This window comes from Phaseolus vulgaris, chromosome 5 (genome assembly GCF_000499845.2).
Source record: "Phaseolus vulgaris cultivar G19833 chromosome 5, P. vulgaris v2.0, whole genome shotgun sequence".
Classification (NCBI taxonomy): domain Eukaryota; kingdom Viridiplantae; phylum Streptophyta; class Magnoliopsida; order Fabales; family Fabaceae; genus Phaseolus; species Phaseolus vulgaris.
The window spans coordinates 18,501,015-18,573,103 of NC_023755.2; the positions used below are offsets into that span (position 1 = coordinate 18,501,015).

The 72,089-nt window shown below is 40.0% G+C and overlaps 3 protein-coding genes and 1 pseudogene across 5 annotated transcripts; 1 reads left to right on the forward strand and 3 right to left on the reverse strand.

The window, feature by feature from the left end:
- Positions 1-14,338: 14,338 nt before the first annotated feature.
- On the reverse strand, positions 14,339-15,631 carry LOC137834076 (uncharacterized). The gene has a single exon (XM_068642142.1). It carries the CDS (start codon positions 15,629-15,631, stop codon positions 14,339-14,341), a length of 1,293 nt encoding a protein of 430 aa, XP_068498243.1.
- Positions 15,632-30,283: 14,652 nt separating this feature from the next.
- LOC137835242 (protein trichome birefringence-like 41) lies at positions 30,284-35,976 on the reverse strand. 3 transcript variants are annotated; one of them, XM_068643647.1, is made up of 6 exons: positions 35,676-35,851; positions 35,426-35,575; positions 33,081-33,252; positions 31,245-31,420; positions 30,944-31,102; positions 30,284-30,738 (listed from the first exon to the last, which is right to left on the reverse strand). In XM_068643647.1, the coding sequence occupies exons 3-6, from the start codon at positions 33,222-33,224 to the stop codon at positions 30,447-30,449; spliced, it is 771 nt and encodes a 256-aa protein (XP_068499748.1). In that variant the 5' UTR covers positions 33,225-33,252; positions 35,426-35,575; positions 35,676-35,851; the 3' UTR covers positions 30,284-30,446. The 3 variants fall into 3 exon arrangements, with proteins under 3 accessions (XP_068499748.1, XP_068499747.1, XP_068499749.1); XM_068643646.1 differs by having other exon boundaries at positions 35,426-35,976; XM_068643648.1 differs by lacking the exons at positions 35,426-35,575; positions 35,676-35,851 and adding an exon at positions 33,368-33,968.
- A 13,784-nt stretch (positions 35,977-49,760) lies between these two features.
- LOC137836264 (small nucleolar RNA R71) lies at positions 49,761-49,866 on the forward strand (annotated as a pseudogene).
- Positions 49,867-54,624: 4,758 nt separating this feature from the next.
- Positions 54,625-54,981, reverse strand: LOC137834078 (uncharacterized). The gene has a single exon (XM_068642143.1). The coding sequence runs from the start codon at positions 54,979-54,981 to the stop codon at positions 54,625-54,627; it is 357 nt and encodes a 118-aa protein (XP_068498244.1).
- Positions 54,982-72,089: the final 17,108 nt, after the last annotated feature.

Here is a 72,089-nt window from a genome sequence, read left to right on the forward strand (position 1 = left end):
ACTTCTAGTAGTACTTTTATTGTTTTGATTGTTTCTTGCTTTGGTGTCATATAATTTTCTGAATTGATGTTGATCCTTTGTGCATTTTCTTTTTAGAATTGAATTCATACTTGTATTCTAGACCTATACAAGTTCCAATACATCATTTTCTATTATGTCTTTGCTAGTTCATCATCCTGTTTTTTATTCCTATTAGGATTCCTCTGTTTCTGAAAAAAGTGCTTACTGTTTTTCCTTATTGCAATTGATTTACGTACTGTAAAATTATGAAATTCTGGATTTGAGATATTCAAAGTGTTAGAAAAGAATAGAAAAAAGAATCATTCAAAAATATGAAGTACACAAAAAATGATAAATAAAATAAAAAAAGTGTACATTCCTGCCAAAAAAAAATACGGTAATCTGGCAGCGATTTTAAAAAATTTATTTCTCTCAATTGGCTTACTGTTTTTAATTGATTCCAGTGCCATTTTTGAGTTAACATCTTGAAGTTTATGTGGTATAAATTTCATAATCCAGTTCGCTCTACAACGTTCCAGTTAAATCAGTGAATATCAAGCACAGTTTGCATTTAAAAAATAAAAATAAAAAATTCCAGTAGCTAAATTTTTTTGTTTTCTTCATCTACTCTAGTGCTTTTCCTTAGGTATTCTTTTGTGTGCCTACTTTTCTCATTGAGTTCTTTATTTTCTTGATTGTCTTTCATTCTTACTCTTTGAGTTTGTCTTACATATCGTATTCCTTTTGCAATTACCTTTCCTTGCTTATACCTTTTCTTGTTTGTCTTTATTGTTTCTTTGGTTTTGTGGTGGTTTGCTCTTAAGATTGGTGTGCTTGCTTTGACATATTTCATTTGAGGATTCCAAGGCCTCAAGATCAGATTTGTGCAAGAACATTATTTCTTTGAGAGTGATATCTTTTCAGCCTTAGTTCACTTCGGCAGTTTCATTGCCAAAAGCTCACTGTTTTTGCTAATTTTTTAACTTGTTTGCTGTTTTGTGTGTTTGCTGTTTTTAATTACAAATGGCTGGATTTTCAAGTGATGCATCCTACAAGAAGAATTCTCCTTCCAAAGCTTCAATCCTTGGTGAATTACATGAAGCTCAAAGAACAATTAGACAGTTGGAGGAGAAAATGCTAAAGATGGAGGTCCAACAAGCTAGACCATCTCCTTCTATCCATGATGGACATCATTCTCATAGACCATCTTCAAGAGTTTCTTCAAATGATGTTGGCTGTGGAGATGAGCATAGGAGAAGGAGACCTCCACCCCAAGTCCATGGACAAAGACATCATCACCAAGGGGAAAGAATTCACTACGGCAATGGCTTCTACCATGATGCAAAGTCCAAGCTTCCTTCGGTCAAGCTACCTTGTTTTAATGGTTCTAGTGATCCAAATGTGTATTTAGATTGGGAGGCTAAGTGTGAACAAATTTTTGAGATCCATGAGATCCAAGATGAGCATAAGCTCAAGCTAGCCTCCCTAGAGTTTAGTGATTATGCCATGAAATGGTGGCATGGAATTGTAAAGGACATTATCTATCACAAGGGTCCTCCCGTGGACTCTTGGAACTCTTTAAAGGATCATATGCGCGCTAGGTTTGTGCCCCCACATTTTAGGAAAGACCTCATGTTGAGACTCCAACGGTTTCAACAAGGCACGCTAAATGTGGATGAATATTATAAGGAGCTAGAGACGCTTGTGCTTAAAATTGAATTAGAAGAAAGTGAGGAAGCTATGATTGCTAGGTTTGTGAGTGGTCTTAGGAAGGATATTCAAGACATTGTTGAGTTACAAGAGTATTCATCATTGGGCTCTGTAGTTCATCTTGCAATGAAGGTGGAAGCCCAACTTGCATAGAAAAATATTTTTAAAAATATTCCCAAAGATGATTACTACAACAATTCTTGGAAGAACAAAAAGTCTTTTTCAAAATTTCCTTCCAAAGATTCTTCTTTCAAACCCAAGGATCCTACGCCATCTACTTCTAGGCCTAAATCCCCAATTAAATCGTCTAGTCAAAAGTGTTTTAAATGTTTGGGATATGGTCACATTGCTGCTAATTGCCCTTCTAAACGAAGTATGTACATGCATGAAGGCATTGTAGTTAGTGAGCATGATTCCAATTCACCTAGGCATTCTTCACCTTCTAGACCATCAAGTGAAAATGAGAGTGAAAGTCCTTGTGAAGGTGATTTATTGATGGTAAGACGTATGTTGGGCACAATTCCAAAATCTTTGAATGATACTCAAAGAGAAAATATTTTTCACACCCGATGTCTTATCAACAACAAGTTATGTTCCTTGATTATTGATGGGGGAAGTTGCACTAATGTGGCTAGTACAAGAGTTGTGGAGAAGTTAGCCTTACCCACTATCTCTCATACCAAGCCCTACAAATTACAATGGCTTAGTGAAGTAGGTGAAATCATGGTGAATAAACAAGTCCTCATTAACTTTGCAGTAGGAAAGTATAAAGATGAGGTTTTATGTGATGTTGTGCCCATAGAAGCTTCTCATCTTCTTTTAGGAAGGCCTTGGCAATATGATAGACATGTTTTACATGATGGCCTATCCAATACAATGTCTTTTTCCTTCCTAGGGCGCAAGGTTATATTAAAACCCCTCTCTCCCAAAGAGGTTCATGAGGACCAAATAAAATGAAAACTAAAAGAGAGAATGAGAAAGAAAAAGAAGTAAGTACTACACCGAGTCACACCATTTTCTCCTCTAAATCCATCATGTTGACTCGTGCTATACCTCAAATGGACCCTCCAAGGTCTTCTTCTTCTTTATCTTTTTCATTACCCAAGGTTCCTATTTCAACACCACCTTGGTTAAAATATGTTAGGGATGATTTTTTCATACCTCCTAATGGGTTTAACCATTTAAGAGGTCTTTTTCCCAAAAATATCATCATTCCCAAACACATTTTTCCAACTTGGTCGATTTGTAGGACCTCCTTTTCTGCAATCCCTTTGGTTCCATCTGCTAAGTCATGTATTCCTTTTTCTTACACTTTTGATTGTAAAAGTAAACTGACTTTGTTATATGCAGGGATTCAGAATTCGTGGGCGAATTCTCTCCAACTCGGGGAGTATGATGAGAATCAACTAAAGGTGGCTTTTTATAATGAAGAACAAGATCATTCGCCTTCACATTTAAATTTTTTCTTGTTAATCTTTGCAAAAGATAAAGCCCAAGCCCAAGCCCAAGAAGGCCAAAGCCCACAAAAGCCCAAAGACCATCCCATGAAGGGCAAGGCCAAGTTTTAAATAAATATTGTTTAGAAAGGTGCTTAGAGGGAAACATTAGAAACCTCTATTGTTAAAGCATCTTTTAGTCTTTAGTTAGGAGTCTTAGGGGGGGTGTGTTAGTAGATAGGTGTAGGAGTAAATAAGGAGGTGCCAAAGTGAGAGAAGGGATCACACCTTCCTCATGTCTTGGTTTAGGCGCCACTTGCATTTGAATTTAGGGGGGAAATTTGAATTGTTTTAGCTTGCATTTTCAGCACCTTAGGCTATAAATAGAGGTGCTCTCTTTGTAAAATTCAGATTGGAATTAATCTAAGAAAACTCTACTCAAATTTTGAGTGAACTTTGGAGAGCTTTGAGCCTTCTTCTCTAGTCTTATCTTGATGGATCGATGGAGTCCTCAAGTGGCGGCATCACTCTCATCTAGGAGCATTCCACACTTCTAGTGGCGAGATCATCCATCCTCCTTCCATCTTCATGAGCATTTCTCTTCTCCTTCCTTTCTTCTCTTTCTATTGTTTTTGTTAGCTTGTGTTCTTGAGTTTTGGTTTGGTGTTTTTGCTGTTTTTTTATGAGTTTTGGTTCGGCAGTTTTATATTTCAGTCCATTCATCTTGTTCCTTTGCTTTTCTTACTCTTTTGTTCGGTTCAATTTGACTAAAATTGGTTCATCCAAATGAGTTTGGGATTTGGTACTAGTTTTTGGTGAGTTCTTGTCTTAGAACAATGATCCAACTCTAAGAAAAGTGCCTCTATAATGTCCAACTCAAGGTGATTCCTAAGAAGGTCAAGAACCTTTCTCTATGTGGCTAGTGGAATCACATCACCAACAAACTATCTTTTGAATTCCATGGTCACAAGGTTACTTTAAAATCTCTCTCTCCAAGAGAAGTCCATGAGGACCAAGTTATCATGAAGAAAAAGAGGGAGAGTGAAAAAGATAAAAAAGATAAGAGTTCTAAGCCTACACTCCTTGTGTCTAGGCGTGACATTGAAAGGGAAATAGTGGCTCATCATCCTCTTTTCTTAGCCATCCCTAGAACTCTCAGAGTAGAATCACTTGTAGATAGTCCTCATTGCTTGGAAAATTTGGTAGAAGAGTTTCAAGATGTGTTTCAAGATCCTCCAAATGGACTTCCACCTTTGAGAGGGATTGAGCACCAAATTGATTTGATACCGGGCTCTTCTTTACCAAACCGTCCAGCATATAGGACCAATCCAAGTGAAACCAAGGAAATTCGCCAACAAGTTGAGGCTTTGATTGAGAAAGGTTGGGTACAAGATAGCATGAGTCCTTGTGCTATGCCTATCATCTTAGTGCCAAAAAAGGATGGCACATGGCTAATGTGTTCGGATTGTAGGGCCATCAATAACATAACAATTAAGTATAGGCATCCCATACCTAGACTAGATGATTTGTTGGATGAATTACATGGTTCAAAAATCTTTTCAAAGATTGATCTTAAAAGCGGCTACAATCAAATCCGTATCAAACCGGGTGATGAATGGAAGACGGCTTTTAAGACCAACTTTGGTTTATATGAGTGGTTAGTTATGCCTTTTGGTCTAACTAATGCACCAAGTACTTTCATGCGCCTCATGCATCATGTTCTTAGACCTTTCATTGGTAAGTTTGTTGTTGTTTACTTTGATGACATTCTCATTTATAGCTTATCTTTGAATGACCATAGGTTGCATGTTAGGCAAGTTTTAGAAACCCTTAGGAAGGAACATTTGTATGCTAATCTTGCTAAATGTATGTTTGCTCTTGATCATATAGAATTCCTAGGGTTTGTTGTGAGTTGCAAAGGGGTCCATGTGGACAAAACAAAGGTGATGGCAATTCAAAATTGGCCTACACCGAAATCTTTGAATGAGGTCCGAAGTTTTCATGGACTTGCTTCTTTCTATAGAAGATTTGTCCCAAAATTTGGTACCATTGCCGCACCACTCAATGACATAGTGAAAAAGGATGTGGTCTTTCAATGGGGAGAAGCACAACAAAATGCTTTTGACACTTTGAAAGAAAAATTGACTAATGCTCCCATCTTGGCCCTTCCTAATTTCACTAAGACATTTGAGATTGAGTGTGATGCTTCAAGCATAGGTATTGGGGTTGTTCTCCTTCAAGAGGGCCACCCCATGGCCTATTTTAGTGAGAAATTGAAAGAAAGTCATCTCAATTATTCCACCTATGATAAGGAATTATATGCACTTGTTAGGGCTTTGTTTACTTGGCAACACTATCTTTTTCCCAAAGAGTTTGTGATGCATAGTGATCATGAATCTCTTAAATATTTGAAAAGCCAAAACAAACTTAACAAGAGGCATGCTAAGTGGGTGGAATTCATTGAGCAATTTCCTTATGTGATCAAACACAAGCAAGGCAAAGTAAATATTGTGGCGGATGCTCTTTCTAGAAGATACACTTTGCTAAATCTTTTAAGCTCTCAATATCTTGGTTTTGATCACATTAAGGAACTTTATCATGATGACCTTGATTTTTCTCTCATCTATCAAGAGTGTCTTAAGGGAGGACACACAGACTTTTTTATACAAGATGGCTTTCTTTTTAAAGGAAAACGTCTTTGTGTTCCTCAATGCTCTATTAGATTATCTCTTGTTAGAGAAGCTCATGAGGGGGGTTTAATGGGACATTTTGGGGTTGCTAAAACTTTGGATGTGTTGCATGAACATTTCTTTTGGCCTCATATGCATAAACATGTTCATAGTTTGTGTGATAAATGCATAGCTTGCCGCAAAGCTAAGTCTAAAATGCATCCCCATGGTCTATATACTCCTCTTCCTATCCCTTCAATGCCTTGGGGAGATATATCTATGGATTTCATCTTAGGCTTACCAAAGACATCAAAGGGAAAGGACTCCATTTTTGTGGTAGTGGATCGTTTTTCAAAGATGGCTCACTTTATTCCTTGCCACAAAGTGGATGATGCATGCCACATTGCAAACCTCTTCTTCCAAGAAGTGGTTCGCTTGCATGGGATTCCTAGGTCTATAGTGTCCGATAGAGATCCCAAGTTCTTGAGTCACTTTTGGAAGACCTTGTGGGGCAAGCTTGGGACTAAGCTTTTATTTTCTACCACTTGCCACCCACAAACTGATGGTCAAACCGAGGTGGTGAATAGAACTTTGGGACAACTATTGAGATGTTTTATTTCGGGGAATCCTAGAGTGTGGGAGAATTTACTACCCCATGTTGAGTTTGCATATAATCATGTAGTAAATTCTACCACCTCACATTCTCCTTTTGAGGTTGTCTATGGGTTTAACCCCCTAACACCTCTTGATCTTCTTCCTATTCCCCTTCTTGGAGATGTCTTGTGCAAAGATGGGGATGAAAAGGCTTCTTTTGTGAAAACCTTGCATAAAGACATCAAGAAGAGAATTGAGAAGAAGGTTGGCAAGTATGCTGAACTTGCCAATAAAAGGAGAAAAGCATTGTTGTTTGATGAGGGCGATTGGGTTTGGCTTCACTTGAGGAAGGATCGCTTTCCTACTCAAAGGCAGTCCAAACTAATGCCTCGAGGGGATGGACCTTTCCAAATCCTCAAGAGGATTAATGACAATGCTTATGAGTTAGATATGCCTGATACATTCTTAGGTAGTCATACTTTTAATGTCAGCGATCTACTCCTTTTTCTGTAGGTCTCCAGAATTCGTGGTCGAATTCTCTCCAACTCGGGGAGTATGATGGAGATCAAGCTCAATTGGACATGGAGGCCAATCAACAAGATCAAGAAGAGGTAGAGGCACAAATAGAGGACGCCCATGGAGGTCAAAGCCCACCTCAAATGCTTACAAGAAGCATGTTCAAAGCTTTAGGAGCTAGGGGACAATTATTTTCTCTTTTTGTAATTTCTTTGGTTGAAGGTGCTTAGAGGGAAACATTAGAAACCTCTTTTGTTATAGCATCTTGTAGGATTTAATTAGGAGCTTTAGGAGGGGGGTGCGTTAGTAGATAGGTGTAGGAGTAGAATAAGAGGTGCCAAAATGAAGGAAGAGGTCACACCTTCCTCATGCCTTGTAATTGGCGCCGGTTCTAGAACATGTTTAGGAGGGAAATTTGAATTTGTGTAGCTTGCATTTCAGCACCTTAGGCTATAAATAGAGGTGCTCCCTTTGTAAAATTCATATTGGAATTTAGAGTCAAGAAACTATACTCAAATTTTGAGTGAGCAATTGGAGAGCTTTTGAGCCTTCTTCTCTAGTCTTATCTTGAAGGATCCATGGTGTCCTCAAGTGGCGGCAGCACACTCATCTAGGAGCAACCATCCTTCTAGTGGCGTGATCATCCAACCATACATCCATCTTCATGAGCATTCTCTTCTCCTTCCTTTCTTCTTTTGTTATTTCCTTGTCTTAGCTTGTTTCCTTGTTGTTTTTGGTTCAGCATTTTCAGATTTTAATTGTGTTGCTTCGGTTCCTTTGTGTTCCTTGATGTTCTTCATCTTTCTTCTTCATTTTTCAGCTTTTGGTTCGGTACATTTTAATTTCCAACATTCTATTTCAGTTTGCTTAGCTTTTGTTCCTTTTTGTTCGGTTCAATTTGACTATAATTGGAACTTCCATATGAGTTTGTGTTTTGGCACTAGTTTTGGTGAGTTCTTGTTCATAGAACCTTGATCCAATTCTATGATAAAGTGCCTATCTCATAACCAACTCAAGATGATTCCTAAGAATGTCAAGAATCATTCTAATTGTGCTAGTGGAATCACATCAGGAAGGGTAAGTTTGTCCATGTTTGCTGCAACGACCGGGATCCTGCGCTTCTTGATGGGTTCCCCTTGTACTGGGTTAAGAAGGGAAAGAAAGATTCTAAGGATCATTTTCGGAAAGCTAGGAGTCCAAAGAAGATGGGGGAGCTTGACATAGACTTGTGCAACTTCTGGAAAGGAGTTGCCTCCACCAATACCACCTTGTCCACCCCCTCAATCATCCAGTTCGAATTCTATGAGGATCAACTAGACTTTTACATAGGTCTGCCCTTCTACTCTATTTGGATCTCTCTTCCTGCGCCAAGTCCACTTTGCCCTTTATCAAACTCATTTGCATTACACGGTCCCCTGTTTATTCTTGGCTGCTTGGTCCCTGTATTACCGATTACTTGAAACTGGATTGATTTGTAAACATGGATCTCTTTGTGCAGATACCATGCTGGGAAAAGATCAGATGGCCAGGCTACGCTCCTTAGCCAAGCGCCATAATCTCGCAGCAGGTTTTCAGACTGTCCCGAATTCTATCGCAGAAGCTGCCGTTGCTCGGGGCGAGCTCCCTCCCATGGGCTCACCTTCCCTCGTCGCCCCTCCTGCCCCTGTGAGAAAGAAACTGCTACCAAAGAGAGCCAAGAGGAAGATTCCCACTGTGGTGTCGGACGATGGGGAGAACGAGAGTACTAAAGATGGGCTTGTCTGTAAAAGGAACATGGCGACCACCACCGAGCTGCCAGCAATCGAAAGTGCCGGCCCAGATTATGCGGAGAATCCCCCCAGTGCCTCCACACCCTTTGAGAGCGCTGGGGATACTCTGTCGTCAAATACTTCAGCTGCCAGAGGCATTCCGAACCAGGTTGTGGATGTCCAATCGTCCCCCGAACCTGTGGTGGAGCCAAACGTATCGCCGCCGCGTCCCGACGCCTCCTTGGTCGTTCACTCCTATGCGGGTGGTGGCGAGAACCAACCCTCAACCCCTCTCCCAATTCCTGCTCTTCCAGCCCCTGTTGAAGAGGTTTTGAAAATCCATGCCGCTTACCTCAGTGCTATGACCACTGAGTGTGTAGAGAAGCGCCTTTACAAGATGATGGGCGAGGCTCTAAAGGACTCCTTAAATCAGTATGAATCCGAAGCCGGTGCTGCGAAGGACCAACTCCAACAACTTAAGCGTGACCTTACGATGCGGGGATTGGAATTTTCGCGCTTAGAGAATGCTCTGAAGGACAAGCTGCGGAGCGAACGCAAAAATGGCGTTGAGCTACACAAAAAGCTCAACGATAAACTCTTAGAGGTCGCTGAACTCGAAAGCAGGCTCGTGCCTCAGCAGGAACAGATAGTGGACCTGGAGGAGGCTCTTGAGGCGAAAAAGGCCTACGTGAATGAGCTCGAATCCAAGTCGATTGAGAGGGAGAACTTACTGGGCAAGATCGAAGCCGAGAAAGACCAAAAGGCCAAGGAACTGAGCGAAAAAGATAAGGAGCTGAACGAGTCTGTAGCAAAGCTTGCCCAGGCGCTTGAGAAGAATGAAAAACTGAAGAAACAAATTGAAGAACTCGACCTCAGTGCAGCAAACGTCCTGACTTCCGGGTTTGGCGCGGCCTTGGAGCAATTCGCTTGCGCTTATCCCGACTTGGACCTCTCTCAGTTTTCGATTTGCCATGAAGTGGTAGACGGCAAAATTGTACCCTCAGATTAACATTCTCATTCGCCGTTAACAACACCCTAAAAGATTTATATACTCGCCCTTGGTTTATGTGTAACGAATCTATTTGCAACGACTTTCTCTTTATTCAAAACTGCTTTAATATACGCACATGACCTTGCCTTTATCTGTCGCGTAATCATCTGATCTAATATAACCGACTGACCTTTGCTTTGAAGAAATCGACTTAGCGCCAATGGGCAATAGGCGTGGGTCAGCCTTAGTATCTGAAATCTAGCTCGCCTGATCTGTCAAGTGACATGCGTACTTTTATGTCATCGCCTCAAACTCTGTTAACTTAGTTCTCGCCGTGTACTTCTTCTTTCGAGCTTCAATCACAAAGCCGTGGGCTTCTTTGGATGCTATTTTCCTTTTTATCATCTAAGGCGTCCTCTGGGGAGCGGCCTCATACTTTGGGCTATCAATTCTGCTCATTCTGGGAGGAGAGCTGCCTTTGACGGATCCCCCTCTGCCTTCCCTGAGCCTTTAATCTGAAACAACTTGATCTGAGTAGTGAGGTGTTTTTGACGAACCTACCTCAGCCACCCTTGACTTCTTCCACCCTGATAACTTATCTGTTGTGCGATCACCTGATAACTTGGTTGGTTTTTACTCAACCCAATTAACTTAGCATAAACTTATGCTTAATTTCCTGGAAATCAACTTATCTTGAACAAACGGTTAGTCTATAGCAATAACATTTGACACGAAATTACTTACTGAGCAGTAGGCGGGAGTCATTTTTAGTATCTGAAGTCTTGCTTGCCTGAACTCACTCGAGGGTGAGGCGGACTCTTTCTGGTGCCTCAGTTTGCTTAAGCAAAGAGGTCTTGTATCTATTCTGGCCTGCACCCGCTCTAGGCGAGGAGAATTTATCTCATAACTATTTAACTGACCTCAGCTTCGCTCGAGGGCGAGGAGGATTTAACTGATACTGACCTCAGCTTCGCTCGAGGGCGAGGAGGATTTAACTGATAACTGACCTCAGCTTCGCTCGAGGGCGAGGAGGATTTTCTCTGGTGCCTCAACTTGCCCAGGGGCTACCTTTTCCCTGGATGCACTGAGGACTTTTAATCTCATCTTGCCTGAACTCACTCGAGGGTGAGGAGGACTTTTTCTGGTGCCTCAACTTGCCCAGGGGCTACCTTTTCCCTGGATGCACTGAGGACCTTTAATCTCATCTTGCCTGAACTCACTCGAGGGTGAGGAGGACTTTTTCTGGTGCCTCAACTTGCCCAGGGGCTACCTTTTCCCTGGATGCACTGAGGACTTTTAATCTCATCTTGCTTGAACTCACTCGAGGGTGAGGAGGACTTTCTCTAGTACCGGGGTTAGCTATTCATACTTGAGGAGGGGGCGTCCCGAAGGAATCCCTTAACCCCTGCTCAAGGGCTAGGCGCCCGGATTTTATACTGGACATATCTGTCAACTTGCTTTAGACTCTCGCTTATACTCGATTTGTTTTCGCCTACGCTCGTTCTAGGCGAGTAGTACCTTTAATCTATTCTTGCCTATACTCGTACTAGGCGAGTAGGACATTTTGTTCTGTTCTCACCTATACTCGTTCTAGGCGAGTAGGACTTAAAACTTAATTTTCACCTCCGATTGCCAGGTGGCGATGAGGTTTTGGAACTTAACTTGTGCCTCCGATCGCCAACTGACGATGAGGACTTGAAACTTGACCTGTGCCTCCGATCGCCAACTGACGATGAGGACTTGAAAAAATTTTAACTTTCAAATTTGCACTAAACTATGTAGAGGCGACAAGGGCTCTCTTCAAAAACTTAATAAGCGTACATCTAAATAACTCTGGGAACTTTGATAAACTTCGAAAACTTTTTATTAGGTGGCCTCATTAAAAAACCCTTTTCGGGGAAAAAGAGTGCCCCCTTGAAAATGTTTTAACTGTAATAAAACTTGAGTGGGTGGCGTTCCAAGTGCGGGGAATCGCCCCTCCTTCCAATGTCTCTAGGCGGTAAGCGCCGTTTCCAAGCGCTTCGGTTATTCTGAATGGTCCCGTCCACTTGGGCGACAATTTATTCTGCATCTCGTATTGGTGGGCCTTCCTCATTACCAGGTCGCCGTCTCTGAATCGCCTTGACTTCATCCGGGAGTTGTACTTACGTTCCACTCTTCTTTTTACTGCTTCGGCTTTTACCCTCGCCTCCTCCCTGACTTCGTCCAGCAAATCCAAATTCATTCTCCTTTCGGCGTTCGAGTCTTCTGCTACAAAGTTCTGGAATCTTGGCGAGCTTTCCTGGATTTCGACTGGGATCATGGCGTCACACCCGTATACCAAGCTAAACGGGGTTTCGTGTGTTCCCGATTGTTCAGTAGTATCATATGCCCACACTATGCGGGGGACTTCCTCAGCCCAAGACCCCTTGGCTTTCTCCAACCTCCTCTTCAGTCCTCTGAGCAAAACCCGATTGGCCAACTCCACTTGTCCATTCGTTTGTGGGTGCTCCACAGAAGCGAACACCTGTTGCGTCCCAATATCCTCACACAGTTTCTTCAATAAGTGACTCGCGAATTGGGTGCCATTATCTGATACCAAACGCTTTGGCACACCAAAACGGCACACGATGTTCTTCCACACGAAATTCTGAATCTTGTGTGCGGTAATCTGGGCTACTGGTTCCGCTTCAATCCATTTCGTGAAGTACTCGATTGCCACGACCAAGTACTTCATTTTCCTGATCGCCAACGGAAAGGGCCCCAGAATATCGATTCCCCACGTATGAAACAGCCAGGGGCTATAGATTGACTTTAGCTCTTCTGGGGGCGCCTTGTGCCAATCAGCATGTTGTTGACATTGTTTGCAACGTTGTGCGTATTCCTTGCAATCTTCCCTCATGGTTGGCCAATAATAGCCCGCGTGGAGAGTTCTTGTTGCCAGGGCTCGACCTCCGATGTGGCTTCCACAGATTCCCTCGTGGAGTTCAGTCATGATTCTTACGCACTTTTCTCCATGCACACATACTAATAGGGGGTGTGTAAATCCGAACCTGTATAGTTCCCCATCGATCAAGGTGAACTTGCTGGAGCTCTTCTTTATCTTTCTGACCTCTATTGGATCTACTGGGAGGACGCCGTCTGCTATGTATCGCTGGTATGGCGTTATCCACGTGTCTGGTTGGTAAACGGTGCAAACTCGCGTTGTCTTTGCTTCCTCCGCTGGGTGCGCCCTAACTCTCGGCGCTCTCAAGGTTTCCTGAGTTAATGATCGATGACCCCTTGCTATCTCTTCCGTTGACTTACAAACTTGAAGAACCTGGTGATCTGCTGCGAATGCCCGAGGTGTCTTTAGAGTTTCTTGTATAACGGTCCTCTGCCTGCCCCCCTTGCCCGAACTGGCGAGCTTGGCAAGCAAGTCAGCTCGGACATTCTGCTCCCTTGGCACGTGCACCACTTCGAACAAGGCGAAAGAACTTCTTAGCTCCTGTACATACTCTAGGTAGGCCGCCATTTGCGGATCCTTGGCCTGGAATTCGCCGGTTACCTGCCCGGTGATCAGCAAAGAGTAGCTCTTGGCCATCAATGTCTTCGCCCCCATTTCCTTTGCTAATAGAATACCGGCAATCAATGCTTCGTATTCCGCCTGATTATTGCTGGCTTTGAAGGCGAATCTCAGGGATTGTTCTATTAATAAGCCGTTGGGACCTTCCAGAATGACTCCAGCCCCACTACCCAGCTGGTTGGACGATCCATCAACCGAGAGACTTCCCCGCTTCCACGCCGAAAATGCACTTCTCGGGGTTTAGCTTTAGCCTGTACTTGGCTATTGTAGCGAATAATTCTTCTAGATCGGCGACGTGCCGATTCTTTTCCGGGGATGTCACGACCATGTCGTCGACATAAGCTTGGACGTTCCTCCCTAGCATGGGCGCGAGCACTTTATCCATTAGCCTCTGATACGTAGCTCCCGCGTTCTTCAGCCCAAAGGGCATCACCTTGTAACAATAGCACGACCTTTCCGTCATGAAGGCAGTTTTTTCCTCGTCCATGGGGTGCATCTTTATCTGGTTGTACCCCGAGAAGGCATCCAGGAAGCTTAATAGTTTGCACCCTGCTGCATTGTCTACCAAGGCGTCTATGCTGGGCAAAGGGTAGGAATCCTTTGGGCACGCCTTGTTTAGATCTGTGAAATCGACGCACATTCGCCATCTCCCGTTGCTCTTCTTTACCAACACAACATTGGCAAGCCATTCCGGATACTGCACTTCCTTGATGTGACCTGCGGATAGGAGTTTGTGTTTCCTCCCTGATCGCCTGTCTTCTTTCTTCATTGAACTTCCTCCTTCTTTGACGGACCGACTTGACTTGGGGGTCCATTGCCAACCGATGGGACAAGAGGTCGGGATCAATCCCCGGCATATCTGAGGCGGACCATGCAAACGCATCCAGATGTCTACTTATTACCTTGGCGATTTGATCCTGCGTTTCGTCGTCTAGGGCCTTTCCCAGCTTGAATGTCTTTCCGCCGATCTCCTCCGTGAGCCACTCCTTGACCAGCTGGGGCCTCCTCTCACTGGCGATGACCGCCTTTGCGATTCCTGACTCCCTGGTGGCCTCCAGGCGGTCGCCTTCTTCCTCTATCTCTGCGATGCTCGCCGCATCTGGCATCGCCGCATCTTCCCCAGCGATTACTTAGAGAGTTGTGCCCACTCGCCGGTCCTCCTGGCCGGGACCTGCACCAGGGGGTGGCGTTGTGCTTACATGGTACACTGATCGCCTATTTTTGAGGCTGTTTTCATAGCATTTCTTTGCCTCCTTTTGATCGGAGCGGATGGTGATGACCACCCCTTCCATTGAAGGTAGTTTAACCTTCATATCTCTAGTGGAGGGCACAGCTCCTATCCTGTTGAGCGTTGGCCTTCCTAGGAGGACGTTGTACGCCGAGGGGGCATTCACGACCAGGTATCTGATCTTCTCTGTTCGCGACACCGCCCCGTCTGTGAACGTCGCTCTTAACTCGATGTACCCCCTGACCTCCACTTGGTCACCAGCAAAGCCGTATAGGCAGCCCCCATACGGCCTCAGACGGTCTGGGGACAACTGTAACTTTTCAAACGTTGGCCAGAACATCACATCTGCCGAGCTCCCCTGATCGACCAGTGCTCGATGAACCATCCTTCCTGCCGTGATAAGTGAGATCACGATGGGATCGTTGTCGTGAGGCACGACATCCCTGAGGTCTTCTTTAGTGAACGTGATGTCCACATCGGGCGAATGATCCTCAAAAGCCTCCACTGACATTACGGATCTAGCATACTTCTTGCGTTGTGATGCCGTACATCCGCCGCCCGAGAACCCACCCGCTATGGTGTGGACCTCGCCGTGGATGGGCACCTCGTGCTGCTGTCCCTCGCCGCTCGCCGATTGTGGAACCGACGACTGTCCTGCCTGCTTCTCCACCAAGTAGTCCTTCAGGAAACCATTCTTCACGAGTTCGTCTAATTGGTGACCCAACGCTAAACAATTGTTAATACGATGTCCGAATGCTTCATGGAACTCGCACCACAATTCCTTGTGGGGTCCCAGCATTCTGTCGGACTTCTCAGGTGGCCTCAGTCTGTCGGCTATGTTAGGCACCGCTATCAGATCTTTGAGTTCCATTACGAAGTTGTGTCTCGGTGGCCTGTTCCCTTCTCTTCTCTCCTCTGCTCGACCCCTAGGCTGGGTCCTCCTTGGCTCGTAGGCGCGCTTCCTGTCCAAATGTTTCCTCTCCGTGGCGGCTTGGTGAACCCTAACGGGTTGTGTTCGTATCTGTGCTTTGGGCCGCGTGGGCGGCTTGGTGCACTTCTCATACGCCTCATCTTCTAAGGCAATGTGCTCTACTGCTCGTCGCCTTATTTCAGCGAAAGTTTTTGGGCGACTGCAGTTGAGCGTTTTACTAAAAGATCCGGGCTGTACCCCCTTCCTGAATGCATACACGATCATGGGTTCTTCCGAGGTGCCTACTTTCACCACTTGTGCCCCCAAAACAGCTTATGTATTCCTTCAGGGTTTCGCCTTGGAACTGCTTGACGTCGAAGAGATCATATGAGACTGGGGCAGGAGTCCTGTTGGCTAGATACTGCTCCCTGAATAGTTGTGAGAGTTGGGCGAAGGACGTGACGTGGCCCTCTGGGAGGCTGATGAACCAATCCATAGCCATCCCCGTCAAGGTGCTCATGAAAAGCTTGCACTTCACGGCGTCTGAACCGCCTACCAACAACATCTGTGTGTGGAACGCCGTGAGGTGTGCCTCAAGACCCTATGCCCCTGTGAAGGTCGCTTTGGGTCCCGTGAACGTGTTGGGGATCGCTGTCTCCAGAATTGCCTGTGAAAACGGTGTTGTGAATTCCCTGGGTGGGGACGCAGCCTCAGGCTCGTCTCTACCACGTCATCCACGGCGTAATTCTTCATTGGCGTGGTGGAGCTCGTCGTTTCTTCCTTGGGAGGCTGCCAGATCCGCCTGTATGCGCTCCTGCTCCACCTTTGAGGCTGCCATTGCGTCCTGCATACGTTCCTGCTCCACCTTTGAGGCTGCCACTGCGTCCTGCAGCCCTTGCACCATACCCATGAGTTGTTGTAGGGTCATCTCTTCGCTCCTGGCGCGTGGCTGTCGGGTGGTCATGGCTCTCTGGAGATCCTCTCGGTTTATCTGGGTTTTGAAAACTGGAATTAAAACTTGTGTGGTGGAACCGATGTTTATACCGGCCCCACGGTGGGCGCCAGATGTTTCGGCCGGTTGACCTGGGTCGTCTTTACGAGTGGCTTATAATCACGAGCTAGAGCACCTTCGTTCTCTCTTGTATATGAGTACCTGAAAAAGAAGAACAAAGGGGCGCCCTCGCGGCCGTTTGCACTCCGACGCTCAAGTCAGCTAGCGAGAAACACCAAAGTGACTGGAAATTGTATGATTATCTCAATAACTGGAACTGTGTGGCTAAATTGTGTTGCCCTAATTGCCTTGTGCTCACAGCTGGGTGCGTCGTCAAGAACAACTAGGGTCTAATGTTCTGAGTAACTTTATGAAAACTAGATTAAAGCTTGTCAACTGTAAAAAACGTACCTTACTAGGGTTCTTCGTGCCCTTTATATAGGTGAAAACTAGGGTTTACCTTTGTGTTGCTGCTATTATCTAGGGTTCCTTGGAGAAGGTCCTTGCGCCGCTATCCTTAGGATCTTAGCGTATCTGGCCCATGGACTTTCCTTATCTAGAGTGCAATGATTAACCTTGCGGCCCCTTGAGCTCTAACTTAGGTACTGTATTTCTCGCGCCATCATACTGTTTGAGTGCCCTAATTAAGCACGTGTCATGCATGCAGCCTTCCTTGGAGGTCTTTAACGAGCACGTGGGCATTGTCACTTGCCCCCTTTGACTTGATCGTTTACTCTGTGTGGAGGGTCCCACAGCGCCGCCACCCAACTTAGGGTTATTCCATCGTGTGGGCCCTCTTCTCTGCGAAATGCTTCTGTCACGCGGGTTGACTCTTCGGGCGATGTCTTACTGGGGCGACGTCTCGTTTGGGCGACGTCTTGCTTAGGCGATGTCCTTCTCTTGGGCGATGACTCATCTTGGCGGTAACCGGTTATGTATACTGCAGAACGCCGCTTCTACATACGGCGACTGTGTTGACTTCTGGACCACCTACTTTTCTTTTGTCCATGTCATCACACCTGATGACCTGGTCGGTACAATAATAAATACGGTGGAAGACGTTTGAAGATTGTAATATAAATTTTGTAAAAATTTGAAAATGTAAAATATATATGTACGAAATTATAATGATTTCGAATTTAATTAATTAATTAATAATGATATCCATAATAACTTAAAGAATTAGATAAATTAACAAATAGAACTAAATATATAAATATGGTATTTAATTAAAGGGATGTGGAGAAGCAAATGATTTATTGATTCATTAATGATAATGATATATTATATAAATACAACATAATTCATTATGTGAAGTTGAGTACTGAAGGTTAAGATTGTTGGGATAATGATTTCTTGTGTGTCCTAGAATTTGATAATATGAGCATCGTTTTGAGTGGTTTTGTTCCTAATATTCATTTTAGTGTTAATTTTTATCTTGTCGTCCTTTTTACAAATGGCCAAATTATAGAATTCGGCGAAGGTGTCCAATTTCAATGTGCATCTCCTAAATTATTTTAGATCCATACAACTGCACCTTTAGTCTCTTCAAGGGGAAAGTCTACACTACTTTGGACCTTCCAAACACCACAATATTAAAAAACTTTACTATCGCCAACCTAAACTCAACAAATTAGGGTCTAATTACATATGATGCTATTGAGATATCAATAAATGTGCATGTATATCAAATTATAAGTTGTAAGTCTCAATTCCATTTTAAAACAATTATTGAATTGTATGTTAAGTTTACAAGATATATCAAACAAATTATGAAACTTTTTAACTCACCTATTACAACCTCACTATTGTAAAATGTCTTTAAACAATGATTTTTAAAAGTCTTAGGCAACAAATTTAGAGTTGTAGTCTATGCACACATTGTCTATAGTTTTGACACTACAAAAAGAAAAGGTTTTAATGGAGGTTATTTAGCGGAGGTTAATATAACCCTAGGAATTGATTTAATTAATAGAGGTTTTTCTAAAACCTCAACAAAATAATTGAGGTTTTTTAAGCTAAGTTAATTTTCAAAGGATTATTTTAAAACCTCAGCAAAATAACAAAGGTTTTTTTAACATTCGTTAATTAAATGCCTCAAAAGCATCTTTGTGATTCACCTGTTAAATAAACTTGATTATCAATCAAATCTTATCTTAAGATTAGTCTCCATCCTATCAATAATGTTAATGAATCATTCCTAAACTGAACAGTTCATAACACCACATACTAAAAACGAAATATGTCAATACTCATTATATTGAATCAATTATTTACCCATGAATTAATAATATTATTATAACATTTATTACTTATGATAACTTTTAATTATATCACTTATAAATAAATATATATGAAAATAAAATTTATAATATTTTGATTAAATAAATATTTAAATTAAGAATTTTGAAAAAAGTCTCACGTATCTAAATACAAGTTAAAATATACAAGAAATTTAATGAGATATTTATAACCACTTTAATAAAGTAATATTTATTTTTATTTTGGCGTAAAATTTAAAAATAATATTTTAAAATAATTTCTCAAGAAAAAATTAAAAATCTACCACTTTTCTTCTATTTTGAAGTCACAAGCACTAATAAAATAAATAAATAATAAGTCCGTGTGCAGGAAAATTGGCAGAAATTTTTTGCCAAAACAATTGGCAACAATTTCTTGAACACTATTATTCCTAGAAAACTTTGCAATTGTTTTCTAAAAAAAATTAAAAAAAAAATCTATTTGTAATAAAGTGTACAGCAAATAGATCTAGAGAAAGGAAAGTTAGTAACATAAAATAAGATAATGAATGAAATGTAAAAGTAAGCAAAAGATGTTTTATAAAGAGTGTTTGATGAATTTGTTCTACAAAACAAATAATATAATTGATCAAAATTTAATAGCTATTTATTTTTATTTTTTTTACCAAACAACATTGAGTAACTTAAGTAGTAGACATATTTCATAACTAAATAGTCTAGGAAAATAATTATTAAGTATGTTATTTTAGATATAGAATAAATTCTATTAAAAAGGAATTACTATGAAAGTATTAATTATTACTTATAATTATGATTATGATTAAATTGTGTTAGAAATCTCACATCGACGAGAGATAAAGACATTTCATAGTACATAAACGATTGGATATCGATTAGAGATAAGGACATTTCATAGTACATAACTGATTGGATGCAATCAGCATCTAAAGTTGAGTTAAACTTAAAATTCACTTCTCAATCTGGGATCAAAGTAATTTATAATCTATTCTATCAAGAGTTTGTTGGACTGATCAGACTATCTGTTATCAGGCCATTATCAGACCAACCATAATATATAATGTCATGTACGAGTTTGAGGTTATCGAACATGAGAGAGTGGGTTAGAGATTCCACATCAACTAGATATAAGGACATTTTATAGTATATAATTGCGTGCAAATCTGATCTTGTAAACTGATTTTATAAGATTGAGTTAAAATCTTAATAATTGGTATAAATGTAATGATTTTAGAAAAAAAAATCATATAATATTCAATCCGTTTTAAATTCGATTAGGAAAAGTAAAATACTTACATGCATCTAATGTTTGCGAGAAGAATGAGATAAATTACTGGGTATATACATTTACAGCTTAATGAATTGATTGAATGATGAATACATGTATTGATGAATATGTACCCTGTATTTGATTAGAGAGGGAATCTCGCCGACAAAAGGAGTTAAACTAATTTTGTCAGTTTTAAACTTTGATTGGGGCACTGCAACAACCAACATATACATGCAACTGTCCTCCGGTGGTTGAGACGAAAAAGAATCTTGCACTTTACAAACAAACAACTCATCAGATCTAACAAAAATAAACTTCGAGAAAACAATTAGCTGGGATGTACATGTCTTACAAATTAAGTTTTCTGGTCCCACTTATAACAAATATTTAACATGCAAGATTTACATAATCTACCCTTATTTCTAGTTAGTAAAAGATCTAAAAGACACTACCATATCAAAACTTGCTTAAAATATATTTTAAATGACTAATGTCATTTTAATAAATAATTTTATATTTAATTTAATTTTCTAAAAATAATTTATAAAATAAAAATTACAAAATATCTTTATACTATAATTTAATCTCATTCTTAATTAATATAAGATTTCTAACATAATATATAAAAATTGGTTAAATATATTTGTTGTTCATGTACTTTCACGTGAACTCTTGGATACTTGTAATAAGAAAACTATTGAAATTGGTCATTGTTAAATTTTTTTGTACCTAACATGTTTTCGGGATGTTCATGTTGATTCACAGTTAACGTGAATGTTATAATATTATAATATAATCCAGACTGAAAATTCGTTTGTCATGTAGAAAAAGAAACACTCATAAAAACTTATTCCAATAGTTTGTTACTACAAGTATAAAAATCAATTTCGCGTTATATATAATACAATACCCAAAACATATTTAACCCTATAAAAATGGTAAAAATTGATTTTAAGTGCTATCAATATTTCTGTATATCCCAAAAATTTTATGTAATTAGTATCGGTATTCAAAATAAAAAATGGAAGTAGACAAACAAAAAAAGGAAAGGAGATGTTTGAATAAAAATAATTCCCTTTTTTCAAGTTCTAAAAAAGATTTTTTTTGTTGAGAGGGTTATAAAGATTTTTTAAGCACTAGATTTTTCTCCCAATTTTATTAAAGTTTGTCGATTTTCTATAATCACATATCCCTTACCCTAGGGTAAGAAAGCATCACTAGTGCAAAATATAAAAACAACGACTATTTATTTAATGTGTTTTTATGGTTAGACATTGTCATTCAAAACACGGTGAATTTTTTAAATTAACTTCATTTATGAATGCGGTTATTTGTAATAACGACATTCTTAAATCAAAGCGCATGATTTAAATATGTGGTTATTACAAATAACCACATTCTTAAATCATTCTTTACCCTAACTCTGAAGCGCACCACTTACGCTTTTATACTTTCTTTCTTCTTGGCGCTTCGCGTTTTCTCTCTATTTCTGCTCTGGTGTTCCTCTCTTCTTTTGCGAGCTTCATTGTCTTCTAGTGCCATTGTAAGTTCGTTTCGATCAACTCATTTTCTTCTTCACCAATGGTTTATAACTTTTTTTTCATTTCTCTTATTTGTTTTCTTACATTCCTCGAAGTACCACTGTTTCATTGCCTTTGTTGTTGCTTGTTTGAGTTTTTGTTTTGCTTCGTTGCTGCTGTCGCCGTCGTTGTTGTCAATCACGAGTCACTCTTCACCACCACCGTTGCCTTCACGCACAAGGTTGGTGGTGTTTTAAATTATTTTGATTTTTTTTAATGTTATGAATTTGTTTATTTTTTATTTATTATAATTTGTATTTTTTAAAATTTATATTATTTTTGTTTTTAGGTTAGAATGAAATTATTATATTATTAGATGGTAGATAGATTTATACTATTTAATATTTATAATTAATTTAATGATTTTTAATGTGTATATTTAGTATTTATTATAATTTGTATTTATTATTAATTTATATTATGTTAGTTGTTAGTTTATAATAGAATTATCATGTTGGTATTGAGTCCAAGGGTGTTCGACCCTCGACAATTGATACATGTTGGTATTGAGTTCGGGGGTGTTCGACCCTTGGCAAATGTGAGATAGAACATTCATTAGAAAACACATGAATGACTATTACATAATAGAATGGATCGAAATTGGATTAATTTTGTTCGCATAAGTGATGAGTACGAATTTATACAATTTGTGCAACGTAACGCGAATAATCGTGGTCATGATGGAGCAAAGAGTAGATTTTTGTGTGTTAACTGTTTGAATGGAAGGATACTCGATGTTAAGAAAATCAATGAGCACCTTCTATGTGATGGGTTTCTTCGATCTTATACAACTTGGACAAGGCATGATGAATTATTAAATTTACCACGTATTTCCGTAACTGAAGAATATGTGGGGTCCACCATTGATGATGCAGTACATGATGATGTAGATGATGATCGATTGGAGGACATGATTCGTGATGTGGAAGCTGAGTCTTTTCTAGAAGCGTATGGATATGGAAGTATGTCAAGCGATGCAAAGACTTCATTGTATCCTAGATCAACTAACTTCACACAGTTGTGGCGGTGTTAAGATTGATAAATTTGAAGGCAATAAATGCATGGACTAATAAAAGCTTCACGAAATTGCTTCAATTGTTGAAGGATATGCTTCCATAGGGAAATACTCTACCTAATCGTAATTATGAGACCAAAAAGATTCTTTGTCCAATGGGTATGGAATATAAAAAGATGCATGCATGTCCTAATGACTGTATATTATACATGAAAGGTTTTGAATTGTTGAAAAGTTGTCTGAGGCATGGGTTATCACGTTATAAATTGAAACAAAAAGATGATGATATTATTGAAGAGATAGAAAAGCATGGACCCCCAATGAAGGTTGTGTGGTGTCTTCCCATCACTCCAAGGATGAAGCGTTAGTTTGCAAACCCAAACGATGCTAAAAGTCTCAGATGGCATGCAGATGAGAGGAAATGTGATGGCATGTACCGACATCCAACTGATTTTATTCAATGGAAGAAATTTGATGATGAGTTTCCAGAGTTTGGTAAAGGATAAAGAAATATCCAACTTTGTTTAGCTACAGACATAATGAATCTGTTTGGTAATATGAGTACGAATCACAGTTCATGGCCTGTTTTACTAGTTATTTACAACTTACCTCTTGGATTGTGCATGAAGCGAAAAAACATGATGTTGTCTATGATGATATCTAGTCCGAAACAACCAAGAAATTACATAAATGTTTATCTAAGTCCCGTAATTGAAGATTTCAAGTTAATGTGGGATCAGGGTGTTGAAGTATTTGACGAATTTGCTAATGAAACTTTCAAGATGCATGTCATGTTATTGCACCATCAATGACTTTCCGGCATATGGTAACTTATCAGGGTATAGTGTTAAGGGTCATAAAGCATTTCCAGTATGCGAAGAAGACACCGCTTCTCAACAATTGAAACATGGAAGAAAGACGGTATATCTTCGGCATCAGAAGTTTCTTAGAAGTCATCATTCTTACCGGAGGTTGAAAAAGGCCTTTAATGGACATCAAGAGACCAGTAGTCTACCAACTCCATTAACTAGTGTTGAGGTTTACGAAAAGGTAAGTAACATAGACCACACCTTTGGTAAGCCGAAAAAGAAGTCATCTGTGACAAACATTTGGAAGAAAAAATCAATCTTTTTTTATCTTCCACACTGGTCAAGGTTAGAAGTCAGACATGGTATAGATGTAATGCATGTTAAGAAGAATGTGTGTGATAGCTTAATTGGTACATTTCTTAATATTAACGGGAAGACGAATGATGGTCTAAAAGATCGTTTAGATTTGATTGAGATAAACATATGAGGCGAGTTGGCACCGATAGAAATGGGTAAGCGTACATATTTGCCCCCAGCCTATTACACCATGTCAAAAGATGAAAAAATAAGTTTTTGTCAATGTCTAAAGGGTGTGAAAGTGCCACAAGGACAGTCCTCAAATGTGAAAAGCCTAGTGTCAATGCAAGATTTGAAGTTAATTAGGTTGAAGTCTAATGATTGTCACATCTTGATGCAACAATTGTTGCCGATAGCTATTCGTGGGATCTTACCAAAAAAGGTTAGACATACCATAATCGTTTGTGCTCATTCTTCTCTTCCGTTTGTTGTAAATTCATTGATCCATTAAAATTAGATGAACTTGAAGATGAAATTGTTGTTATCTTGTGTGAATTGGAGATGTTTTTTCCTCCATCTTCTTTTGACATCATGGTTCATCTAGTTGTGCATCTGGTAAGAGAGGTTAGATTGTGTGGATTAGTGTACTTAAGATAGATGTATCATGTTGAGTGGTATATGAAAATTTTGAAAGGTTATGTGAAAAATCATTATTGTCCAGAAGCTTCAATGATTGAAAGGTACATAGCTGAAGAAAGTATTGAATTTTTTTCATAGTACATGTCAAAAGCAAATCCAATAGGTCTTTTAGCTAATTCATGCCACCACAGACATTCTACGAGTAAATGTTTACGTGGTGTACATATTGTAAGCAAATCTCGATCAAAAGTCTTGCAAGCACATTTGTATATATTGAATAACACATATGAAGTTATACCTTACATAGATGCTTATAAAGCCATTGTGAAGGCAAATAACCCAAGACAAGCAGAGAAATGGGTCTTAATGGAACATAATAGAACTTTCATGCCTTGGTTTAAAGACGAGGTGTTAAAGGATTCAACAACATCGAAGACCTTGACCTGGTTGGCTGCTGGATTGAAGTTTGATGTCATTTCTTATATAGTGTACGAAGTGAACAATTGCATATTTTACACCAAGTCTATGGATGAAAAGAGTACAGTTCAAAATTTTGGTGTTACTCTTGAAGCCAATTCAATGCAGTTTTCCACTTCGAAAGATACAAATCATGTACTTTGATCAATGGCATACTATGGGTTTACAGAAGAGATATGGGAGATTGATTATACTAAGTTTTCCATTCCAGTTTTCAAGTGTAAATGGGTTGACAATAAAAGTGGGGTTAAAATTGATGAATCAGGATTCACACTAGTAGACTTTCGAAAGATAGGACATCGAGATGAGCCATTTATAATGGTTCAAAAACCATCTCAGGTTTCCTACGTCAAAGATCCTACGCCAGAACATTGGTATGTCGTTTTACACGGGAAAAACAAGGGAAGGCCATAGATGATATTGAAAATGGTGACCCCCGTTCATTCACACCAATGATAATTAATGAAGATGATGATGTAGTTGATGATGTACATGCAACCTAAAGACCACAATGAAGAAATTTACATATGAACATTCAACCCGCTATGGTAATAAATTTAGAAATATTTTTGATAATACGCATTTAGAAATTTATGTATTTGTTTTATATGATTTTATTTTGATGCAGATTAACTAATGTTTGTTACCTAGTTTTTAACAGAGATATGGATGACGAACAAACTCCAATCAGACCCTGATCCGGACGAGGCAACAAAGGACCTACTAGATTGACGTGTCTCTCATTGAGACGTGCTGCTTGTGAGAAGACACATGTTGACGTTGACGTCAACACTGGAGTGGCTTCTGGTCCTAATGTTGAGACGTTTAACAGCTATCTTGGAGTTGTTTCTCGTGAGAGGCTCTCCATTTTTTATTAATTCATGGGATGATGTGTTAGAGGTCGATCGAAACATGCTCTAGGAGGATGTTCGGGTAAGCTTTACATTATTATCGTTATAATATAATGTTTTTTAATATTCATTGATTAACTTTAATTTGATGATATTATTTTGTAGACAAATTTTGAAATCCCTAATATGGAACCGCTTCGATCAAAGATTACATCCAATATCCGACTTAAATTTTGTCAGTTTAAATCAACACTAACGATGAAATATATTTTTGGCAAGCTTAAAGGCAAAAATCCTTGTTTAAAGTACAAACATATTAATGAAGAAACATGACGTCTTTTTGTTCAAAGTCGTGAATGTGAAGCTTGGAAGGTAAGTGAAGTTACTTAACTATTTTTATTTATATAACATTAATAAATTAATATTATTTAAGTCACTTTATTTATTTCATTTATGACAAGATCGTCGGAAGAAAGCTCAAGAGATAGCTTTAAAGAATGTTGCCCGCATGTACTGTCTCGTTTAGGGTATCGAAAGCTTGAGCAATCACTGATGGTGGAAAAGGAGCAATCCAGACAAGGGATTGGGTCTAAGATTTATACAGGGGTCACTTCTCCTCCATCACCACCTTTGCGCCATGTAAAATGGAAGATGGCCCGAATTAAAAAGTCTGGTGCATTTAGTTATGAGCAATCAAAGATAGTCTCAGAAAAAAATTGTAAGTTTTTTTTATCCTCTTTTTGCATTTGTTTTAAAGCATTAATTATATTAAAAACTTATATGATTTTGGTCTCTTGCAAGAATACTTGGTTGAGGAAAGCTCTCAAGGTAATTTTGTCCCTGAAGGTCGTCAGGATATCTTGGTTGAAGCAATTGGACGACCTACGCACTGTGGTCATGTTCGTGCAACTGGAAAAAGGGTTGGAATTAAACTATATTTTGGAGCTACACCACGACACTCATCCTCCTCCCCCCAAGAGGCCAAAACAGAAATGGCGAGTAAGATACGTCAAGAATTAGGTGAGAAAGAAGGTTGCTCGAATGCAATTAGAGTTGTGACAAGAGTTTCTATCGCAACAAGTTTATGCTGAGTCGGTTGAGGTGCTTGTTAGTCCCGCTCCCAAGAGCACAAAGGGGAGTTGTGCGGATCCTACAACATTAAGGGAGGATATCATTGGCCAAACGAGCCAATGTGAGCTACTGTAGAGGCAGCATGCTTCCTGAGGTAATGGCCATTGGAAAAGTCTATCAAGAGGCCACAACCTTACATAACGTTCCTCTCTCCCCTGATATGGTGAGGTAACAGTTGAAAGAGTACGAGTACCTGATGCTCGTGTTCCACTACCTTCAAATGAGGTAACAACTGTGGTCAATGCATTTCATACATTCATAGTCTGGCCTAGACACCTCATTCGAATTATGCTAGAACCTCCGGTAATAATTTCATTTCATTATATTAATTTATATTTATATATTACATCTAATTTAATACAAATGTTCTTTATTTTGTAGATACCTCGTTGGAAACCAAGTCCAAAAAAGAAGCATGAGGTTCCAATTGACGATCCTATAGCTCCCTTAGTTGTAGCTGCTAGACAGATTGGTTGAGACCCTTTGGAAGTTTTGTGGGATGATACATTTTTTGAAATAAATACTGACCTGCCACTGTACGTATACATGTCATATTTGTTAGAATTTGTAGCTTGGGATCAGGAGTTCAATATAAATATAATTCAATTTTTTATGATGTAAGTATCTTTACCTATATTTCAATTTACTTTATGTTAAATTATTATTGATTATGCTTTAACTAATAACTTGTAGGTGTTTGAATGGAGTCTCTCTCACTGAGGGCAAGGAAAATGTGTATGGATTCTTAGATCCCGCATATACTAATCCCACTCGAACAAAGGCAGTTGAAACCCAATCATACATCACTAACACCTTGGAAAACGAGGGAAAACAAATTCATTTATGCCCTTATATTATTGAGTAAGTTTAATTATAAGTCGTCAATTATTACTATTTCATGTTTTAAATATTTACTAACTCTTTTCATGGATGATATAGGGGTCATTGGCAGTTACTTGTCTTATCATTGGTTGAAAAGACTGTTGTGTGGTTCTGTTCCCTACACAAGAAGTCATCCACAAATCTGAAGAATATCATTGATAGGTAAGTACACTATAAACTTATAACTCTGTATGTTACTAATTAAGCATCTACTAATGTGGTTTTTGGTATTAATCAGTTCATGGTGTAGATATAACATCCTAAAAGGTCGATCCAATTCAAATTTTCAAAATTTAAATTGGATAAAACTAAAGGTTTGTAATTTTTTTCTTTCTCGTTTCATTGTTTATCAATATTAACTTTTACTTTTTATCGAATTTTAGTGTAATAAACAAGTAGGAAGGTATGAGTGTGACTATTACATTATGCAATGGATGGTTATCATTATAAGACTAGGCCTTAAAAGTGATTGACATGAGGTAACATGATGGTAAATTATTTTTATAATTCTTTAACATATATTTATCTTAAAACTAATTTATGTGAACCTTATTTTGTAATGCAGTTCTTCACGGATGAGTGACCAATGTCTTCGGAAGCCATAGCATATGTGAGACATTCTTGGTCCACATATTTCCTAAATTTTTATAACTCTAGGATAACTGATGAATAGTGTAGGAATTAGATAGATAAATAGATATATATTATTAGTGTTTGTAAGACATTTCTACCAATATATAAAATTTGATTATCTGAAATTATATATTAGTCTGACTAGGTTATAATTGAACAGGTCAATTTAGATGAGAATTAGCAATAAACAGATTGTACTAAAAAAAAATATATACAACAACGGCTATTTACCATAGTCGCATTCTTAAATCTAGTGCATAGATTTATAAATGCGGTTGTGGTAAATATCCGTATTCTTAAATACGATTTATAAATGCAACTATGGTAAATAGTTGCATTCATAAATGTATTACTCATTTCTCTTAAAAGTCATTCATAAACATATAAGAATGCGACTATTTGCCATAGCCGCATTTATAAATCGCATTACGATAAATAGTTGTTTTCTTATCTGTTGAATTTAAGACTACATGTTCACGACTATAAAGCTATTGTTTTAAATTGAAAATATTTGTTGTCTTCTAACCTTTCTACTCTAGTACATTGGTTGAATTATTCTCTTCTATGACTTTATAATATATGCACTGACAAAAAGTAGATGATTTTTAATAAAATTTAATCAATCATATGTAGAAACTAAGAGAGAGTTGGATTGATTGAAAGTAAAATCTCAAAAAGATTAACGTTTCCTCTGTTAGTGTATGCAATTTTTGCAAATTATTTATTTATATGCATTAGAAAATTTAAACAAACCCAATCTGAATGGAACTGCTTATCACTAGTACAAAATATAGCCACAATAATTGTTAACGTGTTTGACGCCACTCCCTAAGAATTTTATTGTAATATACTTCAAAAATTCAAATGTTTTTTTGCTTCAAATCCTAAGACTTGTGAGACAACAAGTCATTCGGGAAACCAACTTATAAAAATTAGTTTAAGTTCAAAGTCATGCTAATATGACTTCATTGATTGAAAGTGTAACACAGTGCATGAACATGAAATTCCACTGTATTCCACGTAGTTTTTTATTTTTATTTTTATTGATGCATCTGTGATTGAGATTGTTATAGGAAAAATATACTAGAAAACTCATTGTATATAACTATTAATGTTGTGGTAGATTTAAAAATAAATATATAATAAAAAATAAATTTGTAATTAAATATAAAAAAATATTAAAATAATAATATTTAAGATTGTAATGTGATTATATAAAAAAATGTGAATTCCTAATCTATCGTTAATCTTAATCTTCTTAGTGTTATTTTTATGTTCTATCATCACCTAATTATCCACCACACGTTCTTTCCTTAGACACGTAGTGCATTATCATTATGCCATCAAATTTTAGTCGCATTAAATTCACTTTTTCTTTTTCTAATATTTTGTAATCGACTTTCCCACAACTCTGCTATGAAAGAGAAGTTCCCTTCTTAAAGACGCTACTGGTTTTGGCTCAAATTGTTGATCAAGTTTGAGATCAGCTTGGTGAGTAGTGGGAAACAAAGGATAAGGTAAAGTTGAAAAAAGAGAGTGCATACATAGAATTGTAGATATAAAGATTAGTAAATAGTGCCTAGATAGATAAATCCTCAAGTTAATCAATTGATATTAGATTCAACTATATCATTGTTAATAATTGTTTTCGTTGATAAATAACACTAAAAGTAATTATTAAATAAAATTATTTTTTAAAACAAAAAATAATTAATTGTTATATTAATTAAATTAAATATTATTTTAAAAATTAAAAAATTATTAGTATCTAAATTAATTTATATTATTGATAAATAAATTTTAAATTGATATTTAATATCAAATTTTTTATATTAATTAAATTATATATTATTTTATAGTCTAAATTATTAGTATTTAAATTAGTTTATATTATTAATAAATAGTTTTTAAATTAATATTTCATTAATTATTAAAATTAATTTAGATACTAATAATTCTTATTTTTTAAAAGAATATTTAATTTCATTAATATAATAACTAATTACTTTTATCTTTAAAATTAATTTTTATTTAATTAACAGTACTATTAGTAATATTATGATTTGAAAAAGCAAAGAGTATATAAACCACGAATGATGTAATTTATTAATATTATTCACCTTAGGCATATTTCAATTAATGAGGGTGTGGTCTAATAGCCAACCCAGTTTTCTTTTCTGTATACAATTATTTTTGTATAAGAATCGACTAACCCCCCAATTAAATGATGAATGAAAAATTAACCATCAAATAAGGTTATAAAGTATTTCATTCCAAGTGTCTGGAACACCAGCAAGACACCAATGGCTGCAATCCATCCCTGCAGCTCCACCAAGACCATAAATGGAAGGGTGTCCATCTTTTCTTAGTAGTGATAGGGTTGTGATGTCAAGCAGTGTCACTGGTTTTTTTATTGTTCCCAGCACACCCTTTAACACCGCCACGGCCGGCGGCAATCCGCCGGGGTAGGTTGATCCCGGCACCGGAGTCTTCTGCCGGATGCAGCTCTTTGCACTTGGCTCATTCCATAGGCTGCCACTGAAAAATCAATGTTTTCAAATAAAGAACACTGTCATGGCCCAATTATAGATTTCTTAGGAGTTAACTTGATTCGGATATATATATACAATAAAATATTGTCATCAACTCATAAATTATGTGTGGTGAAAATGTTGATTTTTGTAATAATTATTTTGAATAACAAATGATAAATAAAATAGATAAGGTTTATGATTTTGCTTACTTGTAGTGAGATGGAGAAATTCCTTGAAAGAAGACCTTCACTTTAGTGGGGTCAACGTTGGTGTCAACCCATTTAGCCCACGTCTTAAGTGCTTCTTCAAAAGCATTCATCCGATCCATGTCTTTCAAAATTTTATTTCCCAGTTGGATATAATCCCATCTGAGAAATTAATTAACTTATTAGAAACCCATTTAATAACAAAAACTACAACAAATTCAGATAATTTATAAACTTGAAAAAAGTGATTTCTAAACTTGATTTCATGCCCGAGAAAAGTGATTTGATTAAGAAATTAACTTACGGTTGAGTGGGTCCTCTTCGGTACCACCAGTGCCATGTGTTGAAGATAAGCATGTCAATACCTTGCCATAGTTTGCTTCCTTCTATTGAATCAAGCTTCAACACCCTCCCTATTTTCTCTTTCACAACGTCAACTAGATACACGTTCCTATCTAGCATCACTTTAACACTGTACTCCTGCAAATTGTTTAATAAAAATATATATATATATATATATATATATATATATATATATATATATATATATATTCATCATGAAGATTCCCTTAATAAGATAATGATGAAATCACATAATGCAATAAAAAGCACAACTAATTTTGGCATGAGGATCACTTGAATTGTTGTGATTTTATTGCTTTTAAAGTTCTTTAAGGGTCTTTTTAATTAGGATGAAATTATTATTTACTAAAGCACCCAGTTATTTTGGAATGATGATGCTTGTTTTTTAACATATATAGTGTCCTTTAATTCAAAATAGTTTTAATTTAAATATAAATTGTGAATCTGCCTTTGAGTAATACGATACATGATAACTATCTATTTATCATATGAGGACAATAGCAACCCAAATGAGTTGGAAGGGACACGTAAAGACTTAACCAATGTGACAAAACCAGAAGGCAATACAAAAGCTGAGGCCATTTGCTCAAGTGACTTAAGAAAATGGACAAGCAAATTAAAGGGACCACTTGTGTGACTTATTAATTGCAAATTTCCACCTTGCCCCCACCCACCTTGTTTATGCCTTGTGCTTTCTCTACAAACAATTTCATATCCCATCTCTTTTCTGTTATTAAATGAAATATTTTATAGTATTTTTTTAAACCATTAATTTAAAAATAAAAAATAATTAATTACTGATTAAATTAAATATTATTTTAGAGATTACAAAAATTATTAATATCTAAAATAGTTTTTATTATTAATAAAATTTATAATTTTTAAATTAATATCTATATAGTTACCAAGATTTTAATTATAAATATAGAAATTAATTTATAAATTTTATTAAGAATAGAAATTATTCAATAATTTTTTTAATATCTAAAATAATATTTAATTTAATTAATATAATAATTAATTATTTTTTATCTAAAATTAGAATTTATCTTTTTTCTTTTCACTTAGAATTTATGTACAATAAATTTATTTAATAATTTTCTTGACTTAAGAATTTATGTACAATAAGTTTGTCTTGGAGTAAATAGTTTACCCCAAATCTATAACAAGTTTCCGAACTATTTAAGATAGCGATATTTATAACAAGTTTATTAACTTTAGAATAACTATTTTAAATTTATATCAACACTATATATGATTAGTTGTTACCTTAAAAACACGTAGTTTAAAATATAATTTTAATCCCTTTTTTAATTTTTTATTCGTTATTTTTATTTCATATTATTTTCTTATATTTTAGGTTATATTTTCACTCAATTGAATCTTAAATCTAACATATTTAAATAAAATAAATAAAAATTATTTAATGAATTGAATATGTTAAAAATAAAATATGAAAAATTGATGATTGAATTGAAATCGCATTTTTTTTTAAAAGTAAATAAAAAAAACATACAGATAAAATATAAAAAAATCAAATCATAATTTAGCCAAAATTTTGATATGGATAAAATGGAAAGTAAACTTTTGTATCAAAACCTAACATAATAATAAGTGCTTAAAAATTGGTTTTAAATAAAAATATAAATTAGTCAAATAAAAATATATAGTTACAATATTAATATAATTGGTTCTCAATTTCTTTTTTTTATGAATGGGTTTAAAATATCAAAATCCATTATGTATATAATATGATATTGAAGATTAGAAATCATACCGTAAATGTGAAAATAGAAACATCTCCAACTCTATCCAAAGTATAGTTTGAATTGGGCACTGCTGAATGAAGCAAGCAAGTCAAGGACTGCCATTGATTCCTGCTCAGTGAATCTCCCACGAACATGATGCTCTTCCCTCTCATCTTCTCCAGAAAATCTCGTCCATCAAATCTGCAATCAAACATCACAATTTCAAATTTTCAGAAAAATAAAAAATAAAATAATAACGACACAATTGATTACACTGGCTTCACTTTTCAGAAAAAAAAGTTAACGAAACAACTACATTTTAACCACTGTTACAATCTGTCGCTGACTTCACTTTCCAGTTCAAGTTGTCTTCATTTTCTCCAAAAGAAAGGAATTGGTAAAAAAGGAAAGGGGACACGTTGGGAATTAGATGAAATGTGGAAGGTGGCAAATGGAAGCCAGAGTTTCCGACCAGGGACGAGAGAACCTGAGTGAATCAACTGACACTGTTTTTATGGGAGCAGATGTTTTAGTTTCTACGTCAAAAATGGGGAAAAGAAAAATGGAAATCTAGTGACATGTTGGGTTGTTGGTCTGTAAACGATATGTTGCAAAGCACTTTTGCTTAGCAAGTTCAAAAGTGCTTTTATGGATGCACGTAAAACCGCGTTTTCCAACCCCAGCCAAACAAACATTCGGAACCTCTGTTTCCTCGCTGATGTCTTTTTCGTTTTTTCGAGAAAAAAAATCCCATTAGTAGCATTTTACAGGCTGGATGGTGGGATCTTACCAAAAAGGTCACATGATATATTATTATCGAAAAAATTTCACGCAGAACATTAATATGTACTTTTAATTGAATTTTTATGAAAAAAGTTATTATATTAATTATTAAAAATTCAATTTTCTCTTACTTCATTTTTGAAGAGGAACAAAAACGAATTAATCAGAAAAATAGAAACTAATAAATAAAAATAATGTTTATATTTCTTTGTTGACAAAAAGAATTAAAAAAAAGCACGTCAAAATAAAAAAATGTTTTAAATACTTAATATAACTATATTTTTTTACAAAAAATTTAATTAAAAATACATTAATTTTTGAGATATTTAAAATTAATTAAGTCAATAAAATATTATTAATTATTAAAAATCATTAATTTCGAAAACATTTAATAAACTTTTAGGACCACATACATTTAATATATACATTAATTGAGAGTAATTACTTGCATACGTTTAGGAAATATAGTTACTCAATATTTGTTGGTTTTATAGTAATAAATATATAAAACTTTGTCAGTAAGTGCTAATTAATATATACTTCTTCCCTTTATTTTTAAATGTTATATTTGTGAAAATTTTTGTTTTTATTTAACACTCATTGCTAAAATTTTAAATAATATTAATTTTTTGTTAGGTATACTTTAATTTATTTATTAATTAGTTTAAATATATGATACGATGCAGAAATAAAAAGAATAAAACATAAAAAGTAACAAATATTTTATTAAATTTAAAAATTTATTATATTTTAATTTTTAAAAATAACCTTAAACTACATTTATAAAGAACGAGAAAACAATTATTAATCTTTAAAGAATCTTTAGTAGTAGTAGTAGCAGCAACTTACTTTGATCACTAGTCAATGCTCACAAAAATAAATCCGTTTCCAGACAAAAAAATTTAGGCTTCACTATACATAAATCTTAAATTTCAACGTAAAATTATATTTAACTAATCTAACACGTATTTTTTTTAGAGTCTTGATATAAGATGAATTGTCTCATATTATAACTATTATAATTATTAAAAATAAAATAAAAATAATTTTTGAAAAATATTACTTGACAACTGGAGACTAGTTTACAACGGTGAAAAATACTATATTAAGTGTGGTTCACATTTTTAATAAAATAATTATTTTTTCAGTTATAATAAGATTAATTTTTTTACTGAAATATAAGTCCATAAAAAAATAGAGAGATTTTAAAAGATTTAAACTAATGTCTCTCGTTGTGAAAATAACAATTTTCTTTTGTTAAATATAAAATTTGAAAAAGTCAAAATATATCAAGTATGAAATCCAAAACATAAGAAGACAAAATTTATGAAAGTAAAGAAGGAAAACACATGAAGCCATTATATCAATTGATAATCTATAACAAGGAATTAAACTAGATTATCTAAAAATGATGGTTTAAAGATAAAACAAAGCGTGAAGAAAAGGGTCTGCGTCTGTGTCAGAAATGGAGAAGCAGTTGTAGCTATTTTCATCGAAAAGAAAAGAGTGGTAATAAATAAATTAGGTTTAGTTATTATTTTGAAAAGTGTATGAGAGAAAAAGGAGAGAGTAATGATAAGAGGGTGCCAACCTGAGTAAATTGCAGGCCAGTGGGTGCCATCGATAATGGGTGTAAATCAGATCAGGCCGTCCATTCGCTTCGCACCTGAACTCGCGCTCGATGAAAGGACACGTGGACGGCTGATAGAGCGGGTACGATTCATCCAGCACCCATGTGCCCCTGAAAAAATCACACTCCTCATAACCTGAACCTCTCACCTTCAAAGCAAGAAGCAGGAAGAAGAAGAAGAAAAAGAAGAAACCACGTTCGACACGCTCACTCATTTCTTAATCACTTTCTCTCTGTGTCGAAAGCAATACGAGGAGAGAGAAAATGAGACACAAAGGTGGTAATGCGGAAAGAACTAAGGAGAGGTTTTTCTTTCTGTCTCTCTTTCTCTCTCTCCCTCTCTTACGAATCTTTGTGTTGTTGTTCTTCGAATTAAGCTCTCTCTGTGGATTTATACAAGTGTGGCTGCATGTGTTTATGCGTATAGCACACTCGGAGGAGAGAGAGAGAGATTTATTTTGTTTTTTGTTTTCTTTTATTTATTTTTAGAAAAAATAAATTGAGAAATTGGTTGTTACCACCAAATAATGGAGCCATGAAAGGGAATTAGGGAAGCTAAATGGGATTCTTCTTCTACTTGTGGAGGTGAAACTGGATTTTCATGATGCGTTAAGCTGATTAATAATCTCATCTCTAAATATAATTAATTTCGCATTGAATATTCATTACGAATACAGTCATTGTCATTCAATTTTTTTTCTTTTTAATTTTATTTTCTAAAACTTTACTGTTTCGATTTAAATTCAGTCAGAGCATTAAATGCTTCGTGTGTAATTTATTTTGTTTAAATATGGTCAACTTCTGGTAATCTTGGTATCACTCATAAGCTCTAAATTTTTATTACAATGCACTAGTTCTATTCAATCTTATATTTGGTTGTTAACACATATAATATTAAGAGAGAGAAATTTCACTTTTATAATTTAAAGTCTTATTTAAAATTAAAAAAATTTAAAATTTTATATTACATCAGAATATTTCAAAGACTCATATGATTTGTGTATACAAATGTTTCTATTACAATGTATTATCACGTGTCATTTTTAATATAAATAATTTATAACTTTCTTCTAAAATAATGTTTTTTAAAAGAAATTTATCCAAGTAAATTCAAAGCATCGTATTCATCCAAGTAAATTCAAAGCATCTTTATTAACAAGATTCAGTTTGAATAATCTATAAATATATATATATATATATAAATAAAGGGAATTCTCTTTTATGTACATATTTTATTTTTCAAAATTTTATCCTTTATAATATTAAGATAGAACAAATTTAATAGTTATTTATATTAAACTGAAAATTTGAATTTTAAAAAATTGAGAGAAATTTGAATTTGAAAAAATTGAGAATTTGAAAAAAAAAAAATATCGAAGAACCCAATTTTACCATTTAAATAAATAATTTTTTAAATTTAAATAATTTTTCCCAATAAAAAATCTTCTACACAATAAAAAAATTACATACAATAAAATTAAAAAAAATATTTATTTTTATAATTACTTTGAATAAAAATATTTTTATAATTTAATAATGTATTTTTATTTTAATATTATTATAATAATAGTAATTTTTTTGTCAAAAAAAAAGTGTACATATTTAGATTATTCATCTTTTAATAAAAGATAATTTACTTAGTTCATAAAATTAATAATTCAATAATTTATTTTATTTTAAAATAGTTAAAAATAAATTATCTTTATAGAAATAATGTTATATATATAACTGTTCTCACTGGTTGACATAGTCGTCGTTGAGTCAAAGGCAGGCGGTGGCTCCTCCTTTTTCGGGTGGTTTCCACGCTCTCCTTCAGATGATAGAGAGTGACTCCGTTGAAACAAAGGGGCCCTACCTGTTGATTGCACTCCGACGATCAAGTCAGTACTAGGCTAAAAAACAATGAGTAAGTAAAATAGTTTCAGTCTTAGAAACGACGTTACCTTTATCCGGGATCTCAACTCCCTTTATAGGTTGTTTTTAGGTTAACTTCCTTGTCCCACGAGGACCTTTCCTTAAATGGAATTAGGGTTACTAGGAAGACATCCTGTTGCATGTTGCACAATCTTAGCGCAGTCGCCGCACAAGACTTTCCTCTTCTGGAGTGCAAAATCTTAACAGTATGGTCGTCAAGGTACTAACTCATGCACCAGCGTTGCGGGACCATCTGTTCTATAGGTGTCCTAATTATTCTTGTGTCTTGCATGCAACTTTCCCTGGAAACCCTAGTGCTTATGGGCCTTGGCGCCTCCAAGGAATACTTATTTGTGCTAGACCTAAATGTACTATACACACCACATGCATGAACCCGCCCGTGATTTAGGTCTTTCTTATATCTAGATGTCAGCTTATTACTATCTCTGGGCCCCCGCTTACGTGGCCCATTATTGCGACTAGACCACCGATGTCTGATGTCTGAGGTCTGGCCAGTACACAAGCCCCCCAGGCTCGAGCTGTAACTTGTTTCAGCGAAGAGGCTAAATGATAGCCCATGGTGACCTACGTGGCGAATGAGTGACAGGACGTGCACAGTGCGTTGAAGTGACGTTTCACCACACTTTTTTATCAGCGTACACGTGGCAAGATCAACGGTCGAGGCTCGTTGCCGCTTGTGCTTCCCCTTATATGTTAAACCCCTCGACTCTTACGCTCCTTTCACTGTTTCATTCCTTCTCTTAAGCATTTTTCAAACATTTCTGCCTCTCAAACGTTTGTCTTCTTCCCCAAAACACTTCGCCTCCTTAAAGCATAATTACTTCAAGGTATGTTCTTTACTCCATAACTGCCTTCGCCTTGTAATTCCGATATTCTTAATCTGCTTTAACTGTTCTGGGACTGTTTATGTTTTTCGCATTTACGATCTTTGCTTTTCGTTTTTCTATTTATCTGTTTTCTTTTATGGGGCGCGCACACTTCTCCTCCTGAGCTTTGCATTTCTTCTTCTTCTTTGTTTTAGCTTTTCCTCGTAAGATGGATCAAGCAAACCTAGTTCCTCCCTCCCCCGACTACAAATTCCTATAACGTTGGGAACCTAGTAACCTTTTAGCGGAAACCTTTAGCTTCACCACCCACGCGAGCATAGTGACATATAGGAAGAGCGAGGATTGCCATAAGTCTCGTATCTTTCAGAGGGAGCATGACAAATTCGTGAGGGTTGTGCCTTGTAGGGTAGGTGAACCTGTCTGCTGCGATGAGTCTTCGGACCCGAAGGGACCATTCTATTTTATCTACTCCACCGTGTTCAAAAAACTCTCCCTCCGCTTACCCTTCACTGGCTTCGAGCGAGCCCTCCTCACCGAAATCAATGTCGCCCCCGCCCAGCTACACTCCAACAGCTGGCATTCGTTAGGGCCTTCTCAATCCTGTGCCACCACTTCGGCCATTCGCCGTCAGTGGACGTGTTCCTGTACTTCTTCGAAGCCAAGAGCCTAGGCAAGAAGTTGTGGGTGAGCTTCAACGGAGTTGCTAGGAGAGTTCTATTGACACTCTTCCAACAATCATACAAAGGCTTCAAGGGGAAATTCTTCGGTGCAACAAGAGAGACCCTACCCTCTTGGACGGGTTTCCCCTTTACTGAACAGAGAAACCTAAGCTCAAGAAGCCCAGATGCCTCGAGGACTTACCCCCAACGAGAGGTGTGCAACTTCTTCTCCGATTTTCAAGAAGTGTTTAGCACGGTTGAGCTACTTAAGCTCGAATTCAACCCTACATCTCTTAAGGGTTACATTGGTACCCCCTTTTTCCCCCTACTCCTGCTAGTGTTGTTCTTGCTTGTGTGTTGCTTGTTTGGACTCTTATGCGTTTTTATTTTCTTATGCAGGCATGGTGCTTAACGTGGAAAAGACTACACCAGGTCCCTCTGCCCTTGACCCCTCTGCCAAAGATAAGAGGCTCAAGGGAGTGGCTGAAGTAGTTGAGGTTGCTTCTTCTGAGGACGAGGATACTTGCTCAGGCCTCGTCTTTAGAAGGAAACGCTAGGCTGATGCTACCATTCCTGCGCCATCGGGCTCAGATGGTCAAACTCCTTCTTACATCATGGTGTAAGAAGGTAGGGGGGAGAGTGCCTCGGGGGTTGACCATGGTGACTCCTTCGCTGATTTTCCAGCCTTCGTTCATCGAGCGTTGCAATCCTTCCGAACCCCGGAAAGGCCGAAGAACTTGGAGGATGACCCCCTGCTAGAGCACGTGTCGAGACACCTTGGGGAGACCCTAGTTGGATCTAGCCTTCTCCTTTCCAAAATGCAGAGGTTAAGGGAAGCGGCTAGCAAGGAAGTCCTTCAAACCAAGGAGCTTAAACGCCATGAGACTGGTATGATCTTGGAGATGGCGGAACTTCGCAAATCTGATCAAGAGACCAAAAAACTCTTGTTCGAAAAGTCCCAAGAAAATTTGAGGATTTATTCCAGGAGCACCAATCTTCGAGCTGAAGTGGAAGGTTTGACGGAGAAGCTTGGCAGCAGGGATGAAGAGGTGACCTAGCTGAAGGAGAAGTTGGCCAAGCTAGAAGAGGAGTTGGTCCGCAAGGATGAGCATTTCCTCCAAACTAAAGATGAGCTTACCCGTGATGCCGCTAAGTCCTACGCAGCAGGGTTTGAGGATGACATGCCCAGGTTGCCTGTGTGCATCATGGGGTGGATCTTTCTAAAACTGGCTTGACAAAAACAATTGCCGATGGGCAGCTGGTAGATGCCGAATAGTGGTGGTGATTCTCTTTGCCACCGTATTTTGTAACCTAATGAACATTTGACTTGTGTATATACCTTTTAGTTATGAAGTCTTTATTCTTTTCAACTTGTCGTTTGTATGTGTGAATGTGTTCCTTCCTCGAACTTGTTCTTGTGTCTGTTCTTAGCTAACTTGTGTGTTTCGAAACGATCCCGTCGACTAACAGTGTGTCAACAACTGCTCTCGCCCAAGTAGCATGACCTTTACTCGTTGTTCTCGACCTTGGCGTATAAGGACAAGGGAGACGTCTTATTTTGAACCATGCTATTCTCGACCTTGGCATATAAAGGCAAGGGAGACCTTGTTTGGAACCATACTATTCTTGACTTGGGTGTGTAAAGGCCAGGGAGAGGTTCACTTTACTGTTCTCAACCTTGGCGTATAAAGGCAAGGGAGAGGTTCTGATGGAGGAGGGCCAAGCACATCTCACCATGGAAGCCAAGACCCAAGGCTAGACCGTGATGAGCGTCTAGCCTCAAGGAAGGAGCGTCTAGGACGTAATGAGGGAAGGCTACACATGGAGCGTCTAGGAGGAGACCTAGACCGTCTAGGACCCATTACAAGGTCAATGGCTAAGCACATTCACGCCCAATTGGATGAAGCCACGGATGGAAGAGAGAAAGCCTTGTACATGTTACATGGAGGCCCATTAGGGGTGCTTAGTAATTAGAGTAGTGCTAGAAAGCATAAAAGAGTGAAAATTCTAGAAGCTCTCCTTACTTGGCCGGTCATGAGCATGTGCCATGTGCCTTGTCATTCTTGCATTTCATTTGGCTCTCATTTCATTTACACTTAGCTTAGTATTTACGGCCCTATAGCCTATAAATAGGGAGGCCATCTCTTGTATTTTCCAAGTTTATTGTGAGTAAAGTTATGTTGCCATTTTGTGTCAAGCTTTGCTTCTCCCTAGAATTCTAGGCTCTAAACTTCACATCCTTCACCTTTCCTTGGGCTGGCCGAACCTCCCAATATTCATACACATCATGCACCTTCAAGATCAACATCACTCTTAGGAGGATCTTGCACACACACATCCATGGCTTCCGCACCATCTCTTACATGATTCAAGAAGAACTTCATGAATTTTGCCATCATTTGGTATCAGAGCTTAGGTTCTTCAAGATGAGTTGTTCTTGGTCTTTTCATTTTTAGTTCTTCTTTATTTCATGTTGTTCATCTTATTTCCATAATTGTCTTGCTGTTTTTTTACATTTTAATTTGTTTTGGTGTGCTATTTGGAAGATCCAACCGGTGCACTTTGTTCAATTGATCTTGAACAATTCTTGTGCAAATTGTGATAGGATTCCATACACCTTTGAGTTGCTGTTTTCTTTTAGGTTTTTGAGTCTTTATTGCACTTTTAATTTGGTTCATATTATGCTTTTGAGTCTTTAATTTCTGAATCCATATATGTTTTGTCAAGTCATGTTCATCCACAATGTCAACAATTCTTAGTAGTCCTTTATTTGGCTTGATTGTTTCTTGATTTTGGGTATCTTTAATTGCTTTGAATCTGCTGTTCTTTGATCTTTTGGTGCCTTTTTAATTTTAGTTTGAGTTCCTATTTGTGTTTAGATCCTACACAAATTCTATTTCACAAATTCCATTGTGTTTAAATTTTGGTATCTTGCTGTTTTTTTGTTTCCAGTTTCCAGAATCCCCTGTTTCACATTTTCTGTGCTGGCTGTTTTGTTCCAGAAAAATATTTTCACTCATAGGAAAATTTTTGATTCTCTGGAATATGCAAGTTTGAAGTGTTATAGCAAGGACAAAAAAAGAATTAGCACAAAAGAATCAACAGAAAAAAAATGATAAATCTTTTAAAATCAGTGTGCAAATCTGAGGCGCTACAGCTGGCGTAACTGAACACCAAAATTGCAAAATTTATTAAAAGAAATTGGTGCATGCGTTTTGAGTGATTCCAAAGCCAGCTTTTAGCTAAGATCTTGAATATCTTGCATATCAAATTTCAGAATCATATCTTAAAAACACAGCTCAGCATAAATTGGGGAAAAACACGTTTCTGACCCACAACAAATTTTCCAGTGGTGCTGTTTTTTATTTTGTAATCTAATTCTAGTGCCATTCTTAGGAATTCTTTTGTGTGCCTACCTTTAATTGAGTACCTTTTATTTGCTTGCTTAATATTTCTTGGACCTCTTTCTAGTTGTCATAATCTAACTCCTTTTGGTGGTACTGTTTTATTCAATTAAATTGTTTCTTGCTTTTGTTCTTTGACCTCTAATTTGGTGCTGGAATTTATTCTCCTTTGGTGCTTATTTGAATGGAAACTTGACTTGGGTAAGGTCTAGTCTTTTGATAGGTGCTGGAATTGGAGAATTAAGACCTTCATTCTAAGGGGAAACAAAGCCAAGGCCGAATCAAGCTTTCTTGAAAAACACTACAAACACTTGGAGGGCCAACAAGCAAAGACAACAAGGAAGTGCATTTAGCAAAAAGAGGATCAACAAAGGGAGTTTTCTTAATTTCCTTGCAACTTAATTTGTGTTAATTACTTCTTAATTACGTTATTAGACGGTGAGTGTGTCTTCAAGGGCTCCAAGTGTCCAAGAAGCCTCACCTAGGGCCAACTAGTATAGAACTCTTTAATTAGCAATTGTTAATTGTTTTTAGTTGTTTCTATATTGCTTAATTAGTAACGTTTTGTATGTGTGGTTGTTTTAAGCTTTGTTAAAACCGTCTAGCTTTGTTAATTAGTTAGCATACATTGTTTTTCTTGCATGAGTATGAGTTTTTTATTTTATTTTTGGGATTTCTCTTCTTGGGCTTTAGCCAATTCATTAATTTTATTCTCATTCTCCAATTGTCTAAAAGAAATCATTTGCACAGCTTGTGAAACTTCTTTTAAAAGAGATTTTATAGATTTGACTTCACTTTCAATAGACTTTGGAGAGTGAGGAGGAGAAGACATGGCTAAAGTTTTTGTGTATATAAGTGTTTTACCTTGAGGAAATCTAGGAAAGTCAAAGAAGGTAGTTTTCCAGGTAAGGGAGGTGAGTCACAAAGGACTACTTAAGTACCAAGCCTTTGCCTTAGCCAAAAACTATCCCTCAATGTCTTCACACAAAACTTCCTCTTAGTAAACTACTTAGAACACAATTAAGTTGAGAAATCAAAACTTTTTTTTCAATGCAAGACAGGTACAGCACAAGGCTTGACGATATGCTTGATGAATTACATGGGTCAACTCTATTCTCCAAAATTGACCTTAAAAGTGGATATCACCAAATTCGAATCAAGGAGGGTGATGAGTGGAAAACCGCTTTTAAGACCAAATTTGGCTTATATGAGTGGTTGGTGATGCCCTTTGGGCTTACTAATGCCCCAAGTACATTCATGAGGCTTATGAATCACACCTTGAGAGATTGTATAGGTAAATATGTAGTAGTTTATTTTGATGATATCTTAGTGTATAGTAAAACCCTAGAAGACCATCTAAGTCACCTTAGGGAAGTTCTTCTAGTGCTTAGGAAAAATAGTCTTTTTGTAAATAGGGATAAGTGTACCTTTTGTATAGATAGTGTAGTTTTCTTAGGCTTCATAGTAAACAAAAAGGGGGTGCATGTAGATCCCGAGAAAATCAAAGCCATCCGCGAGTGGCCCACTCCACAAAATGTAAGTGATGTAAGAAGTTTTCATGGGTTAGCTAGCTTCTATAGAAGGTTTGTGCCTAATTTTTCTAGTCTAGCTTCTCCTTTGAATGAACTTGTTAAAAAAGATGTTGCATTTTGTTGGAATGAAAAGCATGAGCAAGCCTTCCAAAGGCTAAAAGCTCAACTCACCAATGCACCAATTTTATCTCTCCCAAATTTTTCCAAAACTTTTGAGATAGAGTGTGATGCATCGGGGGTAGGCATAGGTGCGGTATTGTTGCAAGGTGGACACCCCATTGCTTATTTTAGTGAAAAACTTCATGGTGCCACCCTCAACTACCCCACCTATGACAAAGAGCTCTATGCTCTTGTGCGAGCCCTAAAGACTTGGGAACACTACCTTGTGTCCAAAGAATTTGTCATCCATAGTGATCACGAGTCTTTAAAATATTTGAAGGGCCAACACAAGCTCAACAAGAGACATGCTAAATGGATGGAATTTCTTGAACAATTTCCTTATGTAATCAAATACAAGAAAGGAAGCACCAATATAGTGGCCGATGCTCTTTCAAGACGGCATACACTCTTTTCAAAATTGGGTGCCCAAATTCTTGGATTTGACCACATAAGAGAGCTTTACCAAGAAGATCAAGAACTCTCATCCATCTATGCCCAATGTCTACATAGAGCACAAGGAGGTTACTATGTGTCCGAGGGATATCTTTTTAAAGAGGGAAAACTTTGCATTCCCCAAGGAACACATAGGAAACTCCTTGTCAAAGAATCACATGAGGGGGGACTCATGGGCCATTTTGGAGTTGATAAGACTCTAGACCTTTTAAAAGCAAAATTTTGTTGGCCACACATGAGGAAAGATGTCCAAAGACATTGTTCTAGATGCATCTCATATTTAAAAGCAAAGTCTAGAACAATGCCTCATGGACTCTACACCCCTTTGCCGATTGCAAATGCTCCTTGGGAAGACATTAGCATGGATTTCATTTTAGGACTTCCTAGGACTGCAAGAGGCCATGACTCTATCTTTGTGGTAGTGGACCGTTTTAGCAAAATGTCCCATTTTATCCCATGCCACAAGGTAGATGATGCTCAAAATATTTCTAGACTCTTCTTTAGAGAAGTGGTGAGACTTCATGGTCTCCCTAGGAGTATAGTATCCGATAGATATCCCAAGTTTATCAGCCACTTTTGGAAAACTCTTTGGGGCAAACTTGGAACAAGACTACAATTTTCAACTTCTTGTCATCCTCAAACGGATGGTCAAACCGAAGTAGTCAATATATCTCTTGGGACTATGCTTATGGCTATCATGAAGGGCAACCATAAATCTTGGGATGAGTATTGATGACTTTTTACGGCAAGTGCACCGCGTTTGTCAGAAGTAATAATTGTCCCTAAGGACGGATATCGATCCCACAAAGAACAGTGAATTATCGAGTACAATATTCACTAAATATAACAACAGAACAATAAAAAGTATATTGAAAGTGGTTGTGTTGGCGATGATCAATAAGAAAACAGACAAAGAATTAATTGTTTCAATTGGAAAAATAGGGATTAGGTTTCGTCTCTCTCCCTCTCATGTATTCTGATTAGCATGTCAATATTAAGTTCTTTAACTGAAATTGATGCCCGTATAAAAATCATTTATATTGATTCCTCGCATATAAAATCCTTAAGAATGTTCCCTAACTATCGATCCCTCGCATAATTATAAGAACAACTTAGAACGAAGCTCAGACGTTAATAGCAATTAACATTTCAAGTCTATTCCTAGCACTCAAATATGTTAAGTATTGTGGTTTAGGTCCGAACCCTAAAAATACCTCCCGGTCATATTTAAGATTCTCAATTTGTCACGGAAAATTAAAAGTAAAACAACAATACCAATAATCAATCAAAAACTGAATATTAATATATAAGATATCACCTCAATACATAAGAGTTTGAGTAGATTACTCTCAATCCCAAATGGTAGAATTAGCCACGCATACTTCTATCACCTTCCATTCTCCCAATTGGGTTACAATTCACTCTATGGTGTTTTCCTCTCAATCTGGCACCCTAAGGTTGAGCCTCTAGCCCTCTATTTATCCTAGTTTTCTAGGGTTAGACTAACAGGCTAAATGATAAAACATAAAAAAGGCCCAATCTTCATTTGTATCTTTTTCCATTCTGGGACCTTCTATCTTGATCTTTTTAGCTCAAATCATTCATCTTTAATCCAAATCTCCAATCTTCCTTAGAAATCTGCAATTAACACCAAATTTGGGAATAAAATACTCTTATTCAAATAAAGATCATAAAAAATGTAAAAAGGTATAAATTCATAAATTAGGGATTATTTTTTATGTAAATTAGCAATAAATCCTCATAAGTGTCTATATTTTAATATGAAATATTACTGAAATTAGACACTTATCACTCTCCCCAACTTAGAATCTTGCTTGTCCTCAAGCAAAGTAAATGAATATATTTGAATTTAAATATCAAACAGCTTAATTCACTAAACAACAGATCAAATTAGAAACTTATAATGCTTCCAAATTCAAATATAGAAAATTATAGACACAATCAATTTCCAGGATCAAATCAAAACAAATAAATGACAATTCATCAAGGAATATCTTCTCATATGCTCACGGGTAAGTGTTTCTCTCTATTTTCACTAAATCATAACAAATCATAGTTGCTTTTCATTTCATCTTCAAATCACAAACATATTAGAAACATGAATCTTGAGGTCTTTTCCAGGGTTGTAATGAGGCTGGGCTTCCAAAAAATATTGGTTTTTCTTAGATAACAAAAGGCACATCTTAAAGAAGAAGAACATACCTACAATTCAATTATAGAGAACATATATGTTATCTAATTACCACTTTCTTTCGATATCACCTTTTTCCTCATTTTTTTTTCATGATTTTCATGAAATTTTTCTATCTTTCTTTTCTATTTCTTTTTCTTCTTATGTTTCTGTTTCTTGATTTTTTTTTTCTTTTTTTTTTCAATAATAGGAAAAAATTCTTCCTATTTTAAACTTTTTGACCTTTCACAATCAGAACCAACCATTCCCTTTTCTATATGTATTGCATCTATGTTCTCCTTCCTTAGACATGCTAAAGGGTAGGAAATTATATCAATAAAGGTTAAGGTGCAATATTAACAAAAAAATTCTTGGCCCAAAGGGGATAAAAAAAATGGAATACTAATATAAAGGTTGGCTTTTTGGCCCTGGCTCCTAATTAACACAAACAAATGCCTCAATCATCTTCATGCTCTTTTATGATGCAACAAAAATAAAAATTAAGCAACCACAACTGTCAATTCATCAGTAAAACTCTAAAAAAAAACTGTTTAAGGTTCACACACTCACTTGGTTTAAATGGTCTCATTCCTTTTTGTCTTGTCATTATCTGTCCTAATCAATCATACTGTTAAATTTTCATGTATCATATTTGAACTACATTTGAATAGGGATTCAATCATATTTTCTTTTCTAATCTGTGTCTAATTCATCTCACTATTTAATAATTAAACACAAATTCTTTTTTCCACAATTCAAAATTAATATTCTAGTTCTTTTTTATTTGAAAACAAAAATAAACTAGAAAACAAACAAATTAAAATTGAAATTTAGTCAAGAAAGATAATTCAAAACTTAAACTACCAAACTAACAAAACAGGAAAATTTATTTAAAATAAGCAATAAAAACAAACTAAACAAATAAGCAAATAAACAGAAAACAAAATAACCGAAAAATAAAATAAAATAAAATAAAAACTAAACAGAAAATAAAATTCAAATAATTGAAAAGAAAAGAGAATTAAAAAGATAAAACCATATTTTTGCCCAATCCTCTCTTCTTCAGAAGTCATCCAACTTTTTTTTAAAAATCTTTATCTATAGTCTTGCTTCATTTGCTGGATCTGCCCCCTTGACTAATAGAACCTGTCCTCAGGTCAAAATACATAACCTGCAAAATGATTAGGAGACATACAAGTTTTTTTTTTTTTTTTTTTTTTTTTTTTTGAAAAATAAAATAAACAAAGGTAACAACCTAAAACTAAAATGTGGATTGGGTTGCCTCCCAGTAAGCGCTCGTTTAACGTCATATAGCTTGACGAAAGTTTGTTATCAAGGAGGATATTTATCTTGTTCCACTCGTGCTTTTGTTATCACTTTTGTCCGTCTTGAATATGGCTCTTCAACTTCAATTTTTCCGTCCTTCTTCAATTCCTTGATGACCCATAATTTTCTCGTTTTCTTCCTTCCTCTACCCCTACCTGCGTTGAGCATGATAGGTTGTCCTGGACGATACTTCTCTCCTTCCACTAGCTTTCCTTGATTGTCTCCTTTTGCCTCTAACTTTTCATGACGTATAACTTTCTCCTTTGACTTTGAACTCTTCATCTTTTCACTATTTCTTGGAATTTCCTCTTGTTTCTCAGTCTCATCTGCAGTACACTTGGTTACATCATTAAAAAGATTAAATTTTACCTCTTCATCATGAGACCTTACAAGAATTTCTCCCTTGTCAACATCAACTATGACTTTAGCAGTTTTCATTAAAGGTCTGCCGAGAATCAAAGGGACATCCTCATCTTCTTTCATGTCCAGGATAACAAAATCCACCGGAAATATGAATTTGTCTATTTGCATAAGGACATCTTCAACCACACCATAGGGATACTTCACTGTTCTGTCAGGCAATTGTAACTGCATCTTTGTGGGTTTAACCTCCAAGTTACCTATCTGTCTTAACATGGATAATGACATCAAATTTACACTTGACCCTAAGTCCAATAAAGCATTATACACAAATAAATTACCAATTGACACAGAAATAGTAAAACTCCCTGGATCCCTGAATTTCTTTGGCAAAGTTTTTGAGAAACTGCTCCCTGCTTCCTTCTCTCCATATTTATTTTTAAAACAACATATCTTCCTTCTAACTTCATCAAAATATGTCTTTTTCTCTGGCCATCCTGCAAAATAATTTTTTGGAAGCAAATTGTCAGAAAATAATCCTTCCTTTTCTTTTTTTATGTTCCTGTGGGATATTTCTTTTGCGATTTCTACAATTTCACAATTTTCTCCCTCTTCCTTATTTTTTTCCTTTTCTTTTTCAACCTTCACCATCTCATCATTTTCTTCTCCCTCAGTAGTGATGTTATTGCACTGCTCCTTGGGGTTGGTGGAAGTGTTAGCTGAAAATTGGCCAATTTTCCCTTCTACAGTTTGTGTGAGTTGTGACATTTGTTTAGCTAGCTGTCCTATCTGAGTTTCCATGCTCCTAATCGTAGCCATACCATTTTCCTGTGTACTCACAATCTTTGACAAAACATCTTCCACTTTATTCATCCTGTCAGGAATAGATGGAGAATTCGATTGATGCTGCTGTTGGAAAGGCCCTTGCTTGTTGGATGAATTATAGTCTTGCTTCCATCCAAAATTCTGATTTTGATTATTTTTCCAACCTTGAGGATAATTGTTGGAAAAACCGCCTTGCCTTCCTTGATTGCCCATATAATTCACCTCAACTTCGGATGCGTTGTTCTGATAAGAACAGTGACCATTAGGATGATCACCTCCACAAAAATCACACCTGAGCGGTACATTCTGACTTTTGAGTGATTGAACAGCATGCAACTTTTGGGGTAATTGGGTCATATGTGCGGTCAGTTGCTCAAGTTGCTGTGTCAGAATTTTGTTTTGAGCTAGCAATGCATCTGCAGTGTTTAACTCCAATACTCCTCTTTTTTGATGATTTTGTCTATCATGTTGAGCTTGATAGTCAGTTGTGGCCAAAGCTTCTATAATCCTTGTTGCTTGATCTGCATCAACAGCCATCATTGTGCCACCAGCCGCGGCATCTAGGAGCATCTTTGTATTTGATCTGAGACCATTAATAAATATGCTCAGTTGAGCAATATCTTCAAACCCATGGTTTGGGCATTTTCTCAGCATCCTCTTGAATCTCTCCCATGTCTCACAGAAAGGCTCTTCTACTCCTTGTCTGAACATAGATATTTCAGACTTAGCATTGATGTAGCGAGAGATTGGGAAAAATCTTTGCAAAATTTTTTCCTCCACATCCTTCCATTTGGTTAAACTCTGATTAGGATGAGATATAAGCCACTCCTTTGCTTTCCCTGCCAAAGAAAAAGGAAATAAACGCATGTATACACTCTCAAGATCACCTGATTGAAAACCCATAGTTCCCACCAATTCATAAAAAGTAGCCAAGTGTGTATGAGGATCCTCATGATCCATCGCCGTGAATTGATTGGTACTAATGAGGGTAAGGAACGCAGGCTTCATCTCCAAGGCCCTGTTAGTTGCAGGCACTGCAATGCTAGAAAAGTGTCTAGGCCCTTGATGTATGGCGTAATCTCCAAGAGTTCTCCTAGGAGGTGGTGTTTCCTCCCCCGCCATGTTGTTATTCTCCTGAAAAATATCAATGGAAAAAGAAGAAGATGTTGAAGAATACTCTCTATTATCTTCTTGATTCTCTTTTGTCTTTGATTTTCGATTTTTTGTGGCCACCTTCTCAAATTCTGCTTCAAATAGCAAGTGGTCTTCTGGAACTTGACCTCTCAATATCATATAAAAACAACTAATGCAAGGGTTAGAAGGAAAAATTCACCAGTAGTAACCGCAAATTTATATTTTATATTATTATTTATTTATTTTTTATTTTATTTTTTCGAAAATTCAAAAATAAACAAGAATTTAAATAGCTAACTAAAATAAACTCAATAAACTACAAATTAAAACTTAAAGATAAAATAAAACAAAAACAAAACACTAAAATGACAAAAAATAAATAAATAAATAAAACAAAGATATTCAGAAATAAAAATAAAAAAATATAACAAAAATAAAAAATATAAAAAAAATATAAATATAAATAAAATAAAAACTAAAACAGAATAGAAGAAAACAATGAAGACTAGAAATAACTAAAATCAAGAAATAAAAACAGAATAAAATAAATACTAGAAATAAAAACAAAATAGAATAAAACAAATAAAATAAAACGTAAACAACTAACTAACTTATTTTAAAGATACTACGTAAACTAACGTAAAAATAAAAAAATAAAAGCTAAAACTAGTAATAGATAAATAATTAAAACAAATAAATAAAAACTACCTAAACCTAAATAAAACTACGTAACTAAACCTAAAAAGAACTAAAATAAAATAAAATCAAAACAAAAATCAAACTAAATCTGAAAATAAATAGAAATAAGTAAAATCAAAATAAGAATTAAAATAATAACAGCAAATTAGCAAAAAAAAAAATCTGTAAAAAAAAAAAAAAAATAAAACAAATCAAAACAATTAAAATATTCACAATATTTAGGAAATTATACTCAACAAATCAAACCTGTTCCCCGGCAACGGCGCCAAAAACTTTATGACTTTTTACGGCAAGTGCACCGTGTTTGTCAGAAGTAATAATTGTCCCTAAGGACGGATATCGATCCCACAAAGTGAATTATCGAGTACAATATTCGCTAAATATAACAACAGAACAATAAAAAGTATATTGAAAGTGGTTGTGTTGACGATGATCAATAAGAAAACAGACAAAGAATTAATTGTTTCAATTGGAAAAATAGGGATTAGGTTCCGTCTCTCTCCCTCTCATGTATTTTGATTAGCATGTCAATATTAAGTTCTTTAACTGAAATTGATGCCCGTATAAAAATCATTTATATCGATTCCTCGCATATAAAATCCTTAAGAATGTTCCCTAACTATCGATCCCTCGCATAATTATAAGAACAACTTAGAACGAAGCTCAGACGTTAATAGCAATTAACATTTCAAGTCTATTCCTAGCACTCAAATATGTTAAGTATTGTGGTTTAGGTCCGAACCCTAAAAATACCTCCCGGTCATATTTAAGATTCTCAATTTGTCACGGAAAATTAAAAGTAAAACAACAATACCAATAATCAATCAAAAACTGAATATTAATATATAAGATATCACCTCAATACATAAGAGTTTGAGTAGATTACTCTCAATCCCAAATGGTAGAATTAGCCACGCATACTTCTATCACCTTCCATTCTCCCAATTGGGTTACAATTCACTCTATGGTGTTTTCCTCTCAATCTGGCACCCTAAGGTTGAGCCTCTAGCCCTCTATTTATCCTAGTTTTCTAGGGTTAGACTAACGGGCTAAATGATAAAACATAAAAAAGGCCCAATCTTCATTTGTATCTTTTTCCATTCTGGGACCTTCTATCTTTATCTTTTTAGCTCAAATCATTCATCTTTAATCCAAATCTCCAATCTTCCTTAGAAATCTGCAATTAACACCAAATTTGGGAATAAAATACTCTTACTCAAATAAAGATCATAAAAAATGTAAAAAGGTATAAATTCATAAATTAGGGATTATTTTTTATGTAAATTAGCAATAAATCCTCATAAGTGTCTATATTTTAATATGAAATATTACTGAAATTAGACACTTATCAAGTATCTTCCCCACATTGAATTTGCTTACAATCGAGTAGTTCACAAAACTACTAATGCTTCTCCTTTTGAAGTAATATATGGTTTTAATCCTCTCACACCCATGGATTTGATACCTCTTCCTAATCCACAAGATTTTGTGCATAAGGAAGGAGTAATCAAAGCCGACTTTGTAAAGAAAATGCATGAGAAGATTAAACTCCAAATACAACAACAAAATGAGAAGTACACAAAATACAACAATAAAGGGAAGAAAGAAATAATTTTTGAGGAAGGAGACTTAGTTTGGCTTCATCTTCGCAAAGATAGATTTCCAACTCAAAGGAAGTGCAAACTAAGTCCCCGAGGTGATGGACCCTTTCAAGTCCTCAAGCGAGTCAATAACAATGCATATAAATTGGACCTACCTCTTGAATATGGAGTTCATGACACTTTTAATGTAATTGATCTTTCTCCATTTGTAGGTACCAATGACGATGACGAGCTGGATTTGAGGACAAATCCTTTCCAAGGGGGAGGGGATGATGGAGGAGGGCCAAGCACATCTCACCATGGAAGCCAATACCCAAGGCTAGACCGTGATGAGCGTCTAGCCTCAAGGAAGGAGCGTCTAGGACGTAATGAGGGAAGGCTACACATGGAGCGTCTAGGAGGAGACCTAGACCGTCTAGGACCCATTACAAGGTCAATGGCTAAGCACATTCACGCCCAATTGGATGAAGCCACGGATGGAAGAGAGAAAGCCTTGTACATGTTACATGGAGGCCCATTAGGGGTGCTTAGTAATTAGAGTAGTGCTAGAAAGCATAAAAGAGTGAACATTCTAGAAGCTCTCCTTACTTGGCCGGTCATGAGCATGTGCCATGTGCCTTGTCATTCTTGCATTTCATTTGGCTCTCATTTCATTTACACTTAGCTTAGTATTTACGGCCCTATAGCCTATAAATAGGGAGACCATCTATTGTATTTTCCAAGTTTATTGTGAGTAAAGTTATGCTGCCCTTTTGTGCCAAGCTTTGCTTCTCCCTAGAATTCTAGGCTCTAAACTTCACATCCTTCACCTTTCCTTGGGCTGGCCGAACCTCCCAATATTCATACACATCATGCACCTTCAAGATCAACATCACTCTTAGGAGGATCTTGCACACACACATCCATGGCTTTCGCACCATCTCTTACATGATTCAAGAAGAACTTCATGAATTTTGCCATCAGGTTCGCTTTACTGGTCTCGGTCTTGGCGTATAAAGGCAAGGGAGACTTCTTACTTGGAACCATACTATTCTCGACCTTGGCTTATAAAGGCAAGGGAGAGGTTCACTAGCTGCACTGTACAACACACTTGCAAATATATCTTTTCAACTATTTTTTATTGGGTGACCTCATTAAAAAACCCTGATAAGGGAAAAAGAGTGTCCCCTCAGCTGTGTACAATGACATAATTCACTGAAATAAAATTTAGGTTGGCTCCATTCCAAGTTTGAGGAATTGTCCCACCTTCTAAGGTCTGGAGCTTGTACGCCCTGTTCCCAAGTGCCTCTGTCACATGGAATGGACCAGTCCACTTGGGAGATAACTTGTTCTCTAGTTGGTAAGGGTGGGCCTTTCACATTACCAAGTCGGCGACCTGGAACTGTCGAGGTTTCATCTTGGACTTATGCTTATACTCCACTCTTCTCTTCAAGGCTTCAACCTTGATGCGTGCCTCTTCCCTGACCTCATCCAGCAGGTCTAAGTTCACCCTTCTTTCCTCGTTAGACTCCTCGGTCACGAAGTTCTGGAAACGCGATGAACTTTCCTGGATTTCGACAAGAATCATGGTGTCTGAACCATATACCAAGCTAAAAGGCGTTTCCTTGATGGTGGACTGGGGAGTGGTGTGGTAGGCCCACAAAAATCTAGGGACCTCGTCCGCCCTAGTTCCCTTTGCTTTTTCCAGCCTTCTTTTTAGGCTCCTGAGCAAGACTCGGTTGGCAGACTTGACCTGTCCATTCGTCTGAGGGTGCTCAACTTATGCGAACACCTGCTTGATACCAAGCTCTGTGCATAGTTTGCCTAACTGTTGGCTTGCAAACTGGGTGTCGTTGTCAAACACCAAGCACTTTGGGATTCCAAAGCGGAAAACTATGTTCTTCCACACGAAGTGTTGGATCTTGTGAGTTGTGATTTGTGCAACGAGTTCAACCTCTATCCACTTTGTAAAGTACTCGATGGCGACCACGAGGTACTTCATCTGTCAAACTGCTAGAGGGAACGGTCCCAGGATGTTGATCCCCAGGTGTGAAACGACCATGGGCTGTGGATCGATCATAACTCCTCTGGGGGTGCATTATGCCAGTCAGTGTGCCGTTGGCACTGCTTGCATCGCTGCACGTACCTCGTGCAGTCTTCCCTCATGGTTGGCCAGTAATACCCTGCACGAATGGCCTTTGATGAGAGAGCTCGATCGCCGATATGACTCCCACATAACCCTTCATGGAGCTCTGTCATGATCTGTGTGCACTGCTCACCACTCACACAATATAGGATAGGGTGAGCGTAGCCATGTCTGAACAACTTTCCATCAACCAGGGTGTACCTATTTCCATTTTTCTTGACGATCCTGGCTTCTACTGGATCTAGCGAGAGCAAATCGTCAGCCAGGTAACGTCTAAAGGGTGTCATTCTGGTTTCACCCTCCTCGACTGAGCAGACGTGTAGTGATTCTCCACTTATTGAATTGTATGTGCTTATTCTGGGTGTCTTCAACGTTTCTTGGGTCAGCAACCTGTGACCCCTCCTATCGTCCTCTGAGGTGCTTACTTGCTAGACTTCTGTTGTGCAATTTGTGGTGGTTCGAGGTGTCCTCAAGGTCTCCTGTATGACTGTCCTTTGTCTGCCCCCTTACCTGAACTGGTGAGCTTTGCTAGCAAGTCAGCTTGGGCATTATGCTCTCTGGGGATGTGTACTAGTTTGAACACCGCAAAAGTCTCTTTCAAGATTCTGACATACTCTAGGAATGCGGCCATCTGAGGGTCCTTGATATGATATTCTCCCATAACCTGCCCCGTCACTAATAGGGAATCACTCTTCGCGCAGCAGACTCTTAGCGCCCATCTTCTTGGCCAGCAACATTCCTGCGACCAAGGCCTCATATTCAGCTTGGTTGTTACTAGCTTTGAAGGCAAATCGTAGGGTCAACTCAATCAACAACCCTTTGGTCCTTCCAAAATGATGTCAGCTCCACTACCCTACTGGTTGGAGGACCCGTCCACGGAGAAGACCCATCTGAAGTATGCTTCTTCTTAATGTGCTGATGCTGATGAGAGTTCTACTACGAATTTTGCATAAACCTTGACCTTGATAGGTCCTCTTGGTTCATATTGTATATCGAATTCTGACAGCTCAACCGCCCAACGCACCATTCGTCCTGCCAAATCGGGCTTCTGTAAGACATTGCGAATAGGGAGGTCCGTCATCACAATCACAGTGAAACTCTGAAAGTAGTGGCGAAGCCTTCGTGCCACAAACACCACAGCTAGACCTGCCCTTTCTATGGCCTGGTATCTCACCTCGGGCCCTTGCAAGACTTTGTTGACAAAGTATATGGGCTTTTGCACATGGTCCTGCTCCTGGACGAGGACCAAGCTGATGACCCACTCTGTGGTGGCAAAGTACAGGTGGAGCGAACCACCTAGCAGTAATTTGCATAGTACTGCGGGACTGGCTAGGTATTCCTTCAACTTGAGAAACAATTCTTCGCACTCCTCTGTCCATACGAATTTGTTGTTCCTCTTCAAGCACTGGAAATAAGGATGCCCCCTATCTCCTCCTGTTGATACAAACCGGGATAGGGTGACCATTCATTTTGTCAATTGTTGCACCTCCTTCACCGAGGTTGGACTCCTCAACGCTATAATCGTTGTGCATTTCTCAAGGTTCGCCTCTATTCCCCGTTCGGTGAGTAAGAACCCCAAAAACTTTCTTGCCTCTACCCCAAACACACATTTTTCGAGGTTCAGCTTTAATCTATACTTGGCTATTGTGGTGAATAACTCCTCTATATCCGCAATGTGCTGATCCTTCACCTGGAAGGTGACGACCATGTCATCTACGTACGCTTGATTGTTTTGCCCTATCATAGGGGCAAACACTCTATCCATGAACCTCTGATAGGTTGCACCTGCATTCTTGAGCCTAAAAGGCATCACCTTATAGCAGTAACAGGAGAGTTCCGTCATGAATGTCATCTTACACTCATCCCTGGGATGCATCTGAATCTGGTTATATCTAGAGAAAGCATCCAGGAAGCTGAGAAGTCTGCAGCTTGACGTGTTGTCCACCAAGGCGTCGATGCTGGGTAGTGGATGTGAGTCCTTCGGGCAAGCTTTGTTCAAGTCTGTGAAGTCGACGCACATCCTCCACTTACCATTGGCCTTCTTGACCAATACCATGTTAGCTAGCCATTCGGGATATTGGATCTCCCTTATGTGACCAACATTCAACAACTTCTTGGTCTCTTGCCCGATGACCAGTCGCCTCTCTGCGTTAAACTTTTTTTGTCTTTGGCGCACCGGTCGAACCTGGGGGTCCATGGTGAAGCGATGGCACAAGAAATCTGGGTCGATGCCAGGCATGTCCGAGGCAAACCATGCGAAGGTATCCAGGTGTCGCGCTATTACCTTGGCAATCTGGTCCTGGGCCTCCTGACTCAGGGATCTGCCGAGCTTGAACTTCTTTCCCCAAATCTTCCTTTCCAGTACCTCTTCCGCAGGTTCGGGTCGATCTCCCCGGGCGATCTCTACTCGAGTAACCCCCTCTCCCCTTGGAGGTTGGTTGGTGATGGTGCACACCCCTCTCTTCGTCTTTAGGCTATTCTCATAACACTTTTTTGCCGCCTTCTGGTCAGACTTGATTGTTATCATGGCTCCCTCAAGGGAGGGTAACTTCATCTTCATATGCTTCGTTGAGGCTACTTCCCTTGTTCTGTTTAGGGCAGGTCTGTGCAGAAGAATTTTGTAAGCTAAAGGGGCATTGGCAACAAGGTACCATATGTTAACTGTGCGGGATGCGGTGCCATCTGTGAAAGTTGTCCTTAGCTCTATGTGCCCTTGCACCTCCACCTGGTCCCCAACGAAACCAAATAGGCAGCCGTCTTAAGGTTTCAATTGATTGGGCGACAGCTGCATCTTATTGAAAGTTGACCAGAACATCATATCCCCCGAACTTCCCTAATCGACGAGGACTCGATGCACTCTCCTTCATTTCGTCACCACTGAGATCATCACTGGATCATTGTCATGTTGAACCATGTCCTGCAGATCGGCCTTTGTGAAGAAGAGGTCGGGGTTTTGGGGACTGGTCGGGCTCTCTTGCTTCTACTGCCATCACCTTTCTAGCATACTTCTTTCGTTGGGAGGCGGTACATCTTCCTCCCGAGAATCCTCCAGAGATTATGTTGATTTCTCCATGGACGGGTATCTCATGCCCCTAATCTCCGGCGGGGGCCACTGATGTCGGGGCCCCTTGCTTTTCTTGTAGGTACTCTCTGGTTTTGCTTCACGTCAAAGAAATCAAAAGAGACGGGAGGGGGAGCCTGGTTGACGATGAACTGCTCTTTGAACAACGTTGAGAACTGATCAAATGAGGTGATGTGTCCATCGGGAAGACTGATGAACCAGTCCAACGCTGTGCCTGAGAATGTTCCCATAAATAGCTTACAGTGCATGGTGCCGGTGCCTCCCGAGATCATCATCTGGGTATGGAAGGCCGTGATGTGGGCCTCCGAGTCTTCTACACCTATGAAGGTGATTTTTGGAACCATGAAGCTGGTTGGTATTACCATGTCCATGTTCGCTTGGGAAAAAGGCATGGGGCTAGCCCTAACTAGTATGGGCGGAGTTCGCTCATCAGTCGTATGCTCCCCTATGCATTGTAAATCTCTGCGCAGTTCTTCATTGGCCCTACGCAGTTCTTCATTGTTTGCTCGCGACGCTTCCAAATCGTCCTGGAATCGGTTCTGACTAGCAGTTTGCTCAGCTTGTACTTCAACCAAAACCCTATCCTGATCAGCCTTGGACGCCGCCAATGCTTGTTGAAGAGCAGAATGGTCTCCATCAGTTGTGGTCTCCATGAGTTGTTGCATGGTGACGTTGTCTTCTCCTTCTAGCGCAGTCGCGCCTTGTCTCATATTCTTCATGTTGTTGGATGGCTCTTGTGACTGTGGATGGGACCTAGTTTTGTCGAGCCCCACGGTGGGCGCCAAATGTTCTTGCCAGTTGACCTAACCATCGTTGACTCAAAGGCAGGTGGTGGCTCCTTCTTTTCCTGGTGGTTTCCGCGCTCTCCTTCAGATGATAGAGAGTGACTCCGTTGAAACAGAGGGGGTCCTACCTATTGATTACACTCCGACGGTCAAGTCAATATTGGACTAAGAAACAATGAGTAAGTAAAACAATTTCAGTCTTAGAAACGACGTACCTTTACCAGGGATCTCAACTCCCTTTTATAGGTTGTTTTTAGGTTAACTTCCCTATCCCACGAGGACCTTTTCTTAAGTGGAATTACGGTTACTAGGAAGACATCATGTTGTGTGTTGCACAATCTTAGCACAGCCGCCGCACAAGACTTTCCTCTTATGGAGTGCAAAATCTTAACAGTATGGCCGCCAAGGTACCAACTCATGCACTAGTGCTACGGGGCTATTTGTTTTATAAGTGCCCTAATTATTCACGTGCCATGCATGCAACTTTCCCTGGAAACCCTAGTGCTCATGGGCCTTGGCACCTCCTGGGAATACTTACTTGTGCTAGACCTGAATGTACTATACACACCACATGCATGAACCCTCCCGTGATTTAATTTATTGTTATAAGATTATTAGACTTGAATTAGTGTTTTTTTTACTAAATTTTTATAATGAAATTTGTAAATTTAAATCATATATTAATTTAATAAAATTATAATTATTATAAATTTATAATGTAATGTTTATAACAAAGAGAACACAATCAAATTTTAAAAGATATTTAGTATTAAGAATGAAAATAATAACAATAACATTAATAATACTAATAATATTAAGAACAATGTTAATAATATTAATAATAATTTATAAAATATTATTTATATTATTATTATATTAATACATTACTATTATTGTTATTACTATTAATATTTATTATTTTATCTGTAGGTAATAATTTATATATAATGGTAGTTTATTGTACCGCCCTGGTGGTCGGGTATGATGACGTGGCACCTTGCTACAGTGTAGGCGTGTTGACAAGGCGCCAGGTTGGCAGTTAAGAAGGAAGTCGGGAGGCACGTGTAGTCGCCGATTGTTAAGTTGGCGTGTTCCGACTTCCAGTTTACCAGAATAGGCGATCGCCAGGTTGAGGATGGAGTCGCCAGATGCAGACTCAGGCGACCAAGCAGTCGGAGATCGCCAGAACAAGCACATCGCCGAAGATGAAGGAGAAGCAGATTATGAAGGCGGCCGGCGAGACCACAGGGAAGGTGTATGAAGGCCCTAACTCGCCAGTTTCAGTAGAGATCGCACTCCTAAGTTAGCTATGCACTGGGCAGTACCATGCATAGGTAACTTAGCCAAAATGAGAGTAGAAGCAGCGCCAAGTCAGGGAGCCTCCAGATGATGGCACGTGTACAGTTGGATACGAGCCACGTGTCCAAGTCTGTAACTGCCAGGAGAGAGAAAATCACCAGGTATATAAGAGCTCTTAACGGACTTTCTGAGGTACGCACGTTCAGTTCATACACTTTACGCTTGCGAGTGACAGAGCTGTTGTGAGAGAGAGTTTTTGCACGGTTCTAGTTCTTAGTATTTGGTGATACCGTCACTGACTTGAGCGTCGGAGTGCGATCGGCCGCAGCGGCGCCGTGTCGTTTCTTTGCAGGTTCTTGAAGTAGATCCAGAGGAGGAACGAAGGTGATAAGCGGTGCGCACGTCGATCCTTTGACGAAGCATTCTCCAGCGCTCCGGTCAACAGGCAGGATCATCAGGCGCCCACCGTGGGGCCGTGTAAAACGTGCTCCCATCCACAGCGTGAGTTCGTGGAAGTTTTCGAGGTTTTCTGCGCGGTTGTGTGCTGGTGCAACCGTCGTTTGCAGTTTCTTTGAGTTTTGTTCGGTGAAGTTTGCGTTTTGAACCGTTCGTTTGAGTTTCAATCGGTGGAGTGAGGTCTTTTGTTGCTTGCGCGCAATCTGTTTGGTGGAAGTTCGGGTCCTCTTTTGGTTTTCTTCGAAGGTTTGCGGTGTTCTTGAGTTCTGCGCAGTTTCTTGAGTTTTCTCCGATTGATCGCTGTTTCGATCGTGGTTGAGGTGTTGTTTGCTGTATTCCTGTGGTTCGCTGAAGTTAATGAGAAAGATGAGAAGCAATCGTTCCAGTCCCGTGGCTCCCGTCGCTGCTGAAGGCGACGCCGCCATGACCATGGCGCAAATGGCAGAGATGATGCGCTCGTTGCAGGCAACTGTGGAAGCCTCGCGCGTAGAGCAGGCAAGGATACATAAGGACCTGGTCGCCTCTCGCGCCAGGAACGAGGAGCTCAGCAAGGTAGCTGAGGAGCTGCGTCGAGCTCTTCAGGAGCAGCAGGGACGTTCTTCTGCTGAAGAGGTGGCACCGTCGACGCCACCTCGTGTGTTCCCAATGCCTTTTGTTCAGGCGATTACCGACATGCCAATTCCCACGAGCGTGGTTCCGGTTAAAGCTGTTTTTACCGGCGTGGAGGATCCAGAGGCTCATCTGACCACGTTCCACACGCAGATGATGCTGTCGGGAGGGTCAGACGCCGTCTACTGCAAGATGTTCGTGAGTACGCTCCAAGGAATGGCGATGGAGTGGTTTGTGAGCCTGCCTAATGGCCACATAACCAATTTTCAACAATTCTCGAAAATCTTTGTCGAGCAGTACATTGTGAATAAGGCACCACCCAGAGTGTCCTATGATCTGTTTGATATAAGGCAGTACCATGGGGAGTCCCTCAGAGACTACCTCAATCGCTTCGGAGCGCAGATGGTCAGATCGCCGGCCAAGGATGAAGAAATGCTGGTCTATGCCTTCAAGAAGGGCGTGCAGCCAGGGCCATTCTGCGAGGCCTTGATCAGGGCTCATCCAGCAACGTTTGCTGAAGTCAGGCGACTTGCGGTGGCCCACATCGCCGACGAGAGTGAGGTCGCCGAGAAGAGAGGCAGCGTGGCTCCCGCCAGGCCTCGCGCCCAGACCAGGATCCAGCCACAGAGGGTGCTGGAAACGGCGGCGGCGGCCAGAAAAGACCAAAGGACTCGCTATCCTTACGATAGGAGAAATAAGGGAAGAAGCCAAGCACGCCAACCACCAGCACGCCAACAACCAGCACGCCGAGAGTACAATCGCCCGCCTAAGCACAAATTCGTCATGGGACTAGCGGACCTGATCGCTATCCGTAACATATCTGCTAGGTTGAAGGCGCCCGAGAAGGTGGGCGACAAGGTGCTGGGGTCAAAGCCGGACGTTTGGTGCGAGTTCCACCAGTGCTTTGGCCACAACCTGGACTCGTGTTTGTCTTTAGGATACCAGCTCGACGATCTGGTTAAGAGCGGATTCCTAAATGACTATCTGCTGGATAGAAGGACGGGGGGAGCGTCGAGTTCCCAACCAGCAGGTGGAGAAGCCCAACAACACGAGATGCCTATCCATGGGGAGATCCACACCATTGTCGGGGGTTTCTCAGGTGGTGGATGCACCGCATCGCAGAGGAAAAAGTACGCGCGATCGGTAATGGCAGTGGATATGTTTGAAGATCACTCGCCGGAAGTGGACATTACGTTCACCAAGCAGGATCTTCGGGACGTTGTGCCTCATGACAACGATCCCATTGTTATTTCGTTGATCACGGCGGGAAGGAAGGTCCACAGAGTTCTGGTGGACCAAGGAAGCTCGGCAGACGTGATGTTCTGGCCGACTTTCACGCAGCTGGAATTGCCCCTTGACCAGCTAATGCCCTATGGAGGGTGCTTGTATGGGTTCGCTGGCGACCAGGTGGAGGTCAGGGGGTACATTGAGCTGAGAACCACGTTTACAGATGAGGCTGGGTCGAGGACGGAGAAAATCAAGTACCTTATCGTAAACGCCCCCTCGGCGTATAACATCCTGTTGGGAAGGCCCACTCTTAACAGGATAGGTGCCATTCCGTCGACTCGGCACATGAAGGTGAAGCTGCCGTCGATGGAAGGGGTGGTGATCACGATAAAGTCTGATCAGAAAGAAGCGAAAAGGTGCTATGAGAATAGCCTGAAAAACAAAAGATCAGTGAGCTATGTAACAACCACCCCACCTCCCGGCGTGAAGCCCAGACCGTCGGTATCAGAGGAGGCCGCCGGAAGGGATGTAGAGATGATAGACGCTGAGCTGGGGGAGACAAATGCTGGCCTGGAGGAGGAAGAGGCGCGGAATCGCCCCGAGTAAGCGAGAGAACTGGGAATCGCCAAGGCGGTGATCGCCAGAGAATCCAGGCCCAAACCTGTCGAGCAGTGGCTCGAAAAGGAGATCGGAGGGAAAGTTTTCAAGCTCGGAAGATCTCTGGAGGTCGATCTCCAGGACCAGATCGCCAAGGTGATTGAGCGGCATCTGGACGCGTTTGCTTGGTCCGCTTCGGACATGCCCGGGATCGATCCCGACTTTCTGTGCCATCATCTAGCGATGGACAGCATGGTGAGACCAGTGCGACAAAGGAGGAGGAAATTCAACGAGGAGAGGAGGCAGGCGATCAGGGACGAAACCCAGAAACTCCTCGCTGCAGGCCACATCAGGGAAGTCCAGTACCCTGAATGGTTGGCGAACGTCGTACTGGTGAAGAAGAGTAACGGGAAATGGCGCATGTGCGTCGATTTCACCGATCTGAATAAAGCTTGCCCGAAGGATTCGTATCCTTTACCAAGCATTGATGCCCTGGTTGACAGTGCTGCAGGGTGCAAGCTGCTGAGCTTCCTGGATGCCTTCTCGGGCTATAATCAGATCAAGATGCATCCCATGGATGAAGAGAAAACAGCCTTCATGACGGAGAGGTCGTGCTACTGCTATAAGGTGATGCCCTTTGGGCTGAAGAACGCGGGGGCCACGTACCAGAGGCTGATGGATCGAGTACTTGCACCAATGCTGGGAAGGAACGTGCAAGCTTACGTCGATGACATGGTCGTGACCTCGCAGGAGAAAAGCAAGCACGTTGCAGACTTGGAAGAATTGTTCACGACGATCGCCAAGTTCAAGTTGAAGCTCAACCCGGAGAAATGCATTTTCGGCGTGGAGGCTGGAAAATTTTTGGGTTTTCTCTTGACTGAAAGAGGAATAGAAGCTAACCCGGACAAGTGTGCCGCCATCTTGGCGATGAGAAGCCCGGCTACGGTGAAAGAAGTCCAGCAGCTGACAGGTCGGATGGCAGCCCTATCTCGCTTCGTGTCAGCTAGCGGAGAAAAGGGGCATCCCTATTTTCAGTGTCTGCGGCGCAATAACAAGTTCGCTTGGACGAAAGAGTGCGAGGAAGCTTTCGTCAAGCTGAAGGAGTATCTGGCGAGCCCGCCGGTTTTGTGCAAACCGCTGGCGGGAATCCCTCTCAGGTTGTACTTCGCTGTGACTGAGAGGGCGGTGAGTGCGGTGCTCGCCCAGGATCAAGATCAGGCTCAGAAGCCTATTTATTTCGTGAGCAAGGTGTTGCAGGGCCCAGAAACGAGATATCAGGCCCTGGAGAAGGCTGCGCTGGCTGTGGTGTTTTCGGCGAGGAGGTTGCGCCACTACTTCCGCAGTTTCACAATACTGGTGATGACTGACCTGCCCATCCAAAAGGTCTTGAAGAAACCTGATGTTGCGGGAAGAATGGTGAAGTGGGCAGTGGAGTTGTCAGAATTTGACATTAAATATGAGCCTCGAGGCCCGATCAAGGGGCAAATCTTTGCAGATTTTGTAGTCGAGCTCTCATCAGAGGCGACGCGGGTTGAAGGAGATGACTTCCGTTGGGTACTCTCGGTGGATGGATCGTCGAACCAGCAGGGTAGCGGTGCTGGAGTCATATTGGAAGGACCCAACGGCGTGCTGATCGAACAATCGTTGAGATTTGCCTTCAAAGCCAGCAACAATCAAGCAGAGTACGAGGCGCTGATCGCCGGGATTCTGCTGGCCAAGGAGATGGGAGCTAGGGTGCTGATGGCTAAGAGTGACTCGCTGCTAGTCACAGGGCAAGTAACAGGCGAGTTCCAGGCTAAAGATCCACAAATGGCGGCTTACTTGGCGTATGTGCAGGAATTGAAGAGTTCCTTTGCCTCTTTTGAAGTAGTACATGTGCCCCGAGAACAGAATGCCCGAGCTGACTTGCTTGCTAAGCTCGCCAGTTCAGGCAAGGGGGGTAGGCAGAGGACGGTGATTCAAGAAACTCTAAAGACGCCGAGGGCATTTGTAGCAGATCACCTGGTCCTTCAGATAAGCAAGTCGACGGAGAGAGCAGCGAGAAGCCATAAGTCTTTGACGCAAGAAACTCTGAGATCGCCAAGAATTAGAGCATATCGAGGAGAGAAGGTGGACGTGATGCAGGTCTGCGCCACCCATGAGCCAGACACCTGGATAACACAGTACAAGCGGTGCTTGGCGGATGGCCTCCTCCCGCTGGATCCAACAGAAGCTAGGAAGGTAAAGAAAAATTCCAGCAAGTATACATTGATTGATGGCGATCTGTACAGGTTTGGGTTCACTCACCCACTCCTGGAATGTATACACGGCGAGAAGTGCACGAGAATTATGGCAGAGCTCCACGAAGGAATATGTGGAAGTCACGTCGGGGGTCGAGCTCTGGCCGCGAGGACTCTCCGTGCAGGTTACTATTGGCCATCCATGAGAGAAGATTGCAAGAAGTATGCCCAATGCTGTAAACAGTGCCAGCAGCACGCCGATTGGCATAGGGCACCTCCCGAGGAGTTGAAGTCGATCTATAGCCCTTGGCCGTTTCATACTTGGGGAATCGACATCCTGGGACCTTTCCCACTGGCGATCAGGCAAATGAAGTACTTGGTGGTGGCGATTGAGTATTTCACCAAGTGGATCGAAGCAGAACCAGTGGCCCAGATCACCGCACACAAGATCGAAGGCTTTGTATGGAAGAACATCGTGTGCCGGTTTGGAGTGCCTAAGCGCCTGGTGTCAGATAATGGGACGCAGTTTGCAAGCCACCTGTTGAAGAAGCTTTGTGAAGGGGTTGGAATTCAACAAGTGTTTGCATCCGTCGAGCACCCTCAGACGAATGGCCAGGTGGAATCAGCTAATCGGGTGTTGTTGAGAGGCTTGAAGAGAAGGCTTGAGAAAGCCAAGGGAAGTTGGGCTGAGGAGGTGCCCCGTATAGTCTGGGCGTACCACACCACCGAACAGTCAGGAACCCATGAGACCCCGTTTAGCTTGGTCTATGGGTGCGACGCCATGATTCCAGTAGAGATCCAGGAGAGCTCGCCGAGATTCCAGAACTTTGTAGAGGAAGACTCGAATGAAGAGAGAAGGCTGAACCTGGATCTGCTGGATGAGGTCAGGGAAGAGGCGAGGCTGAAGGCTGAGGCGGTGAAGAGGAGGATTGAGCGAAGATACAACTCAAAGGTGATGCCAAGGCAGTTTAGAGAAGGCGATCTGGTGATGAGGAAGGCCCACCAGTACGAGATGGAGAATAAACTATCACCCAAGTGGACTGGACCGTTCAGAATAACCGAGGCGCTCGGGAACGGGGCCTACCGCTTGGAAACGCTGGAAGGAGGGGCGATCCCTCGTACCTGGAACGCCACACACCTGAAGTTGTACTATAGTTAAGAGCTTTGTAAGTAAAGACAAACACAAATGTTATATTACAATGTCTCTGTTAAAACAGTTTCAAGGGGGCACTCTTTTTTCCCTAAGGAGGGTTTTTAATGAGGCCACCCAATAAAAGAAGAGTTTTCGAAGTATAAGGTGTTTTCAGATTGCATGTGTGCTATTTTCGAAAGTTTTGAAGGAGGACCTTGTCATTTGTACATGATTTAAGGCAAGAAAAGATATATCGCGTGCTTTCTAAAAAGTTTTAAGTCCTCATCGTTTTTCGGCGATTGGAGGCACCAGTTAAGTTTTAAAGTCCTCATCGTCTTTCGGCGATCGGAGGCATCAGACGAAAGACATCAATGTCCTCGCGCGTTTTGAGGCAAGTTAAAAGACCTCCTCGCCGTTGAGTGAGTGCAGGCGAGAAAGAGAAAAAGTCCTCCTTGTTTCTGGGAGCGAGAAGATGTAACTCCTGGGGCAATGTCGAGGCAAGTTAAAAGACCTCCTCGCCGTTGAGTGAGTGCAGGCGAGAAAGAGAAAAAGTCCTCCGTGTTTCTGGGAGCGAGAAGATGTAACTCCTGGGGCAATGTCGAGGCAAGTTAAAAGACCTCCTCGCCGTTGAGCGAGTGCAGGCGAGAAAGAGAAAGGTCCTCAGTGCATCCAGGGGGGAGGAGATGTACGCCCTGGGCAAGTTGAGGCACCATATAAAGTCCTTATCGCCGTTGTGCGAACTAAGGCCCATTAAAGACCTCCTCGCCGTCGAGCGAGTGCAGGCGAAAGAAAGAAAAGGTCCTCAGTGCATCCAGGGGGGAGGAGATGTACACCCTGGGCAAGTTGAGGCACCAGACAAAGTCCTTCTCGCCGTCGAGCGAGTTAAGGCCATTTAAAGTCCTTCTCGCCGATGAGCGAGTTCAGGCGAGTGAAAGTCCTTCTCGCCGATGAGCGAGTTCAGGCGAGTTAAAAGACCTTCTCGCTTACGTACGAGCAGAGGCAAGATAAAATCCTTCTCGTCGCGAACGAGTTCAGGTATGGCGGAGAGGGTGGAAGAAGCTTGAAAGGTGGCTAAGGTAGGTTCGGAGAGAACGCCTAGCCAGCCGGTCTTTTCTTTGAAGTTCAGGAGGGCAAAGGAAGATTTCAAAGGGCGCTTCTACCCCAGATAAAGAAACGATTGCCGAAGCGGGAGGCTAGAAAAAGCTGATGTCACCAAGGGGTCTTGGCGATCGGGAAAAGTTCAAACGACGGCGAGAAGGTTGAAAGACTTGTTTGATAAAGCAGGTCGAGTGGGACGTTGTTCGAGCCAGTGATTAAGTTACAGTTCGTTGCTTGAAGGGTATTCTTGTAATGAGGTTAGTTGCCTTAAAAGTACAAGTCGTTTAAAGCGATTTTTGCTTAAGTTTGAATTGGCTCGAGGCGGTTACGTCAAAGGTCGCGTTTGCAAAATCGCTAAGTTAAATCCGACAAAGTTAAACATGCAAAGAAGGCTAAAGCGCTTAAAGGGAGTCAGGGGAGAAAATATCCAAGTTTTGTGATTAAAATAAGCGTTTGTTCAAAACACATATGCAAGAGTTTTTACAAGGTAAATACAAGTGAATTTATAAAGTAGCAGATGGGGTGGAGTTGGTTGAGCCTTCGGCGGGAACGACCTTTCCATCTACTACTTCGTTGTTTAACGACACCATGCTGAGGTCGAGATCAGGGAATAGGCATGCGAATTGCTCCCGAACGGCTTCGAATCCGGCAACCAGAACCTGAGCGGAGTTTAGCTTGAGTTCTTCAAACTGCCCTTGAAGTTCTTCAACCTGTCTCTTGAGCTCCTGCTCCAACTCTTCGACCTGTTTTCGGAGTTGTTCGTTGGTCTCTTGAGCATGGAGAAGGTCGTCAGCAACCTTCTTGGATTCTGTTTGAGCTTGGGTCAACTCGGCAGCCATCTTCCCTTTTTCCTTGTTTGCCTCGGCGAGATCAGCCATGGTGTCGTCCCTCGCTTTTTCTACTTGCCCAAGTAGCTTCTCGCGGTCAATCGACCTCTGCTCCAGTTTTTGCACTCGTCAGCTTGAATGTGAGCCTCCAGGTCGCTCGCCTTGGTGCGCAGAGGCACGATTTTGCTTTCTAGTTCAACTTTCTCTTGGGCAAGTTCATGGACTTTGCGGCGAAGGTCAGCAGCTTCCTTGCGCGCCAGCCTAAGCTCGGTACTTAGGGCATCCTCTACTCGGGAGTGTTCCATTTCCGCGAGCGTCAGGCTGAATGACACCTTCTCCACCTCAACCTTCATAGTGCTATTTTCAGTCTTGAGGTGGTAGAGATCGTCTTGAAGCCTCCTGGTGGAGCTCTCCACAGCCCTCGTTATGATCGATGGGATATCCTCTGCTATGGTTTTGAGTTTGGCAGTCAGAGGTTCCCACATCCTTGTGACTTCAAGGGAAAGGTTTGATGCTTGGAGAGGCGCCAGGGGGGCTTGTTGAGGGTTCTCGCCGCCACCTTCCTTAGCAGGATTTTCAATGTTTGCTTCCTGGCGTGGCGACGCAACCGGGGATTCGGTAATTAGAATTGGAGAGGTGTGAGCAACCTCATCCCCGGTCGGAACGTTCTCTGCAGCTGAAGCGTTTGAAGCGGGGCCCCCTTCAGCTGAGATATGAGGCGTAGAGGCACTTGGGGGGTCCTCCAGAAAATTTGGCTCTTGAGCCTCAGCTGCTGGTGGCGCAGTGGCCAGTGGAATTGCTTGGACTGGTGATGAAGGGGCTTGTGGTGTTGGCGATGAGGGAGGAGGAGCGGGCGTTGATGGTGGTGATGAAGTTGGAAGAGGGGGTGGAGCAGGAGGAGAAGATGGTGCCACCCTCTTCCTTTTCGTGACAAGGCCATCCTCTGTGACCTCGTTGTCCTCTTCTTCCTCCTCTTGGACGACTTGGGGGGCTTTCCGTTTTGGCCTCTTAAGGACCAGTTTCTTTCGCTGGGTGGGTTCCTTGGGTGGTGATCGCCCATGAACGATAGCCTTCTCGACCGCCGAGTTGGGAACCGTCTGGGAACCGGTCGCCAACCCGTGGTTTCGGGCGAGCGCCTTCAAGTCGGCGAGCATGTTTTTACCCAACATATTATCTGCATGAAACGAAAATGCATGAGTTAGCTCAGAGAAGAAAGCGATAGGTGTATGAGGCAATGAAACAGCAAAACAGGTATATGCAGAAAAGGTAAAACCAAAGTCTTGTGCGTATCGCACAAGACGCCCAGAAGCAGTATCAGAAGCAAGAGTGTAGTGTCCTAACCTATTTGGAATTCCAACTGGTCCTCAAAGAACTCGAAGGAGATCAGGGTGGGGGTCAGGAATGTTATGTTGGCATCTGCCACCCTCTTCCAGAATAGACAGAGGTCTCGATCCAAAGCTCCCATGCTATCAGGACTTCGGGGCCTCCTGAAGCAGCTCTTGGACTCCTTTTTCCCCTTGTCCACCCAGTACAAGGGGAAACCGTCGAGAAGGGAAGTGTCTTTATCGTTTGCGCGCACTTGGATGAACTTCCCCTTCCAGTCCTTGTATGATTGCTGGAAGATGGTAAAAATGGATCTCCCAGCAATGGCATTCAGGCTGACCCACAGGCGGTCTCCTGGGTGCTTGGCCTCAAAAAGAAACAAAAACACGTCCACCGACGCAGGCAGCCCCAGGTGGTCGCACGTTATTTGAAAGGCTCGAACAAACGCCCAGCTGTTGGGGTGAAGCTGGGCGGCAGCAATGTTGAGCTCGGTCAAGAGTTCCCTCTCGAATCGGGTGAGGGGAAATCTGAGTTTGACTTTCTTGAAGAAAGTTGTATAAACAAAGCAAAAGGGCCCGTCGGCGCTCACTTTGTCATCAGCGCACACTGGCAGAGCGGCGGGGCAAGGCAGCACCATCATCCTCTCGTCGTGCTCCTTGTGAAACGATTGATAGGCCTCGTCCCCCTTTGTCAACCGCAGAACTGCTCCCGCAGTGTTCACCGACGAGGTCTCCTTTAGAAGGGTTGGGGTGGCCCAAGGATATAGTGTTTTGAAGTCTGGCAGAGGCACGGGGGCTCCTCCAGCGTCTGGTGGAGTCGCCTGGGCCAGAGCAGTTTGGGAAGATGCAGGCCTCTCAGCCTGCGAAGAGGAAGCGCCACGAACTTGGGTTGGGTCGTGCGCTTGTGAAGAAGGGTTTCGTGCTGATGGAGGGGGGTTCGGGGTGATCTTTGTGCGAGTCATGATAGCAACTGCAAAGGAAGAAGAAAGGAAAAACGATCAGGGGATTACAGAGGCTGACTCGGTCATGGAAGGAAGGTGAAACGACGAACGAATGTGAGTTCGTTGCGACGATCGGCAAAGCCCTAAGTTACGCAGAAGAGAAATGGAGAAACGACCCACAGCGTATGCACCAGGCAGTTACAAGATGATGCAAATCGGTGAAAATGCAAGGAAACCCAGCAGATGAAGGAAAGTAATTACCTTTCAATGATCAGGAAGACGAGGGAGGAAGATGGAGATCTGGAACGTTGAAGAGCGTCGAGAGTTTCGCAGAGGGAAGTTGGAGCGTTTTGCAAGCACGAAGAAAGTGATGGAACAGTGGAACGTAATGGGTTTAAGGGTTTTCGAAATGGTTTTGGGGAAGCGCTAACGGCAGATGAAGATAGCCGTTGATGAAAGCCACGTGTCGAACGATGAGCGAAGGGTTTGGTGGAGCGTCAGAGCAGCAGAAAGTACTATCGCTTGGAATTCTGCGTCAGTGCCACGTAGACCGGTGTTAACGAAGGCTCTTTCAGTCTTTTCGCTAGACAAGTCTTCGCTTAAGACTGGGGGGCTTGTGTACCGCCCTGGTGGTCGGGTATGATGACGTGGCACCTTGCTACAGTGTAGGCGTGTTGACAAGGCGCCAGGTTGGCAGTTAAGAAGGAAGTCGGGAGGCACGTGTAGTCGCTGATTGTTAAGTTGGCGTGTTCCGACTTCCAGTTTACCAGAATAGGCGATCGCCAGGTTGAGGATGGAGTCGCCAGATGCAGACTCAGGCGACCAAGCAGTCGGAGATCGCCAGAACAAGCACATCGCCGAAGATGAAGGAGAAGCAGATTATGAAGGCGGCCGGCGAGACCACAGGGAAGGTGTATGAAGGCCCTAACTCGCCAGTTTCAGTAGAGATCGCACTCCTAAGTTAGCTATGCACTGGGCAGTACCATGCATAGGTAACTTAGCCAAAATGAGAGTAGAAGCAGCGCCAAGTCAGGGAGCCTCCAGATGATGGCACGTGTACAGTTGGATACGAGCCACGTGTCCAAGTCTGTAACTGCCAGGAGAGAGAAAATCACCAGGTATATAAGAGCTCTTAACGGACTTTCTGAGGTACGCACGTTCAGTTCATACACTTTACGCTTGCGAGTGACAGAGCTGTTGTGAGAGAGAGTTTTTGCACGGTTCTAGTTCTTAGTATTTGGTGATACCGTCACTGACTTGAGCGTCGGAGTGCGATCGGCCGCAGCGGCGCCGTGTCGTTTCTTTGCAGGTTCTTGAAGTAGATCCAGAGGAGGAACGAAGGTGATAAGCGGTGCGCACGTCGATCCTTTGACGAAGCATTCTCCAGCGCTCCGGTCAACAGGCAGGATCATTTATATTTCTTATATATATTTTATTATTAACATTATTCATACTGTTTTTATTATTATTAATGTCAATAATTTTATTATTATTAAGACTAGCGGGAATACATACGCTTTCGCGCTTGTGCATCTGTATTTTTTATTATTATTAAATGTATATTTATATTTATTTAAATGAAATATTGATTTATGTGTATTCGTATGTATGTATGAGAGACACAAAAAGCATGAGAGAGAGAGACAGAACATGAGAGCCATCTTATTGAGTTTCAAGAGATTTGAAGAATAAGAGATATAAAGTGAGAAAGAACGCATTGAAACTTGAAGAAATGAAGATATATTTTAAAAAATTAAATTAAAAAAAACTGTTTTACATTTAAAACTGCTTGTTTTAATAT

Coding starts and splice junctions, on each gene's coding strand:
- LOC137834076 (XM_068642142.1), bottom strand. CDS start 15,631: ATGATCGTGTATGCATTCAGGAAGGGGGTACAGCCCGGATCTTTTAGT.
- LOC137835242 (XM_068643646.1), bottom strand. CDS start 35,679: ATGAGTGAGCGTGTCGAACGTGGTTTCTTCTTTTTCTTCTTCTTCTTC. Junction 33,253..35,425: donor CTGGCCTGCAATTTACTCAG/GTTGGCACCCTC, acceptor GTTTGATTGCAG/ATTTGATGGACGAGATTTTC. Junction 31,421..33,080: donor TTTCTATTTTCACATTTACG/GTATGATTTCTA, acceptor AACAATTTGCAG/GAGTACAGTGTTAAAGTGAT.
- LOC137834078 (XM_068642143.1), bottom strand. CDS start 54,981: ATGACACCCTTTAGACGTTACCTGGCTGACGATTTGCTCTCGCTAGAT.